A 72089-nucleotide genomic window follows, 5' to 3' on the forward strand; every position below is an offset into this window, starting at 1 on the left:
GAGAGAAGGTTAAAAGGCTAAATAAATGAAGCTGCAAACCTCAAGGCCTTGCAACCAGATAGGCTAGTGCGTATTTAAGGCAGAGTTTGGAAGCGGCCTAGGTAGGCCAAGGAAGTCAGCCTAACTTACCCACGTGACCATTCAGAGTAGAAGCTGCCTGAGGTCTCCTCCGAGATCCATCAGCACCAAGTTCAAGGCGGGAACACCCTCCACAGGAAGTAACCAACATACTTAAAGAGATAGTGTCTTCCTCACTTCCTATAGGTCCACCTCTAATTCAAATGGACAAATGGCAGTCTCTACACTGATTTTGGACTGCCCAAAGGGCAGTCCCTTGTTCTTGATTTGTTATTTATTGTCATGTGTGGGTAAGTCATCTCCCCTCCCCACTAAGGGAAGTGGGAGTGACTTCATCTCAGGTAGGTAGAGTTTTGACTATAGAATGGACTAGAGCTAATTTTATTTACACAACTAAATGGAAAGTTTGATATCCAACCACAAAAATCAAGAGAAACATGAAAAGGTAAATAAGAAACAGAGGGAAAAGAAAGAAAACTCATAAATTTTAAATTTGCCTTTTTAAGGGCCTCAGTAAGATCTAATTATCAGTATTCCTATGTGGAGAAATGCTATGTATAATTCTCTGTAGTGAACTCTATTCACAATTATAGTATTCACTATTATAGTAATCAGAAGATTAATTCATAGGGAGAGGGTGGAACACTAAATAAGGCAGTACTCAGGGGGAAATTTATATCCTTGAGTGCATATATTAACAAATTAAGGAGGGCAAAGATTAATGATTAATGCCCAATTATATAGCAAAGAGTAATGCCCAATTATATGGCAATAAATATAACAATTTAGGAGATATGGACGAATATTTACAAAAATATAAACTGCCTAGATTAACAGCAGAAGAAATAGAATACCTAAATAATCCCATATCAGAAAAAGAAATTGAACAAGCCATCAAAGAACTCCCTAAGAAAAAATTGCCAGGGCCTGATGGATTCACAAGTGAATTCTATCAGACATTCAAAGAGCAAAAATAATCCCAATACGATACAAATTATTTGATATGATAAGTAAAGAAGGAGTCCTACCAAATTCCTTTTATGACACAAATATGGTACTGATTCCAAAGCCAGTGAGATCAAAAACAGAGAAAGAAAACTACAGACCAATCTCCCTAATGAACATAGATGCAAAAATCTTAAATAGAATATTAGCAAAGAGACTCCAGCAAGTAATTAAGAAGATCATCCACCATGATCAGGTGGGACTTATACCAGGAATGCAAGGATGGTTCAGCATTAGGAAAACCATCCACATAATTGACCATACCAACAGTCTAACAAACAAAAACCACATGATTATCTCAATAGAAGCTGAAAAAGCCTTTGACAAAATACAGCACCCATTATTATTGAAAACACTGAAAAGTATAGGAATAGAAGGACCCTTCCTAAAAATAATAAACAGTATATACCTAAAACCATCAACAAGCATTATATGCAATGGGGATAAATTAGAAGCCTTCCCAATAAGATCATGAGTAAAACAAGGATGCCCATTATCACCTCTATTATTCAACATAGTACTAGAAACACTAGCAATAGCAATTAGAGAAGAAAAAGAAATTGAAGGTATCAAAATGGGCAAGGAAGAGACTAAGCTATCACTCTTTGCAGATGATATGATGGTATACTTAAAAAATCCTAGAGAATCGACTAAGAAGCTTGTAGAAATAATCAACAACTTTAGAAAAGTTGCAGGATACAAAATAAATGCACATAAATCATCAGCATTTCTATACATTTCCAACACATTAGAGCAGCAAGAGGTAGAAAGAGAAACACCATTTAAAATCACCCTAGACAATATAAAATACTTGGGAATGTCTAATAAAACAAACAAAGCAATTACATGAAAACAACTACAAAACACTTTCCAAACAAATAAAACTGGATCTAAACAATTGGAAAGCCATTGATTGCTCATGGGTAGGATGAGCTAACATAATAAAATGACCATTCTACCCAAATTAATTTACCTATTTAGTGCCATACCTATCAAACTACCAAAAAACTTCTTTACTGAATTAGAAAAAAACTATAACAAATTTCATTTGGAATAACAAAAGATCAAGAATATCAAGGGAAATAATGAAAAAAAAATGTGAAGGAAGGGGGCCTAGCAGTACCAGATATTAAACTATACTATAAAGCAGCAGTCATCAAAACAATATGGTACTGGCTAAGAGACAGAAGGGAGGATCAGTGGAATAGACTTGGGGTAAATGACATCAGCAAGTCAGTGTATGATAAACCCAAAGAGCCCAACTTTTGGGACATGAATCCACTATTTGACAAAAACTGCTGGGAAATTTGGAAAACAATATGGGAGAGATTAGGTTTAGATCAACACCTCACACCCTACACCAAGATAAATTCAGAATGGGTGAATGACTTGAATATAAAGAGGGAAACTATAAATAAGTTGTGAACACAGAATAGTATACTTGTCAGATCTCTGGGAAAGGAAAGATTTTAAAACCAAGCAAGAGTTAGAGAAAATTACAAAATGTAAATTAAATGGTTTTGATTATATTAAACTAAAAAGCTTCTGTACAAACAAAAACCAATGTAGTCAAAATCAAAAGGGAAACAACAAATTGGGAAAAGATCTTTATAACAAAAAACTCTGACAGGGGTCTAATCACTCAAATATACAAGGAGTTAAATCAATTGTATAAAAAATCAAGCCATTCCCCAATTGATAAATGGGCAAGAGACATGAATAGGCAATTTTCAGGTAAAGAAATCAAAAGTATCAATAAGCACATGAGAAAGTGTTCCAAATCTCTAATAATTAGAGAAATGCAAATCAAAACAACTCTGAGGTATCACCTCACACCTAGCAGATTGGCTAAAATGAGTGTAGGGGAGAGTAATGAATGCTGGAGGGGATGTGGCAAAATTGGGACATTAATGCATTGCTGGTGGAGTTGTGAACTGATCCAACCATTCTGGATGGCAATTTGGAACTATGCTCAAAGGGCTATAAAAAAAATGACTACCCTTTGATCCAGCCATACCATTGTTGGGTTTGTACCCCAAAGAGATCATAGATAAACAGACTTGTACGAAAATATTTATAGCTGCGCTTTTTGTGGTGGCAAAGAACTGGAAAAGGAGGGTATGTCCTTCAATTGGGGAATGACTGAACAAATTGTGGTATATGCTGGTGATGGAATACTATTGGGCTCAAAGGAATAATAAACTGGAGGAATTCCATGTGAACTGGAAAGACCTCCAGGAATTGATGCAGAGTGAAAGGAGCAGAGCCAGAAGAACATTGTACACAGAGACTGATACACTGTGGTAAAATCGAATGTAATGGACTTATGTACCAGCAGAAATGCACTGACACAGGACAGCTCTGAGGGATGTATGGAAGGGAATGCTACCCACATTCAGAGGAAGGACTGCAGGAGAGGAAACATATAAGAAAAACAACTGCTTGAACGCATGGGTTGGGGTGGGCATAATTGGGGATGTAGACTCGAAACTACCACACCAATGCAACTAACAACAATTTGGAAATAGGTTTTCATCAATGACACATGATAAAACCAGTGGAAATGTGCGTCGGCTATGGGGGGGCGGTTGTGGGGGGTGAAGGGGAAAGTAGGAGCATGAATCATGTAACCATGTTAAAAATGAATATTAATAAATGTTAAAAAAAAAGAATCATACTGAGTCAACTACAAATTTAAGTCACTAGCCTCAAAGAGGCTTTCACCAAATGCAATTTAATCATCCCTAAAAAATTTTAAATGATTATTACACTCCCCACAAAAACTATTCCATTCTCTTCTGAGGTATCTCAAACTACCTCTGCCAACTACCTCTCCAAGAAGTGATCCTGTTTCACCAAGAATAATAATAGTTGGCACTTATATGGCACTTAAAGGTTTGCAAAGTGCTTTGAAAATATCTCATTTTACTATTGGGTAGGAGCTTCCTTTTTTCTTCTGTCTACACCTCAAAAATCCCTTGATACCATTCTTCCTTTGCTCTACTGGAAAGGTGGTCCTTCTCATCATCATCAACCAACCTCTCTCTTTACTTATGCCCTTGATCTCATCTTCTCATAGTTCCTTTGAAAGCTTTTTATTTATCCTCTCATTTTCAATTTTTCCCTATCTACTGGCTCCTTTCCTTGCTGTCTAAAAATATATCCAAAGTATCCTCCATCCTTAAAAAACTTTCACTTGATCCTACCATCCCCTCAAACTATCTCTTTCATTTCACTGACTAACTCATAGGAAGTAAGGAATATGAGGGGATACCTACACTCCACTTCCTCTGTCTCAGTTCTAAATCCCTTGCAATCTGACTTCCAGAGTCATCCATTTAACTGAAATTACCTCCTTAAAGTTCTCATCAGTTAAATCAAATGGCCTCTTCTTGCTCCTCATCCTTCTTAATCTTTCTGCATCATTTGGTATCATAATACTTCCTCTAACAATTAAAACTACTGAAAAGTAGAACAGGCTGCCTGGAGAGATAATGATTTTTTTAGCAACTATTAAATAAAATGTATTGACATTTACAAACATGACACACAAATTAATTGTTTGTTTAGATCTGTGGTAACATTAACATATGGAGTTCTCTTTGAGTCAACTCCCTTGAACCAGGCAGATCAGCAACTACTCTGAAATTTAGTCTTAAAAAGTTGCTGGCCAATATGAATTGCTAAAAATGAGTTATAATTTCAGTTAACCAATATCAGAAAGAGAAATAGAAGAAAATATCCATCTGTTTCCACATAAAAAGGCATTAGGCCTAAATGAATTTATAAGTGAATTCTACCAGATAAAGAATGAATAGCCCTTATAATACACAGTATTTAAGAATGGAGAAAGAAAACAATCTAAACTCATTTATTAATATAAAATATTTGAAGCTTTTTATGCTATTTCTAATTATTAGAATGTAATCTCTTTGAAGACAGGATTGTCTCATTTTTACATATTCTCAAAGTACAGCACACTATCTGGAACATAGCACAGGTTTTCATTATTTTATTAATTAATCAATCACAAGTCCTTGATAAATTAAATATTAAGTGTTAACATGTTAGTTATAAGAAGAAATTCACAAAATCATTTTTCTATATTTGTAAAGAAAAGTCATGATTTCTGACCTCTTCCTCGGAGGTCTTCAAGCACAACCACTTGTCAGGTGCATAATAGTAGGAATTCCTTTCATGTATTGTTGGATTAGGTGGCCACTGAGATCCCTTCTACCTCTTAACTTCTGTGATCCATTCAGATAAATAGAATGAGACATGGAAAGTCTAAATAACTGCCTAAGATCTCACAAGTATTAAGCTGGAACAGAGCCAAGATTCAAAATCAGGTATTCAAACTAAAGAATGTTTGTCATTATAACAACTGCTTCTCATTTGAGAAAATGTATTTTCTTTTATTCTCTATTTCAAAATCTCTCTCTTCTCAGAAGAGTATGCTACCCGAAAGAAAGGAAAAATAAGTGTTTTTAATGGAAGATTTTATATTTCAAATCCAGTTTTATTCAATAAAAAAAGAATTTCCAATTATTTTCATAGAGCCACAAAATAATGAAGAATATCTGGCTGCCTGAATGGATGATATCTGTTTTAGCTCCTTTGACAGTGGTGTCCTAAATCACAGAGTACATCTATTTTGCCAGTTGCCTCAATTAAACACTTACTATGTGCCAAGTGCTATGCTAACCACAGTGAAGACAAAGAAAAAATACTATTTGCTCTTTAAGAGGTAAAATTCTTATTGGGGAGCCAACACAGATAAAAAAAAAAGTTCAAATGTAAGGAAAGGCCCAGAAGGCCTCAGGGATCAGCAGGAAAGATGACAGTGTCTGAGGCCTCTACCCTGCATCCACACACTATAAGGCATTGTCAAGTAGGATTATCTTCAAAGAAAATAGATCTCAATATATAATGCCATATCCTTTTTGGTATAACTTTTGAATGTGCCCCAGAGTACCTTGGGTCAGAGGGAAGGCACAATCAATCTAAATGCATGATAATTATGACTATCACTTTGAGGGAGGGAGTTGGAGCAGCCAAGATGAGATTATCATATCATTATTATCTAAAGTATACCATTCTTTTTAGTGAATGTTCCCAACCAGGGAAGATAGGTGTTAATTAACTTGCTTAAAATACTCATATCTATTAAAACACGTATGCACTCTATTTCCCCTTCAAAAATAACATAAAAAAAAAAGTAAACTAATATCATGGGCCACTCAAACACCCTCAAAGACTAAGCTTAAGCCTAAGCATCATGATTCTCAAAATTCATATTGTATTCTTAATAAGGCTCCAACCAGCAGTATCAGTGTTTACATTTTAAAAGCTACAAATAAAAATGACAGTGTTAGTGTAAGATCTAAATCTCATCTCTCAAGCCCACTTCCGCCACTTCTCTTCATGGACTGGAAGAGAAAGCAAAAGGTGGAAGTGCCCAGGGGAAGGAGTAATGGGTTAGGAAGTAGAGAAAGTTACAGGAGAGCCAAATGGCTCTTCTCTCACAATACAGGGTGGTATGTGTAGTGCAAAGGCCTCAGATCTAATTCTTATTAACTGTATGATATAGGAGAGTTGTGTTCAGTTCCTTGTCTTATAATTCTTAAGAGTTCAATTTCAGTGTCTAATGAACATAAATAATTGAGGCATTCATCCCATATGAATGGGCCTGGATTAGTACCTCTGCAAAGATTTTTTTCTGTTTTTACCTTCCTTCTTAGAGTTGCATTGGTTTCAAGGAAGGAGAGGTAAAGGCTAGGCAATCAGGGCTAAGTGACTTGCCCCATGTCACACAGCTAAGAACCATCTGAAACCATATTTGAACCCAGGACCTTTTTGTCTGTAGGCCTGGTTCTAATCCACTAAGCCACCTAGCTGCCCCTATCTCTGTCAATATTTTAAGAGTAAGAGAAAGGTTTAAGGTAAACATGGAAGGGCAAGAGAAGTATGAGAAAACCTTTCAATATTACTTCAGTATTGGTGGCTACCAAGCTCTGGCCTTTTTTAGTTGCCCCAAAATCTGCCATACTCAGGAGATGATCCTCTAAAACCCTTCTTACACTGTCATCTCTTGCCTCATGACTAAACTCCTCTCAACTATACCTCATTTTTTGCTGTCTCTTGTTAAACAGGTCTCCTGAGACTCATAGTACATGAAATGTGCTATTGCCAGGAGGATGAACTTCAAGAAGATCTTGAATCTAATCACATTCCCCCTTCATTAGACCTCCTGCAACCAATGATACTCTGAATTGTATTCATTCTTAATGGTTAGCATATCCACACCCATTCATGCTCTCCTAATCCTAGAAATTCTGAATTCCTGGCTGTCATTGAATGAATATTGATCCCCATGTCCAACAACCTGCTCTCTTCTATACCCCACAATCTTACTCTTCAATCAAAATTTCCCACTCCACATCTATCTTCCCCTTCCATTATGTCCTTTGGAATGCCTGCTCTATAATTAACATACTTCCTTCGATTATAAGCCTTTTTCTTCTTTCTCATTCCTTCTATCTTCTGCATTCACTGAGACCTGGATCCTTCCTATTCACAGTGCTTCCTTTTAATGGAGTTGTGCAGTGGGAAAGAATGAGAAATGGTGCATTAAATAGTGCTTTGAAATCCTCACTTTTTACTAGTTAGCAGATATTACCAATTAGAATGTAGATTCAAAAGCTGTTTTGCTTGTGCCCTCCTGCCAGCTGATAAGAAGGGAGGACAGGAGAGCAATCTTGAAGGTCTACAGATAAGGTTAAGAAGGACACAGGAGAGAACATCATACAAGCACACTGGGGATATTTGCAATTAAGGGAAGGTCTTTATGATTAGAACAAAATCCCCCCAGCTGTGTGACCCTGGGCAAGTCACTTGACCCCCATTGCCTACCCTTACCACTCTTCTGCCTTCTAACCAATATACTGTATTGACTCCAAGATGGAAGGTAAGGGTTTTAAAAAAAATTTTTTTAAAAGAAAAAAAAAGAAAAAATCTCCGAGCCCTGCACATGTCCTTTTCTTCTTTTTCTGCCCTAAAATCCACCCCATGATGTATAAGCTCTTAAAACACACCTCTGGGTTCCGGATTAAGATGGCGGCAGAGTAAGAAGCAGCTCTTAACCTCTCCTGACCGAAACACACAAAACTCCTCAAGGGGACATAAAAACAAGACAAGACGAACGAATGAACCCCACAACAGGGCGCAGCGTGGAAGGTACATGGAATCGGAACATTTCCATGCTATAAAGGGGTGAAACAGCTCTCACTAAATCGCGGGCTGAGCAACCACCCCCCACCCACATTCAGAGGAAGGACTGCAGGAGAGGAAACATATAAGAAAAACAACTGCTTGAACGCATGGGTCGGGGTGGACATGATTGGGGATGTGGACTCGAAACTACCACACCAATGCAACTACCAACAATTTGGAAATAGGTCTTGATCAAGGACACAGGACAAAACCAGTGGAAATGTGCATCGGCCATGGGTGGGGAGTGAAGGGGAAAGTAGGAGCATGAGTCATGTAACCATGTTAAAAATGAATATTAATAAATGTTTAAATTTAAAAAAAAAAACACCTCTGCCTAAAAACCTTACAAGCCCCTTCTCTGCTTTTCAGCCTGAAATATCCAGGGGAAGAACAATCTGAGGAAAGCCAGAGAATTCCCAAGGATGGGAGAAGGCAATCCCACGGACCCTCTTATAAATCTAGCAACCTGAATGCCTCTGACAGATGTAATTCCATCCCTGCTGTGGCCCATTCCATCTTCCATCGCTGCAAGGGCCATTCCACCACCCTGGCCACACTACTTGTACTAACTTCCTTGAATAAACAACACTTTCATGGACTCTGAGCTGCAGTTCTTTGGGCAAGAAACAGCATCTGCTCTCCCACAATGAACTCACTCTTCCACAACACTTTGAAAACCTTTCTAATATCAGTTGCACTTTTACTCATAATACCTCTTACATTCCAATCATTGATCACTGTAGGAAATTTAAAGTGCTCCTTATCCCTTCCAGGTTCTCCTTCTACAGACCATTACTCAACATCTCTACCTTTGAGGTTCATGACATTTAAATTTAATCACACAATACAGATTCTGGTGGCCACTATTTATCAACCTCAAGATTTTCTCCTTCCTCCCTCAATGAATTCGGTTCCTTGCTCATAATCTTTATCTTTATTTACCCCAACTCTTGCCTTCATATTAAGGTACTTCAAAATACATATTGATGCTCCCTCAAATAACATAACTTCCCCATTCCTCATTCTATTCAGTTCATAAGACCCCTTTCTCCATTCCACCTCAACTACATAGAGAGCTGGTCATGACCTAAATTCTGCATCACCTACATGTTTTCTACTTCAATATTTATGAACTCTAAAATTCCTCCATCTTTTATAATCTTTTATCATTATATACTCCTTTATGCCTTATGACCCCTAAACTTCCATCGTTTCTCTGACCTACATTTTGTCCATCACCTCAGTTCTTTCCTAGGGCATTCTCTGTACTATCTATATGGTCTACATTATTATCTTGAACCCTTAATGAACCAGGTCAATTCTATATTTTCTTCTACACTTGAATTCCTTGCCTCCTTGTCCTTTTTAAAGACTATGCCTTGCCAGATTCCAACCTTGAATTATCCCCATCACCTACCTTAACTTCTAGTCATGTACTGCTAAATGGAGTTGAAGAAGAAAATCATGAAACTATACTGACTTAGGTTTATTACAAATTTATATTAAAAAATATCAACCGGACCCCCACTTCAACAAGGCTATCCTTTTCCACTTCCCTAACTAATTCACTAATCCTACTTGCCTCACTCCAAACCTTTTATCCCTTGTCATACTTGCCATGGCACTCCCTCCCCCATCTTCTCAGCAATGGATCTCACCTCATACTTCAGTTTAAAAAACAGTAAACCAATTACCAAGAGCTCCCTCTTCTCCCTTCTCATCTCATATCAGACATCTTTCCCTATCTATTTATCCTATCTTACATGAAGTGGCTTTTCTCCTGGTTAAAGCAAACCCTTACCATGTACCCTAAATCCCATTCCTTCCTGGTTTTTTTTTCCAGCAGACTTTTACCCTCATCCTTTCCTGTGTCCTCCAGCAGACTGCCCCCTCTATCATTCCCATACCTTCTTGTATTCTCCAGCAAACTATACCCTCTATTCTATCATCCCTATTTTCACTCTAACCTCTCCCTATTTCCATGCTCTTTCCCTGCTACATATAAACATGTCCATATCTTCCCTGATCCTTGAAGAACTCTACCTTGATCCAACTATCTCCAATAACTACTGTCCTATAGCTCTTCTCTCCTTCCCTCTTAAAATGCTTTAAAATGCCATCAATACTAGGTGCCTTCATTTCTTCTCCTACCCCTCTTTTACAATATTGCTTCAAACTTCATCATGTAACTGAAACTATTCTCTTCAAAGTTACCAATGATACTTTAAATGCCAAATCTAATGGACTTTTCTTAGTCCTCATCCTTCTTAATCTCCCTGCTGCCTTTGGCATATAGATGATATAACCACCTGAAAATAAAGGGGTAAAAGGGGGATAAAAAGCAACATGGCTTTTGGGAATACCATTGTAAGTAACTAAAGATATCTACAGTCTTGTAGCAAATCTTTCAATTACTTTGTATAGAGGACATGTAATATACTGGATAGAACATTTGCCAAGTAAAGAGTACAATAAGCTTTCTTTGGGCATGAATCTTTCAGGGTCAGAACATAAATGGCTAATGGATTAAAAAATCAATGCAGCATTACCTTGTGATGCTTAACAGATGGATGAATAAATATCGGAGGGAAAGGAATCATAAGCTTTGCCGTTATAATGCTTTAACAATTTTTTAAAAGAAAAGCATTGAAAAAGGAAAAAGGAAAACTGCACAATTCTTCAGTCATATAATATGTAAAATATTCTAGAGGGACCATGATAGTAAAAGTATTAACTTTTTGGTAACTGACAATACAAGCAAGTAGTAGCATGGATGGTCATAAGGGATATAGTATAACATAATCACAACTTACTTTTTAATGACATTATGAAATATGAGTATATGAAGTCTCTGTTTCTTCAGCTTAAGGAATTCCCAGTGTGAAAATTCCCAACACTAATACAGATTTCAAAAGATGCATGGGTTGGTCCCTAAGTTCTAACAGTTACTTAAAGTACATTGAAGTTAAATGGCTTACCCAAGGTCAAAGTGAGATTGGAACTGATTTTTCCCTATGAACCTACCCTATGAATTCTACCCAGTATATATTACATATCCTCTACATAAAGTTAAATACTTTCTTTTTTTAAAAGCTACAGAGGAGGAAAAGTTATGAAGCAGTTAAAACTATTCATCATAAAGTAGTTAATGTCTCGAAGAAGCATACTCATCAAGTTGCCAAGACGCCTTCCAGTGCTACGGTCAGGATGTGTTTTTCCTTCTTTCAGTTCCCTTCATTCTTCCATAGGTTCTTGGAAAACAAACCCAAGCACTACATAAGGGTCAAGAATAGAAATCAAGTAGGATAGCTTTTTTTTTTACTTTAAAGTTACGGAAATAGGACAAAATATGTAAAGTCTGCAGTTACTCTATTTACAAGTACACAGTAAACATAATGGAAAAGAAATGTCTTTGTCTAGTTAAGAGTAGTATAACAATTAGATAGTAGACCAGAGGCGGCAATCCAACTGAATATTACCAAATTTTGGAGTGCATTGCCAACAAAAGGTGGAATGTGACTTTTTTACCTACCCAAGACAACTTGGGAGTTTGAAAAGAGAGAGCTGTAACAACAGGTTGGGAGCCAGCCTGCAGTGCCCTGTGGGTCTATGGAGTGGCATCACCAGTCACAGGCCCTGGAAATGTCTGAGGCAATAGCAGAAACAACTTCAGAAACTCTTAGCCCAGAGTTATTCCAGTACCTAGAAGAGAAGCAGCAGTTAAGGCTGCAGAGAAGCAGGGGCCTTCCTGGGCAAAAGACCTATATGTACAAAAATATAGCAGCTCTTTTTGAAATGTCAAAGAATTGGAAATTGAAGGGATGCCCAAAAATTGAGGAGTGATTGGATACGTTATGGGATGTGATTAAAATGGAATACTATTGTGCTATATAAAATGAAGAGCAGGATGGTTTCAGAAAAATCTGGGAAGATTTATATGAACTGATACAGAATGAAGTGAGCAGAACCTGGAGATCATTGTACATAAGAGCAATATTGTATGATGATCAACTGTGAATAACAACAACAATATAATGATCCAAGACAATCCCAAAGAACTCATGATGCAAAATGCTATACACCTCCAGAGAGAAAACTGATAAAACTCTTGAGTACAATTTGGAGTATAATTTTTTCACTTTATTTTTTCTTGTTTTTGTTTTATTTTGGTTTTTTTAGCAACATGGTTACTATGCGAGTGTTATACATGATTTTTACATATATAATTGATATACTATTGCTTATCTTAATAAATAAGGGAGGGGATGGATATGGGAGAGTAGAACACTAAAAACCTCTTAAATTAATATTAAAAATAAATAACAAGGGAGAAGCTGGGTAGCTCAGTGGACTGAGAGCCAGGCCTAGAGATGGAAGGTCCTAGGTTCAAATCTGGCCTCAGATACTTCCCAGCTATGTGACTCTGGGCAAGTCACTTGACCCCCATTGCCTACCCTTACCACTCTTCTGCCTTGGAGCCAATTAAGACAGAAGGTAAGGGTTTTAAAAATAATAATTTAAAAAAAAAAAAAAACTAAAAATAAATAAATAAATAAATGACAAACGTTTGAAAAGAAAAAAGAGTAATGTAATAATATGTATCATTTTGATGACTAATATTTTAACCAACAAACTACACTGAAAAATTAATGCTGGTAAAATTCTTGGTCATACTACTTAGAGATACAATAAATAAAATGGATATATAATTACTTAAAGTTTTAAAATGGAAGTGAAGCCATTTGGACAGAAGGCAGAGTTGAACATAATCTAAAGGGAAGGGGTAGGAGGAAGCTTTGACCTTAATGATCTCTTCATATTAAAAGATAAAAAGATAGTTTATCTTATAAATATAATACATATATAATAGTTTATCTTAGAGAATAATGGGCAATTTGTTTTCCAGTGGCTCAGGTTTTACAGTAGAATTATATTACTAAGAATGAAGGTTTTCCTACTGAAGATATCCCATCCATTTTTTTTCTGCATCAAAATTATCCTCCTGATTTTCTTTGGCAGAAGATTTCTAAAAAGCTGCATTTTATTAAAGCTATTTCTTCAGAAATAACCACATAGTTCATATGTCTTTTTTCCCCAACCAATATAATGAGTATTTGGCTTTTCCCCACCATGGATAAACTGAATCATTTATTTTAGTGAGTAAATCATAATGTTTAAGGAGTATTCATCTTGCTCAGCTGTGACTACTAGCTGAAAATTATATTCCTGTCAATTACTGTGACCAATTTTACAAATGTGTTTTTTATAGTTGGATCATAAGAGTCAACAAATAGGATTTTAATAAATTTTCCCAATTGCTGCATTGCTTGGTTTCTACTCAAGTATCCTAAGGCCTCACCTCCCACCCTTTCCTTCTTACCCTCTGAAAAGTTCACCACCAAGAATCTCATCACAAAGATTGTTTCAGTTTTGGTACTCATACCGTATTAGTACCCTCAGTTGCTTCTGCCTCTGTGATTAAGGAGCTGGAAGGCAAAGCAAAAAAACAAAACAAAACAACAACGACAACAAAAAAACCTCCCAACACCTCCCTTTAAAGAAGTCCAGCCAAATCTTCATTTACCACCATCATAACATCCCAGCTCTAGGTATCTTCTACTCCCCTCTTTATAGCCTCCTTTTTTGTATAATCTCCCCCCCATGAGATTGTAAATTCTCTGAGGGCAGTGACTACCTTTTTCTCATTTGTATCCCCAGCTTCTAGCATAGTGCCTCTACTATGTAGGTGCTTAATAAATGTTTATGAATTGCATAAATGACCACCTGTAAGCACTAGTTAAAAGGATTATCACATTTTTTCTAACACTATGATACTATGATTCTCAGATGCCATATTAGCGAGCTTTTCACTTCCCAAATCCATATTTTCCTTAAAGGAAAACAGTAACAAAAATTAACACCAGATTCTTACTAATGGCTTCAAAACCTCTAATATTGCTTTCTAAATTTCTTCTTCCTTTAATATTTGTCCCTATGTAAATCACCAAGTGTCAGAATTGAACATCCTTTAGAGCCTCTTCCTCAAATATAGGATATATTCCATGGAAAGAACTATGCTTTATGTCAGCTATACATATGTTTGGGTTAGGGATGCCACCAATTACTATGAGTTTTCTCTTTTACATCTGACCAGTAATGTATAGCATCTCTTTTGGTGGTCTCTGTGAATCTTCATTGTCTATAAGACATCATCCATAACACTGACAAATATCAGGGCAATTATTTTATGCCTCAATTAATATAGACAAGTCAGAGGTTTGGTGAGTATAATTAACTGATTCCATCTACCAACAAATTTTATATTATTTTAGAATACACATGTACTATGCCTTGCTAAGAGAGCAAAATGTATCCTGAGTCAAAAGGTTTTTTTTAAAATCAACTAACAACAAGAACAATAAAATCTTGTAATTCCAAAGAATTACAAAATTTCTGAGAGGGAAAAGATCTCAAAGACATGTACTCCAACACATAAATAAGCAAGAATCTCCTTTCTAACATCCCTGAAAAGAGGTCAAACTGGCTCTGTAAGAAAATATTCTGTGACTAAGAACTCTCCAGCAAAGACACAATGCACTAAAAATGAGAAATGGATTTAAGTCAGAAGATTTGGGTTCAAATCCAGACTCGGCTACTTCCTAGTTATATCATTTTATACTAGTCACTTTAACTCCCCAGGTCTCTTCTTTAACGACTTTAAAATGAGGGAGTTGTGAACCCATAGATACCACTATTATGGATATGCTTCAAAGAAATTAATAAATGAGAGAAAGGACCTATTTGTACAAAAAATAGTTACATTAGCACTTTTTTCTGTAGCAAAGAACTAGAAATCAAGTGAGTGTTTCTCACCTAAGGAACAGCAGGACAAATTATAATTTCTGAAATATAATGGAAGATTGTAAGAAATGATGTAATGGAGAGATTTGGAGAAACCTGAGAAGACTATCAAGAGCTAAAACAGAATTGGGAGAACAATTTAAATGACTGCAACACTATAAAGGAAAACAGCTTTGGGATTTAAAATGTTATCAATACGTTGACTGATGAGGAATTGTGACACCCATCCACCTCTTGGCAGAGAGGTACTGGAGGTACAGAATGATACATTTATTTTTAGATGTGACCAATATATGGATTTGTTTTGCTTATATATATTCATTTGCTCCAAGGAAGAGTAGTGATAATAGTACCCAAAAAAGAAAAGAAAGGAAATATGATTGGAGCATTTTTTAAAATACAAAGAAGAGGACAAAAAGAAGTTCAGAAGATAAGTAGAGCAGTATTGGTCAATATTGTGCTAAAATTTACTGTATACTTTTTTTAAAAACTAAGCTCAATATAACATATAAAAGATTTCACTGAATATGCATTTTTCTGTTCTTGTATGTGGAAATGTTTGTTTCTTGATGTTTACAAAGTTTATAATTTTTTTTAAATAAGAAGGGTGAACTAGCTGACTTTCATCCTCCACATTTATGATCCTAAATGGTTGCCATAGCACATCATCACTGCCTATGCCCTGAGTATATATGCTTTACCTTACATTTGCCAAAGAAGCTTATAAACACTGCACATTACACAACTCTACAAAAATGCACAATATATATTACAAAAATATTTATAGTAGCACCTTTTTGTTGTAAGAAAGAATTGCTTATGGCCAAACAAGAGAAGATACAAAATGAGTAATTCTGATTATATTAAATTGAAAGACTTTTACAAAGAAATTAATCTAACCAAGATCAGAAGGGAAACACACTAGGAAAAATTTTTTAAACAAATGTCTTTGATAAAGATCTAGTTTCTCAAATTTATAAAAACTAGGTCAAATTTATAAAAATACAAGCCATTCCCCAATTGACAAATGGTCAAAGGATATGAACAAGCAATTTTCAGATAAAGAAATCAAAGCCATCAATAATCATATGAGAAAAATGTTCTAAATTAGAGAAATACAAATTAAAACAATGCTGAGGTACTACCTCACACCTATCAAATTGGCCAATATGGTGGTAAAGGAAATTGGTAAATGTCTGAGGGGATGAGGCAAAATTGGGACAGTGATGCATTGTTGGTGGAGTTGTGAAATGATCCAACCTGGATCCAATTCTGGAGGGCAATCTGGAATTATACTGAAAAGGCTATAAAATTGTGTGTAACTCTTTGATCTGGTAATGCCACTATTGGGTCTGTATCCCAAAGTGATAATAAAAAAAGGGGAAAGAACCTACTTGTACAAAAATATTTATAGCTGCACTGGCAAAGAATTTGAAATTGAGGGGTGTCCATTAATTGGGGAGTGGCCAAAAAAATTGTGGCACATGTTGGCAATGGAATATTATTATGCTATAAGAAATGATAAGATGATTTCAGAAAAAGTTGGAAAGATCTGCAGGAACTAATGCAGAGTGAAATAATTGGGAGAACTGAGAGAACACTGTACATGATAACAACAATACTGGATTATAATTATCTGTGAAAACTTGGCTATTCTCAGGTATGCAATGATCTGGGACAATCCTGAAATACTCATGATGGGGAATGCTATCTACCTCCAGAGAAACTGTTGGAGTTATATATCACATCAATGTATTTATGGTTTTATTTTGGGGTTTTGGTTATGTATGAAAGTGCTCTTACAACAATGACCAATATGAAAATGTGCTTTGCATGACAAAAAAATGAAAAAAGAAATGGAAACAAAGTAGCTACCCTTCAACTACGGAATGAGAAAAAACTATGGTCTATAAATATAATGGAATATTAATATACCCTAAGAAATGATAGATATGACAGATCCAAAGAAAGGGGATATCAGTGATTGATGATATAGACAAAAGAAAAGAGTACAGAATATTTAAAAATACACACAAAAAAAGTTAAATTTCAGAAAAGCAAACAAATGGTAATTTTGTTACGATAAGCTAAACACAGTATTCCCTTTTTTTAGACAAACTACACAGATAGTAATAAATTCAAGGTTTTGCAAACAATCCTTTTTTGTTCTTTATATACTGAAATGTTGGTATTTATTGATGATTAAGATAATTTTTAAATTTATAAATTAAAAACAAACAATAACCTAGAGAAAAACTACTCATAGAGAAAGCCATCCCAGGTACACAATTTCCCAGTGCCTCACTATTCCCATTGTCTATCTTATTCTACCTTCTTTATCACCACCTCTCCCCCTTTATAAAAGGCCCTCCTTTGTAACAAATATAGTCCAGTAAAAGAAATCAACATATTGGCTATATCTAAAAATATAGGGGGGCAATTTAGTGACACAGTGGATTGACTATGAATGCCACCACTATTTAATGTATTTATATTTAATATAAAGAAAACTATGCTACAATTTTTATTAGGTTCTTCTCTTTTTATATGTCATTGATGACATTTTGTGTCCTTAACCCCATTTTTCTCATAAGTCCTATGGTTTTTGTGTGATTTTGCGTAATGCGAGGATTTTTAGGAAAGAATATAGCATGTTATAGCAAATCTGACTGTATTTGACTCTTGGATCACCTTGTTGCTCATTCTCCCAGAATCCTAACAGTATACAGATGCCCTACAATATTCCTGATAATCATTCGAATATCATTTGAAGATCTCCATTGCCTTTACGTTCTGAGAGAATCTATTTTACTTTTGTTATGAAGTTTTTCCTCATATATAGCTTAAATCAGCCTCTCTGCAACAACCACATTTTGTTCTTCATTCTGCCACCCTTAACATGGAAGAACCAAGTTTCTCTATCTATAAACTGGACATAATACATACTCTATCTATCACCAAAGAATCTTGGTAAGAATCCATTGAAAAAATTTTGGAAACTGCTTTGTAAATCTTAATCTGGCATATAAATGTCAAGTATAATTATTATTTCATAATTTGCCAAACCCTTTCCAATTTATTTTATATTATTCAATATTTTACTGCATAATATTATGATATATACCACATTACCCCAATTCCAAAAGTTGGTCATAAATAATATAAAAAAATCTTATTAAAATAAAGAATATGGGTCTACAAGGCTTATCACCACCATAGAAGTCAACTGAATTAATCTGACAGGATTTGTTCTTTGCAAAGTTCTGTTCATTCTTCACTGGAGTCATACTACCCTTTCTTTAATGACATACTCCAAACACCTATTCAGTTGCTTTGTCTTTAGTCTATTTGTGTTTTCAAAGAACTCTTGGGAGGTATAAATATACTATATTTTCTTAAAATATGCACATCTGGCAATTCAAAATTCATCATCTGGTCCACATATTCTTAGTAAGAAATTCCTTAATAATCTCTAGGCCACATATTGTTTTTCCTTCTTTTAATAAAATCTATTGTTGCTGTCATTCAATTTGAAACAGGCTAACAAAGCTGAAAACTGGTCATGGTACATTCTCAGAAAAGAAAAGATTTATATTCCTTCAGAACATATCTTCAAAATAAAAAAGAATATTAATCATAGACATTCTGGAAAGAAATGGGAAATTGGTGTACTGGTCAAGTATCAATCTTTGAGACACGGGAAAAGCTGAAAACCAGAAAGAAAGCAAATTACTAATCTTCTGAAAAAAGGAAAAAAGAGGAGGAAACTTTTTTAAAAGAAGAGGAAGATGAATGAAGAAGAAAGAATCCAGATAGTTTAGGAAGTAATGTTTCCCTAGTGAGGGTCTGGTATGCAATGAAAAGGCAATAACTAAACTATGACAAAAAAAAAAAAAACTCCTGATTTCCCTCATTTTTTCACCAATTAAATTTACTGTAGTTATTTTTTACAATTCTAAAATACTAGAAGAAATTAACATTAGGATAGAAGGCAAAATATAAATGTTTTATATACCTATATACATTCTAGCTATGTGACAAGTAATTTTGCTTTCAACTATCTAGTGGGCATATTGCCCCCAAAGACACTTAGATGAATTAGAATTTTAAAGTAATGTGTGAATCTTTGATAAATTCACTACTGTATATTTGTTCACAACATTACTATTCAGTCAATTACTTCAGAAATTAACTTTCCCGTTCTTCCGGGTTAAGATGGCGGCAGAGTAAAAAGCAGCTGCTTAACCTCTCCTAACCCATGCATATAGGACTCCTCAAGAAGACATAAAAACAAATCCAGACAAACGAAGGGACCCCACAACAGGGCGCAGCATTGAAGGTATGTGGAATCAGGGCATTTCCATGATATAAAGGGGTGAAACAGCTCTCACTAAAACACAAGCTGAGCAACCCTCTCCCCCACCACACCACCTACAATGCCAAAGCCAGTGCAAAAGACTTAGAACAAGTTTGAGGCACCCATTAAGTCATTGGCAGCTACGTGGGGTCACCAAGCCCTGCTCCTGAGAGCAGCAAGACTTAAGACTCTCAGAGGCTAAAGTACACGAGGACTTTGAACACAGACCATGAGCGCAGGTGTGGTCTCAGCTGCAGATACGGATCCTGAGCACAGTCGCAGACCTTGGGTGGGGACTCAGTGCAGAGGGGTGTATGACCGTGGAAGCAGCACCCTGAGGCTGTTAAAGGAGCTTCGGGCAGAGGAACAAGCAAGGGCACCACCAGGAGGCTTGACCCTGAGAACTACTAGACCTGAGACCTCAGGAGCCCAAAGAGTGCAGACAGACCCTGGGCTTGAGGATAAAGCTGAGAGGGCGCAGGGCTAACAATGGCAAGCCAGAGATAAGAACCCCAGAAGAGAAAGATGAAGAAGAAATCCTTAACACTCAACAACTTTTACACAGAAAAAATTCAGACAACAGAGCAAACAGCAGAGGAAAACAAGTAATCATATCCAAACCTTCCCAGAAAAATGAAAACTGGTCACAAGCTATTGAAGAGTTGAAATCTAAGATTATGAGAAAGATGGTAGAGAACTGGCAAGAAAATAACAGTTTAAAAGGCAGAATTTCGCAATTAGAAAGTGAGGCTCATGGGGGCAGCTGGGTAGCTCAGTGGAGTGAGAGTCAGGCCTAGAGACAGGAGGTCCTAGGTTCAAACCCGGCCTCAGCCACTTCCTAACTGTGTGACCCTGGGCAAGTCACTTGACCCCCATTGCCCACCCTTACCAATCTTCCACCTATGAGACAATACACCGAGGTACAAGGGTTAAAAAAAAAAGTGAGGCTCAGAAAGCAAATGAATTGATAAGTAAATTGAAGACCAGAAATGACCACCTGGAAGCCTTGAAGAACCAAACAGACCAGATTCAAAAGGAAAACCAAAAGATTATAGCCGAAGACCATTCTCTAAAGGTCAGAATTGGGCAATTAGAAAAAAATGCCCCCAAATCAAAAGAAGTAATAAGCAAATTGGAGACCAAAATCAAACAGCTGGAAAACAGAATAGATCAAATCGCAAAGGAAAATCAAAAGAATATAGCAGAAAACCAGTCTCTAAAGACAAGAATTGGACAAGTAGAAGCCAATGATCTCTCAAGACAACAAGAACAAATAAAGCAAAGTCAAAAGACTGATAAAATAGAAGGAAACATGAAATATCTCACTGAGAAATTGACAGATCAAGAAAACAAGTCTAGAAGAGATAATCTGAGAATCATTGGTCTTCCTGAAAAAGCAGAAAGTAATAGAAATTTGGAATCCATACTAAAGGAAATTATTCAGCAAAACTGCCCTGAAGTTCTACAGGAAGAGGGCAATATAGACATTGAAAGGATCTATAGATCACCCTCTACACTTAACCCTGAAAAGACAACCCCCAGGATTATAATAGCCAAATTCAAGAGCTTCCAAGTAAAAGAAAAAATTTTACAAGAAGCCAGAAAGAGACAATTCAGATATCAAGGAGCACCAATCAGGATCACACAGAATTTGGCAGCCTCCACACTACAAGACCGCAAGGCTTGGAACATGATATTCAGAGAGGCAAGAGAACTGGGTCTACAACCAAGGATCACGTGCCCATCCAAACTGACTATATACTTCCAGGGGAAAGTTTGGGCATTCAACAAGATAGAAGATTTCCAAGTATTCGCACAGAAAAGACCAGGACTAAATGGAAAGTTCGATATCCAACCACAAAAACCAAGAGAAACATGAAAAGGTAAATAAGAAACAGAGGGGAAAGAAAGAAAACTCTTATTTTTAAAGTTGCCTCTTTAAGGGCTCCAATATGATCTAATTATTTGTATTCCTATATGGAGAAATGTTATATGTAATTCTCTGTAGTGAACTCTATTCAGTATTACAGTATCCACTATTATAGTAATTAGAAGAATTATTCACAAGGAGAGGTTGGAGTACTAAATGGTCTAAGATGATAAGGGGGTGGGTGGGAAAGAGGGGGGTGAATAGTAGAGGACACCAAGAGAAACTTGAATGAATAAGAAAAATAGGATATTCTATTACACACAAAGAGGGCATGGGAAGGGGAGGGGATGAATACTATTATAAGAAGGAGAAGAAGAGAGTATTAAGAGGTAATATTTAAACCTTACTCTCAATGGAATTAACCCTGAGAGGGAAGAGTAGCTATATCCATTGAGATATAGAACTCTATCTAACCCTACTGAGAAAGTCAGAAGGGATAAACCAAGGGGAGCAGAGGATTGGGGAGGTCAAAAAAGGGAGGGAAGGAGAAGGGAGAGGTAATTCATTAGGCCTTAAAAATAAAAAGAGGGGAATAACAAGGGAGGGAGTAGAAAGGGTAGTAAATCAAGGGAAGGGACAAGGGTTACTGGTTTAAAACAAATCACTGGTTTAAAAGGAAATAGTGTAAGAAGAAGGGGTAGAACTAAGAGAGTATATCAAAATGTTGGGGAATACACAACTGATAATTATAACTCTGAATGTGAATGGGATGATTGATTATACTAAATTAAAAAGCTTTTGTACAAACAAAAACAATGCGACCAAAATCAGAAGGGAAACAAATTTGGAAAAAATCTTTATAACAAAAAACTCTGACAGGGGTCTAATTACTCAAATATACAAGGAGTTAAAGCAATTGTATAAAAAATCAAGCCATTCCCCAATTGATAAATGGGCAAGGGACATGAATAGGCAATTTTCAGATAAAGAAATCAAAAGTATCAATAAGCACATGAGAAAGTGTTCTAAATCTCTAATAATTAGAGAAATGCAAATCAAAACAACGCTGAGGTATCACCTCACACCTAGCAGATTGGCTAAAATGAGTGTAGGGGAGAGTAATGAATGTTGGAGGGGATGTGGCCAAATTGGGACATTAATGCATTGCTGGTGGAGTTGTGAACTGATCCAACCATTCTCGATGGCAATTTGGAACTATGCTCAAAGGACTATAAAAGACTGCCTGCCCTTTGATCCAGCCATACCATTGCTGGGATTGTACCCCAAAGAGATCATAGATAAACAGACTTGTACGAAAATATTTATAGCTGCGCTTTTTGTGGTGGCAAAAAACTGGAAAACGAGGGTATGCCCTTCTATTGGGGAATGACTGAACAAACTGTGGTATATGCTGGTGATGGAATATTATTGCGCTAAAAGGAATAATAAACTGGAGGAATTCCATGTGAACTGGAAAGATGTCCAGGAATTGATGCAGAGTGAAAGGAGCAGAGCCAAAAGAACATTGTACACAGAGACCAATACACTGTGGTAAAATAGAATGTAATGGACTTCTGTACTAGCAGCAATGCAATGATCCATAACAATTCTGAGGGATTTATGGAAAAGAACACTACCCACATTCAGAGGAAGAACTACAGGAGAGGAAACACAGAAGAAAAGCAACTGCTTGAACACATAGGTTGAGACAGACATGATTGGGGATGTAGACCCGAAACTACCACACCAATGCAACTATCAACAGTTTGGAAATAAGTCTTGATCAATGACACATGTTAAAACCAGGGGAAATGTGCATTGGCTATGGGTAGGTGGGAGGGGGGAGGAAGTCAGGGGGTGAAGGGGAAAGTAAGAACATGAATCATGTAACCATGTTAAAAATGAATATTAATAAATGTTTAAAAAATAAATTGCACTTCTATTTTTCTCTTGTTTTTTCTTTTAATTTTTTCAATCAATGGAAATACTTTTCTCTCATCCCTTCACTCCATTCCTCCTCTTCCAATGGGGGGTGAGGGGGAAAGCCCTTTTAAAAACATGTGTTATCAAGCAAAATGATTTCCCCTATTGGCCATACTCACAAAAAAGCTCTTCATCTTCACTCTGAGACCAAACCCTTAACTCAAAGGGTTGCTGTAAAGTAATGTAAGGATCAATTAAGATGTTATTTGTAAAGCATTTAGCACTTGCCTGGCACATATTTGGTACTTAAAAACTGCTTATTCCCTTCCCTCCTCCTTCTTTCATCACAAGATAGATAGTATGTATAGTCCTCTGGAAACATCAGTCATAATGTTGATTAGAGTTCTGAAGTTTTTCAAAGTTGTTTGTTTTTACAATAATGTTAATGTATAAATTTCTCCTGCTTCTGAACATTTCACTATACATCCAAGTTTCCCAAGTTTGCTTTCCAGAATGACTTTAAAGTTCATAGTTCTACCAACAGCACATTAATATATTTGTTTTCACATAGCAAAAAAAAAAAAAATTATTTGCCGTTTTCCTTTTTTTGGACAATTTTGCCAATTTAGATGTAAGATGGAATCTAAATGGTTTTCATTTGCATTCAGGTAATAACTACTGGTTTAGAGCATTTTATTTTCATATTACTTAATGACAGCTCATATTTTTCTTGTGAAAATTAATGTTCGGATCTTTTAACCATTTAAATAGTTGAATGGCTCTTACAGATTTTAATGAACTCCCTCTCTACCTTAGGAATTAGACCTTTATAACAGAAACTTATCACAAAGGTTTTCCCCCTAGTTTGCTTCCTTTCTAATTTTAGCTGCATTTGTTGTCAATGTTATGGTTGTTGCTCCTGTTTTAATGAACACAAGATTTTTATTTTATTTTATTACTTCGTTGGTTGGTTGCATTAAAATTCCCAAGTACCTCTCCGCCCCTCCCTCCCCTCCTCACATAACAGAATGCATCACTTGACAAAAAAATGTATATATAAATTATGTCTTTCATGTTTCTATTTATCAGTTCTTTTTCTGGAGGTGGACAGTCACAAGTGATTCTTCAAACATTAATTCTGGCTGGATATGATGTTCTCTTGCCTTTACTTGTTTTGCTTTTCATTTCATGTACGTCTCTCCAAGATTTTTTTAAATTAACCTACTCATCATTTCTTGCAGAGCAGTAGTATTCCATCAAAATCATATGCCACAACTTGTTCAACCATTCCCCAATTGATGTACATACCTCAGTTTCTAGTTTTTTGACACCACAAAAGAAGCTGCTATAAATATTTTGGAACATATAAGTTTCTTTTTCTTTTCCCCTCAAGTCCTTGGGAGACAGATCCAACACTGGTATTACTAGGTCTAAGGGTATTCAGTTTTTTAACTCTCCGGGCATAATTCTAGATTGTTCTCCAAAAAAAGGATGGGATCAATTCTGTAATATAGAGAGTGGGGGTCATATAGTTTTTTCTAGCTTTGGCTGAGTTCTAAATCAGTTAGGATTTGGAATCTTGAGGAAAAGTCAGTTGATGAGGGTCTCCCGTGGAGGGAGGTTGTCTGATTCAGCCAAGCTGTTTCCTTACCTAGCTATAGTATTGAAATTTAGTCTAGCTTTGATATATTTACTTAAGAAATTATTATTTTGGATAAACCCTTTATATCATCCTTCCCTAATATTATTTCCTACCTTCCCTCCCTTACCTTATATCTCAGTGGAGTTAATAAGGAGAGTAATTAGAGAGGAGTTCAAAATCTGTGAAGGGTTAATTGTTATTTGACAGTATTCAGATATAAAGAAACTAGTCAGTCATCTTTTATTCCCTTTAGTTATCAATAGCATTTGTAAGCTGAGTTAAAGGCTGGTCCTTACTCAGACTCCATCTTTGCCTCCCTTCCCCCACCTGAGGTTCCTGAGACAACTGTTAGGGCTTTCCTTTGATCCACTTTCCTGACAAATCATCCTTTAAAGATAATAAACCCTTTTGTGTTTCAACAGACCTATTAGTATAATTTGTCTGTTAGTTATCAAGAGAGAGAAAAAGAGGGAAAGAACCAACATACTCTGGGCTTGAAGGGAAGCCGGGGTATCCATCTTGGAGGAAGGTGTAACTTCAAAACAAGTCCCTTCCTGTGAAATTAACTAATCCTGTTGTTAATTTCAAGTATAGTCTATTTCCCTCTGCCTGTGTTTGAGTCTAAGTCCCAGTCTGTAAAGCCTGCTGTTTTGTCTGTTTAGTTTAATTTCTCCTCTCCCTGAAGATCTCTGTTTCCCTTCTGTGTTATACTCCTTACTTCAGCCCTATTATATTCTGAATCTCCTTAATCCCAGCCTACCTGTAACCTAGATTACTCACTTAGCAAGTCTCTGACAACTTTCTTTCTAATTCCCTTAACCCACACACCTTTCCTCAAATTATCCCCATAACAGTCTGGCGAGCCAAGTCATCCGAAACCTACTATCTTCTAAAGAAAAAGAAAATGAATTTCACAAGAATGATCTTTGTATTAAGCAGTCTGTCACTGCTTATTTGGTCTTTTATGCAGGGACTTTATACGTTTTGGCTGGTAAAAGTACCAAACTTGATACAACAATTAATTGAAATCTATGACTATTACAAATGGTTTGCATTCACTTTAGCTGAATGCATATGCTTCATACCAACAGCAGTGGCAATTGTTCTGTCTCTATGGCATTTTTTGGCAATTTCAAAAGAGGTCTTGACTCATCTGTTTAATTATTATAAGGCATCTCATCCAAAACAAGATAATGATAACAAAGGAACTAGTAGAGAACATCAAACTACTGTTCCAAGTGTTGAGGCAAATACATGAAGGAAAAGAACTCAATAAGCATACCATCTTGAAACTTGAAATTGTAGAATCAAAGTTTTTGGGGCAAAAGGAAACAGAGAAAGAACAACCAATTCAGAATGCAGTGGTCTCTGTACTACCAATTGTGGACAGGACTATTGTGCAACCTGGAGAGGGGGTGGTGCATGTCAAAACGTACAAGGCATTCACTCCTAGTGATATGGAGGTTTTAAAACGCCGTTTTCCCAGATTCTACGAAAAGCCTTACAAAAGTTTAAAAGAATTAAAGCGGGTATTCACACTTTTTAACCCTAGTTTCAATGATGTCGAATTTCTTTTGGGGGAATTTTACACTCCCTCGGAAAAGGAAAAATTCCTGACTAAAACTAGGACGAACCCCAATTTAGAATCATGGCCATTAGTACATCAAGATCTAGATTTCACTCAACACGCAAACATGAGGTACTTGTTAAGATGCAGGGCTGATCTTATCGAAGCAATGAGATCATTTGCAAAAAGGCCAAATGCTTGGCAGAAATTCGAGAAACTGAGGCAAGGGGAAGAAGAACACCGGAGCAGTTTTCTAGACAGAGTTACTGAAGCAGCAGAAACGATATTAGGACTGAGAGACACTCATGCCCAGGATACAATTGATCATATAAGAAGGCAATTTGTAAAGGGAACCTCAATCCCGATACAAAATTATTTCAGGCAAAGTTGTCCACAGTGGGAATCATTACCACTGGAGGATATTAGGAATCATGCAGCATATATACATGATTCCAAACAGAAAGAAGTAAGAATGGTTAGGCAATCTGACAATGAGAAAGATGAGATCATAGCAAAGGATGACAAATCATCCTTTAAAGATAATAAACCCTTTTGTGTTTCAACAGACCTATGAGTATAATTTGTCTGTTAGTTATTAAGAGAGAGAAAAAGAGGGAAAGAACCAACATACTCTGGGCTTGAAGGGAAGCCGGGGTATCCATCTTGGAGGAAGGTGTAACTTCAAAACAAGTCCCTTCCTGTGAAATTAACTAAGCCTGTTATTAATTTCAAGTATAGTCTATTTCCCTCTGCCTGTGTTTGAGTCTAAGTCCCAGTCTGTAAAGCCTGCTGTTTTGTCTGTTTAGTTTAATTTCTCCTCTCCCTGAAGATCTCTGTTTCCCTTCTGTGTTATGCTCCTGACTTCAGCCCTATTATATTCTGAATCTCCTAAATCCCAGCCTACCTGTAACCTAGATTACTCACTTAGCAAGTCTCTGACAACTTTCTTTCTAATTCCCTTAACCCACACACCTTTCCTCAAATTATCCCCATAACAATTCACAGCTACACCAATAGGATATTAATGATCTCATTTTTCCACATCCCCTCCAGTGTTTGTCATTTTAGCTAATCTAATGAGTAAAATGCCATCTAGTTGCATTTATCTTGTCTTTTCCTTTTGAAACTTAAAAAAAAAAAAAAAGAAGAGTGAGCTAGTTCAGCCCACACTATTTCTTGTTCTGTTCATCTGGACATTTATTCTTTTCTAAATATTCATCCATTTCATTTTAGAGTATCAGGTTTTTTTTGGCACAGAATTGAGAACTCATAATTTCTTTTATTTCTTCTTTACTAGTTGTGAATTCACCTTTTTCATTTTTGATACCAGTAATCTGGTTTTCTTTCACTTTTCTAAAACCAAATTAACTAATTGTCTTCTTAAATATTTTGTAGTTTTATCCATTAATTCAATGTGGGTTTTTTGCTTTTTACTTTGTTAATCTCTTTTTTGATTTTCAGGATTTCTATTTTGGTATTTTTGGGGGGATTTATAATTTATCTGATTTCTAGTTTTTTAGCTGCACACTCAATTTATTGATCTGTTTGTCCTTTCTTTTATTGATGAAAGTGTTTAGAAATACAAATTTCCTCTGAAGAACTGTTTTGTCTAGATTTCAAAAACTTTAGTTATCTCGTTGTTGTTATATTTAATGAAATTATCAATTGTTCCTGTGGACTTTTTTAACCAACTCATTCTTTAGAATTAAATTAGTGTCATATTAATTTTTTCAATAGCCTTTTTGTTGAATATCCCTGTCTCCACAATCACTCTTTATGGTAAGATTCTTCTTTTTTTTTTTTTCTTTTTTTTGGTACATTCTTCTAGCCTACTTCCTAATTTTGTACTGTTAAAATCCACCTTTAAACACTTCTGGAGGGGATGTCTGAATCATGATTATGTCCTTTTGGGTCGTCCTTCTACTGCTTTACTCAGGAAATAATTTTTAGCCTATTTCAGGACTTCAAGAACAGCTTAGATTGGAAACATACAAGTACTCCCAAAGTTGGCTGATCCAGGGCAAAATCTTATCACTTAAGCTCTATTAAGTTTACAACGTAAGTTTGGCTTTGAGTATCACATCTATTCACTTGCCCTTATTTGGAGTTCAGTAGACTGTTGCTTGACTCAGCCACCATTAGTCAGCTGGAAAGCTCTGCAGCTTCAGAGTGACAGATTGCAGGAGCTCCTTTGACTCTGATTCCTGTCCTGGTTGTTCCTCTTCAGGCTGGAGGCTAGACCTGAGACCCTATTCTGTTCTTGGGGTCAGAGCCAATTTGCTTCTGAACCTGTTCCTCACTCTGGACACAGCCTGAGGTCTACAACTTTTCCTAATACTAGAATACTACCTAAGCTCAGTCCCTTCTTCACTCCACCCTGGATCTGTGAACTTAGAACTAGGTAATGGCAGAGTTGCCAGTTGACCTCTATTCCTGAACTTTGCTATAAGGTTGGCCTCTCTATGTGGGTCTGGGACCTCTTCTTGCCATGGTACAGCTACAGTCTTCTTCTGTTTACACTGTGCTCCACTACTTTGTGCTCTTTGGATGGCCAATATCTCCAATATCTGGAGAACTCTCTAAGCTGACCCAGGCTGGAAAATGTGATTATTTCTTTTTCTTAAAATTTCTGATCAATGGCTCTGTATGGCCTCAAGGATCAAATATAAAACCCCATTTTTAACTTCTAAGTAACACTATTCTTATACTTTGACTCCTCATAAATTCTACAAACCAGTGGCACTGGCCTCCTTAATGTTCCTAACACTATACAAATCTCCTGATTATTTTCATTGTCTGCCCTTATGTCTGGAATTCTCTCTCTCCTCATCTCCACCTCCTGGCTTCCATAGCTTCCTTCAAGCCCTAGCTAACATCCCATCTTCTACAAGAAGTCTTTCCTGATCCCCTTTAATAGTAATGTTTTGCCTTTGAGATTACCCTCAATTTATCCTGTCTATATCTTCTTTGTATATTTTAGTTTGCATATTTTCTCCCCATGAGAATATAAATTTCATGAAAACAGAAACTGTTTTTTGCCTTTCTTTGTACTCAGGACTCAACGCAATGCCTGGCACATTTGACTTGAACAGTCCTACTGTTCTGGAAAAAAATTATCCATCAAAAATAGTGTTGCAATTGCTAGTGGATGGTTTTCTTTTACTGTTTTAAGATACTTTATGGGAAGTTTGGGTGTATATTGGCAAGTGTCTTGTTACTTAAAATTAAAATGTACCAATAATTTTTATACTATCTCCTTCATCTCCAGAGTTTTTACATGACTTAGTAAAATGAGCTCTGATGTCCCTAGTGGTAAGCCTTGAAGAAAGCGGTTTGTTTCTACACTAGAGACATCTAAAATTTAGCTAATTAACAATCTGAAAAGCCTTTAAAGGTATCACAATGGGGAAAACATTTCTTTTACTCCTTAAAGCCCTAGTTAACATATAGTTTTAATCTACCTTCAGAAAGTAGATTGTGCAACCCTATCATGTTATGTAATTTTCTTTCTTCTATTATTACTTCACTGAGAGGAAATATAATATAGTGGCTAGAGAGCTGACTTCAGAGTCAGAAAGACCTGGATTCAAATCCTACCTTTAATACCTACTGTAGAAGCAACTAGATGCCACAGTGGATGGAGTGCTAGTCCTGGAACCTGGAGGCCCTGGGTTCAAATATGGCTTCACACTAATCCCAACTGCCTAGTCCTTGCCATTCTTCTGTCTTAGAATTCATGCAAAGACAAAAGGTAAGGATTTTTTTTAAAAAAAGAAATTTTAAAAACAGCACTGTTTGACCCTGAGCAAAGTCACTTACCATCTTCATAGCTCAGGCAGCTCTCTCGGAAAGTAACAGTGGCTGATCTGCACTGGTAGAAGGAATTTCCTCTCCAGTGTTTTCCTATTCCAATGACATCATTGGAAAAGTTATTGGGGAAAAAAATTAGGGGGAAAGAGATAAGATATCTTCAAATTAAGAGCACCTATTTCCCTGGGTTATTGTGAGGATAAAATGAGATATTTCTAAAGTAATTTCAAAACATCAAAGTACTATATAAATACTAGCTGTTACTAACATTATTATTGTTATTGAAAACATTTTCCCCATTGTGCCAGTCATTTGACTTTTGTAGTAATTATAGTTGTTATTTAGCTATATTCTAGTTGACTAAATAGTTTAGGAAATTTAGGCTGCTCTCTTCAATGCCTGGAATTAGGGGACATTAAAGCTCAGGATGGGAATATGCTTCTTTGTTCATTCACATTCAAAGAAACTACAATAATTAAATACCCTCTACTTTGAAAATAAGATATATTCCACATTTCCAATGAAAGTATCGGTTCAAATCTTGAGGGAGCTAATGTCTATGTTGGGAACCTGCTCTATGAAACAGCAGTCAAAGCAATCTTCCATCCTGAAAGCCACATCCAAGCAATAATTTGTGTAGTTAGAAAATCTTGAACCCTTGGACTTCATCTCCCAGAATCCTTTCTCCTTCAACCACATAGTATCCTTGTGTATTGTATAAGTTTGCTATAAGCCCGCCTCCTCGCTCTCTTTTTCCCCTGCCTGGCTGGGAAAGCTGGTTTTACTCAGGCTTTTACTTTTGTCTTTTATTCCTTTTACTTCAAGTTAATATTAATAAATTTCATTAATATAATACTTGGGGAATTCCATATCTTTGAAAATAATAGTTTTAGAACTAATCTATCCTATAACAAGTTATCTTCAACTCAACTTATCTAAAACAGAACTCACATCATTAACTTCCCTTCTTCCAAAACACTTTATTTCTATTATGGGCACCACTATACTTCCAGTTCACAACCTCAGTGTCATTCTTGATTCTTTAATCTTAACCCACACATTCATTCAATTGCCCAGTATTACCATTCTGATGCCACATTTCTCAATATCCCGTTCCTTCTTCTGGTTATTCATTTGGCTAGTGCCCTAGTCAGAACTTCATTACCTCTTTTACCTAGAACATCAGCCACACAACTAATCTCCCTGTATCCAGTCAGTTCCACTTGGATGAGCAGGAGGTAAACTACAAGCTTACCTGTGAGATAAGGAACAACGAACTCTTATTATTTAACTTGCTACTGCATCCTAAAATCTTCTGAGTTTTACCTTGTATCCCGCCATTGGGTTCTACAAATCCCTGGTCTTACCATTTGCCATTCCTCCTACACATACACACCCCACTGGAGCTTTAAGCACCTTTCTTATTGTGCTGAAGCTGAACTTTTAACTCCTATGCATATTCTCCTACTTAGAGGGCGCACTTTTTTCCTATCAACTCTAGGATCAAATACAAATTCCTCTATTTGGTATTCAAAGCTCTTTACAACCTGACCCAACTTACTTTCCCAGTCTTATTACTTATTACTACCTTTCATCTATCTATTCAATAGTCCAGCCATTTGTTCCTAAGAAATCAGCCGTGCTCTATGCCTGGAATGTACTCTTTCCTCACATGTGTCTTTGATTCCTAATTTCCTACAAGATTCAGTTGTCAGGGCACCTAGATGGCTCAGTGGATAGAGAGTTAGGCCTACAAATAGGAAGCCCTGAGTGGTCTCAGACACTTCCTAGCTATGTGACCCTGAGCAAGTTACCTAATTCCCATGGCCTAGCCCTTACCACTCTTCTGCCTTGGAACCAATAGGTAGTATGGGTTCTAAAACAGAAGGTAAGGGTTTTTTGTTTTTAAACTCAGTTGAGGGCATCTGGGTAGCTCAGTGGATTGAGAGCCAGGATCAGAGAGAGGAGGTCCTGGGTTCAAATCTGGCCTTAGACACTTCCTAGCTGTGTGACCCTAGGCAAGTCACTTAACCCCCATTGTCTAGCCCTTACCATTCTTCTGCCTTGGAACCAATACATAGTATTGATTCTTCAGCTGAAGGTAAGGATTTAAAAAAAAAAAAAAAAAAAAAAAAAAACCTCAGGTGTCATACCACTTTCTACATAAGGGCTTTCCTAATCTTTACCCCAGGCTCCTGGATCTTTCTACCTTAAAATGACCTTGAATCTACATATCTGGTTTTAAATCATATACACACCTGCTGATTCATATGATATTAGCTCATTTAGAGCAGGGACTCTTGACTTTTCATCTTTATATCCCTAACACCTAGTGTCTGTCACATAGCAGTACTTAATAAATTTTAATGATTAATATCTTCAGTTGAACAAGTTGTTCTTCAAAATTACATCCATAATGGCCATCCAAGACTTCATGAATTTCTACTAAAGTTGTACTGTCATTCCTCATCATGAAATGGAAGAGATGTTGAGTTCTTGAAGGTAATGCCAGCAGGCACAAGCTCTAGCAGGAAACACTTAAAAATATAAGTCCAGTGTGAGGTTATATCTGAAATTCAGAATATATAATGCCTCCTTAAGTTCAAATGAAGCCTTTAAGAAAATAAGGAAAGAACTTTAACCTAATAGTGAAAGGAGATATTATTAGAGGTATTGATTTTTTTTCTTTTAAACCCTTAACTTTTGTGTATTGACTTATAGGTGGAAGAGTGGTAAGGGTAGGCAATGGGGGTCAAGTGACTTGCCCAGGATCACACAGGTGGGAAGTGTCTGAAGCCAAATTTGAACCTAGGACCTCCCGTTTCTAGGCCTGGCTCTCAATCCAGTGAGCTACCCAGCTGCCCCCTAGAGGTATTGATTTTAATGATTTTAATAATTTCTTCCTTGATACTCTATATGAAAAGGTAATCAATTACTTATGTTCTCTTCACCTTCTGGTTATAGTATCTATGACAATATAAATGTGTGTGTGTGTGTGTGTGTGTGTGTGTGTATAAACTATAACAGTTCTTTAAAGTTAGACTATTAGAATATAGTAACTTAGTGAGAAAAGGAATAAGGAAAGGGAAAAAGGTATAATACTCCATTAATGTCCTTTCCTAGAGGAATGGACTCCTCCACTCACAAAGCAGGGTGCTGTAGCTAACTCAAACTGTTTATATTTTACATGTTACATCTACAATGGATTTAAGGAACTATACTCCAATTCTACATTGGTAATGATTCAGCAGTTAGTTAGATCTTTTGAAAGCAAAGTAAATGACACAAATAATATGATACATTATTGTATAAGACATTATACAATTATACACATCAAACAAGAAATTATTACCCTTCCTACAATGTGCCAGACATTGACCCTCAAGGAATTTTCATTTTACAAAGGACCTACACAGAGACCCCAAATTTCACTATTTCTGCCTCTTTAGGAGACAGGTTTGTGATGTCAGGTTTTACTGTTTCATGATGCCCTATATAGAAAAGAATGGCTAGGTCTACCTCAGGATGCAAGAGGTCTTGCATTGCTAAGCTCAGAAGGAGTAGGTACTGTCCTCTCAGACCAAAATTCTACCACTCAGATGAAACTGTAAGTAGCTAGCCTGTCCCAGGACCAGAGCTAATATCAAGAACTACTCTGTACCCATACCATCTCAGTAGTCCTTGGCCAATCAGCTGGGACTTTGCCTCTCTGGGGGCCCATAAAGAAGAGGATATACTAAATCTTTCCCCCTTTAGAGGCCTTTTCTGAAGGACTGTCCTCTTTCTTATACAGGAGCAATATTTCTTTCTTTTGGGGGGGGGGGTTTAAACCCTTACCTTCCATCTTAGAATCAATACTATGTATTGGTTCTAAGGCAGAAGAGCAGTAAAGACTAGGCAACAGAGGTTAAGTCACTTGCCCAAGGTCACCCAGTTAGGAAGTGTCTAATGCTAAATTTGAACCCAGGATCTCCTGTCTCTGGGCCTGGCTCTCAATCCACTGAGCCACCCAGTTGCCCCACAGGAGCAGGATTTCTTGCAAGGAAGAGGATGCTTTGGTTTGGAGGGAAAGGGTAAGCAATTTCATCACCCCTACTTCTCATCACCAGAAAGCAAGCCAGATTTACCCACACTGCCCATTTTTCCTCTAAACTTTCTCTGAGGAGTACCTGTCTAATGACCAACCACTCAGCACCTCACTGGTGGCAGTGTAGAAGGTCAATCAATTTCAGAGTACAGTAAACAAAGGGTTACACTGAGCCTGCCTTTGACATCACCCGTGTGAGTGAACACTGATATGTTTGACAGTGCTGGGGCTCAGACCATTGACCACTCAGTCAGGGCCAGGCCTAGCCCTGTTCCCCTCCTCTGGAGCTGCTTAACTGTGGCTGCCCTATGTGCCACAGAAAGAGTACTCCAGAAGCTACCACTACTCTGACCTCCTATGTCACGATCAAGTGCTCCCACCACAGTTGCCTTCAGCAAGGACTCATGGAAAAAAGCCTAGACCTAGATTTTGAATACCTTCTGATGTGTAGGCAGGGAATAAACCCATTTATTCACCAAAAAAAAAAGAGGTTAGTAGGCCACGTATCTAGATCCCATGACTTCAAAACTTGGCAGGACAGAACTAGAAGGATGAGGTGTATCCTGGAGGTCAAATGAAGAAACTGAATTGAGGCAAAAAAAAAAAAAGCGAAACATTAATTCTTGCAGGTCCAGAGAAGTAGAAACAATATCCAAAATTGGAGTCAGCAAATGAGAACAAGTGAGCAAGAGATTCAAAGTTAAATTTTGATCCAAGAGCTAAAATCACTTTTTTACCATCTTTTATACGATTATATATGAGCAAGAACTAATGGGTATATATTGGCAGCCAAAAGAGAATTAGTGCTCTAACAATACAATTTAACCTTGATTAAGGCAGAGAGTGAGAGCCAGATCTCCAAGAAAGATCATCAAATGATGTTACCAAATTAAATAATGTGGGAAAAATTAATTCCTAAGATAATGGCCTCTTGCTGATCTAAAAATGCCTTTCTCCCATGGATCCTTTATTTGACAGAGATAAAAAGAGGTTTATTCAAAATTTAGAGTTGGGAAATGAGGGACTTGCTCAATACTGCTGAACTGTCATTTCCTCATATCAAGGCAAGAGTGCTGCCCAAGCATGATGACTTCAGGGCTTTGACTTCCAACTCAGTTCAGGTCCTGACTTCCCCAGCAGCCTTCTCAAACTGGCAGATCACTGACACCTTTGAATTCCTCCTTAAACTGATGAATTCTTCCCCAGAACTTCCATTTGAGAAAATATTTTCCCATCCATACTCCCATGTTCCCTCTAATTCCCCAGATAACTTCTCTGACTTGCCCCCAACCCTTCCAGTGCTATTTTATGTGGGGTTTTTTTGTTGTTGTTGTTAATGAGGTTTTTTTTTCTCTTTTGAAAATATGTTCCTTAGAGCAAAGGCTAACTTTTTTTTTGCTTGTATTTGTATTGTATTCCCAAAGTGTAGCACAGTGCCTTCTACATAAGGGCTTTAAAAAATGCTTTATCTAATCTACTGCTCAATACCTTGACCCAATCTACTTGCTTCAATTTCTCAGATTCACACTAGCTATTTGGCCTTGACAGGTGCAGCTAGGTGGCACACTGAATGATAGAGTACTGGGGCCTCAAGTCAAGAAGACTCAACTTTCTGAGTTAAACTCTAGCCTCGGACATTTAATAGCTGTGTGACCCTGGGCAAGTCATTTTACCCTGTTGGCCTCAGTTTCCTCATCTGTAAAATGAGCTGGAGAAGGAAATGGCAAACCACTCCATTGTCATTGCCAAGAAAACCCCAAATGGGGTCGAAAAGAGTCAGATATGACACAGGACTGAACAACAACTTGGCCTGGATATAGGTTTTTTTGAACTGTCATAGGGTTGACTACCTTCTCCCCTGAAACAAGTTCCTCCCATTCAGAAAAGGCTAAGATACAATATGGTACCTTCTTACTTAAAACCTGCTAAGCCTTGTGGTCTTATATATTTTATCTTTATAAAAGGCCACATCAAATACACTAGCAACTACCTAACTACTTCCAAACTCTGAAATGCAAATACACTAAAAACAACATATATTATTCAAGTTGATTTCATTTCAATGCTCACTAAAACACATACACACACACACACAACAATAAAGGAACCGTGAAACACATTTTCAACAGAAACTAGGGTTGGTCAGAAAGGAATAAAACCCTTCATTGTGCTTCTCTATTGAGGTGGCAAAGCATTTCACAGCCTTTAACACAAGTTCTCTTATGACTTTTGTTTACTCAAAAAAAAAGGAAAGAAAAGAAAAAATATACATACTAAAAAAGATTCAAAGTGGGTTTTTTTAGTTATGGATTGCAAACTTTCTAAAACTCAGTAGTGATAGAATGTGGAAATGACTAAACTTATTCTCACTGAGCATGGAACCTGAGGCTAAATCCTCCTAGTGTGTAACTCTGACTACAGGCACTATCATATATTCCAAATGTTTCTTCTGTTAAAAAGAAAATTATGTAGAGAATCTATCAATAACCACAAACCCAATACTTATTCCTAAGATCTTTCACTCCCTTTATCATTGGAATATAACCAGAGTTAATGAATAAATATATCTGATTCTAGACATACCTATCTGCACAAACTAGGTGGAAAGATAAAGGATTCATCAACTGGTTGGACACACACACACACACACACACACACACACACACACACACACACAGAGTGTCTGTCTGTCTGTCTGTCTGTCTGTCTGTCTGTCTGTCTCTCTCTCTCTCTCTCTCTCTCTCTCTCTCCTTCCCCGCCCCCTCCCCTCAGTGAATGGGATTGGAATTCAAGTTCCTTCTCCCTCATTTATTACCAATATGATCTTGGTCATTAATAATAATATGAAATCATATTTGGATAGTGTTTTAAGCCTGGGGACTACACAGGTACTGGATCCACAAAATATTTTTAAAATAATCATAAAGTTTCCAATATACCAGATACTATTACTGAGGATTTAAAGGATTATATATGATAAAATGCCATAAATGTTTTCTGTACCATACCAGTAGTAATCCCCACCCTAATTAGATACATCACAAATGCACTGGAGAATTTTAAGTTTTGTTGAGAGCTTTCCTGACAAGAAACTTTTTTTCCCTTTTTACATACTGGGAAAGCTTTTTTTTAAATTCAAAGATATTTTATTTTTTTTCCCAATTACATTAATAATATACATTTTCTGAAACTGTAAGATCCAAATTGTATCCCTTCCTCCTTTCCCTCCCCCCTCTCAAAGATGGTAAGCAATTTGATCTTACTAATACATGTATTATCATGTAAAACATATTTTCATATTGGTCAGTGTTGTAAGAAAATACTCATATAAAACCCAAACCCCAAAATAAAGTCATAAATAAGCTAATATGAAAAATGGAATGCTTTAATATACATCCAACTCCAACAGTTCTTTCTCTGGAAGTGGGCTCAAAGGTCACATAGCTAGTGAATGTCTGAGTCAAGACTCAGTCATTTTGACTTCAATTAATCAACAAACATTTATTAATATAGTATGTTGTATTGATATAATACTAATTATATTATTATTTAATATTGATATATATTATATGGTTAATTAATTATAAAATTAAAATATTTTATATTAATATGATATTACTATCTAAAAACTTAAATGTTCAAGACCTTTTTCTTATGTTATATATATATATGCAATCTTGGACTCTCTCTTAGTTATATAACCTCTGGGTCTCAGTTTCCTTATCTACTTACACTACTATATACTACTATATACTACTTACACTACTATAGATTTAACTGGAAATTTTTTCACCTGAGGTAAAAACTGGGGTTGGGAGGTGCCATCAGGAAAGCACAGGTTTCAGCTGGTTCTAGTCACCTGAGGAATCAGAGAAAGGCAGGTCCAAGAAGAGTGTGGCACAGTGACAAGACCCTGAGAGTTGAGCTGTGACAGGTTGGGGGTACAGGCAGAAGTGCCTATAGAAGTACATGCCAGTGTTCTAGAACAAAGCCATGTTTTATCTGTGCTAGTAATTTATGGCTTTGCCACCTACAGGTGGCTATGGTAAGGATGAGATTAGCAAATTAAAAAAATATTTTTAACCATAAAGTGATACATAAATATAAATAATGAGAAAAGGCATGGCATTGTGCAGTAATGGGGAACCTTTTAGACGTGGAATGCCAGACCCCACCCCACCTCCCAGACTGCATTCTGTGCCCCTCCCCCCACGGAGTGCTGGGCATGCCCTGGCCCTCCCTTACTCCACCCAGGGGAGGGAGGAAGCACTCCCACTGGACTCCTGAGCAGGGGAACAGGTTTTGTAGTCAGGCTTGTGGAGAGGAAGAGGTGAGGTGAGGAAAGCAAGCACTCTGCTCCCCTCTAGTTATGTGATTTATGATCCCCTTAAACCTAGGGGGAAAAAAAAAAAAGCAAAAAAGCCCCAGCTTACAGGAAAACCCCTTATTTATAGGAAAATATAATCTTCAGGTTAAATGACATCATCTTGACCCATTCCCCATCACTTCCAGTCTTCCTGTGCAGGTATCCTCCAAATTAACCTTTTTAGCAAATGGTCAAGGGTTGAAATCAGGTTTTAACCTAGATGCAGGGTTGATTGTTACTCTATCAAGTCACTATTGTGTTTCCCAGAGCTAGAACAGGCTAGTTCGAATACCAATCTGTATCAAAGAAAATTGGTTTCTATTCTGGAAATTAACATAGATGAAGTCTCAGATTTGGATCAAAAGAATATTGACTATTATCACCATCATTATATACTTAAATGGTTATGTGATCTAATCAGTGTGGGCATTCTCTGCAGGATGCACCTTATAAACTTGTCATACTTCTTTTTCCTATTTTTTTCTGTCAGGATCTCCCAAGGTGTTTATAGAAAACCTACCACAAACGAGCTAAAAGCCTTCAAATAGGCATTTTAACATTCCAAGGACAACTGTGTATTTGGCAGTCCATCTGTTGTTTGTTAGTTCTTGTTCTTGCCCTATGACCAGTGTGGCTTCCTTTTCTAATAACATTATCCTAGAATTGAAAGAGAATCAAGGCAATCTAATTCAATCCATACCTGAACAAGAATCTTCTTCCTCTACATTATACATGACAAGTGACCATCCTGACTTTACCTGAAAGGACAACACACTACCTGCAAGGCAAGTCATTACACTTTTGTACAGCTCTAATTGTCAGGAAGTTTTCTTTAATTCCAATTACAGATTTCCTGCATGATATGTAGAATGCTATACAAAATCTTGAATAAGATACATGACAAATCTATACAGAATAGCCAAAGAATACACAGTAATAAAAATCAAATGGATGAAAACAGCCTATTGGCCAGGCTATGGCATATACTTGGATGGATGGCCCACTGATTTAGTTCATTAAAACACATTAATCTTGGACAGGTAATATAGAAAGATAATGAGATAGACCCAGAATTAAAGGAGAGAAAAAAGACTGGGGAAAATGTGCCCACTTTTGACAAACACAAACTTCTTATTAAATAAATTCTTGTTGACTTTCTAACACAAAAACCCAACTTTTAGGAACAATGTGCTTATGGTGATAATATATGACTGTGAATCACAGAAGAGTAGTAAAAGAATCAAAATTATAAGTGGCCCATGAAGAAAAGGAGAAAAAAGCACTGTTCAATTAAATAGGCATATAGCCAATGATGTTTTAGATAGAAAAAATTGTGCAAAAAGTCACATTGTTTTTGTTGTTATTATTATATTCCATGTACTAAGTTTTTGTAGTTGTTTGCTTTTCAGCTGTCTCCAATTTTTTGTGACATCATTTGTGGTTTTCTTGGCAAAGATGGTGGAGTGGTCTACCATTTCCTTCTTTGGAACATCAAACTCCCTGGTGACCCTCCCCACTTTTCAACTTCTTTGTGTACTGTCTTCTCCATTAGACTGTATTATTTTTTTATTATTACCCCCAATTCTTAGTATGGTATCTAGCACATAGTACATGCTTAATAAGTGTTAAACAAATTGAATCGAATTTTTGAATCATTTACTAAAATCACACAACTCTGAAACTTTTGTCCAGTTTTACTTATTTGTACCGGAGCACTAAAAACATTTCATTCTGTACAATCCCTTTTTACTAATCAACAAAGGATAAAAAAAACCTGAGACCAAGGTTTATTCATTGAGTTCTACATTTGAAAGTAATGAGAAAACTCACAAAGTTTTAGAAAACTAACTTAATAGGCACAAGAAAAAAAATGTGCCTATTTTAAGGCACTAAAAAAAAGAATAAAATGCATATCTTTTAATTTGGGGAGATGATACTCATGACCCCTTTGAATACTATATCATCATCAAATTCCTAGAGGGAGTCTAATTAGAAGGCCTGGGAGTGGTGGGTCTTTTAGATAAAGATGATCTTAAAAGAAGAATGGAAAGGGAGGGAAAAGCCAAACAAACATTAGGATTATCTCACATCATCCAGGTGTCCAAAAAGGAAGGGGGTGGAGAAAGAGCAAAGGCTGACCCTTTACCTTACACTCAAATGAAATGGTCAAAGAAAGGAAGAATAACACAAAGCTTTGTACTCACATACAGAGCTGGGTACAGAAATACATTTCTCAGAATAAGGAAAAGAGAATGGAGGGGGAGGAGGGGAGAGATATAGTCAAAGAGTAAGAGCAATTAAGGGAGGGATTAGTCCTAAAACAAAACAAATTCTTACCAAAGATACGCAAAAAATGTATTTTTTAAAGGTGACAAAGAAAAAGGAAATCTAAGGAGTCATCCATCCATTAGGGGATGACTGAACAAGTTATGGTTTGTAAAGGTTACAGAAAACTATTGTGCCTTTAAAAAGGAGGGGGACATTTCAGAGAAATCCAAGAAAACTTGTATAACTAATGCAGAGTGAAGTGAGCAGAACTCAGAGAACAATTTATACAATGACAAACAATTTTGAAAGACATTAGTAACTCCAATCAACACAATGGCCAACCACAATTCCACAGGACTCAAGATGAAACATACTATTCCACCTTCTGAAGTAGAAGTGAAAGCCTCAGAGTGCAGGATAAGACATACAAATATATATATGTTTTATCTGTGCTTATACAACTACTCAAACATTTTTTCCCTTTTGAACATAACTAATGCATAAATTTATTTGCTTGACTATACATGTTTGTAACAGAAAAAAATTAAGCAGACTAAACTTTTATCATTTCAAATTATTATTTCACCCTTTTAACATTACTAAATAAACATCTCTTACTTTATTTTTTGTTCCTTTTACTTGCTTATCCACTTCCACTGAGGAAACCACATATGTTGAAAAGACAACCCATAAGAGTGCACAGGTGCCCTGCACTGTCTGTTCAGCTGATGGCAATGCACCTGACAAGCTATTTCCAGGAATGCAAAGCATGGTAAAAACAAGAGCAACCTGTACTGGGACAGCCAGTACCATCTACAAACTGCTAAACGATGCCTACATCAGCTGGTCACCAATCATGCCTCCAAAATATAAAGGAGAATATATTTCAAAGTTATGGATGTACCATTCAAAAATATGTATTTGCTTGGAGTGTAATTTGCTTGGGGGGGGGGGGTTGCCAAATGAACTTGCAGAAGTTACTTAAGCAGTTGTATTCATCACAAACTCCAATGGTGATAATCTCACCTTTAAAAGAAACACCTTCTAATGAAGGCATATGCTCTGAGCAGGTGAAAGATATGACATTATCAACCTTTAAAATCCAGCAGCTTTATGTAGGATGGAATGGAAGGAAGAGAGGTGAAGAAATTAGTTAGGAAACATTTTTGGTAATCCAGATATAAGATCTGGATGAGAATGGTGGCAGAGGTAATGGGAAGAAAAAGAAAGCATTCAAAAGATATTTCTAAGTTTAAGTACACAAATGAATATACTTGTTTTTATTAAAATAGCATCCCTATTTTTACTGAAGAAAGTATTCATTGTAATGGAATTGTGCCATAAGAACAATGTGCCATGGAACAAATTGATGACAAAAAAAAGAAAAAAAAACCTGGAAAGACATATGAACTGATGCAAAGTGAACAGAACCAAGAAAACACTGAATACAGTAATGGCAATAAAGTACAATGATCAACTCTGCATAGCAACTATTATCAACCTTATAAAGATCTAAGATAACTCCAAGGGACTCATGAAGAAAAAGGCTATCCACCACCACTGAAGGAACTGAAGAACTCTGAATACAAATGGAAGAAACCCATCCTTCATATTATTTCCTCCATAAATTTTTCTCTGTTATAAGTAACATGTGTCTTGTTTCACATCATAACAGACATAGAAATATGTATTGTATGATAAAATATGAAAAAATTATGTTATCTGACATCTTGGGGAGGGAGGAAAGATAGAAGGGAAAAGAGGAAACATGGATCACAAAATGTATAAAACAATTATTAAAAAGTGTTCCATCATGTAATTTAGAAAAAAATAGAATATATTTTTTTAAAAAGAACATATTCAAAACTGGTAAGATTAAGACTTAATATATGTCAGGGAGCAGCTAGGTGATTCATTGGATTAAGAGCCAGGCCTAGAGATGGAAGGTCTTGGGTTCAAATTTGACTTCAGATACTTCCTAGCTATGTGACCCTGGGCAAGTCACTTAACCCCCATTGCCTAGTCCTTAAAATTCTTCTGTCTTGGAACTATGTATCTGGTTCCAAGACAGAAGGAAAGAGTTAAAAAAAAAAGACCTAATAGGTCTAAAAACTTAAATCAGAAGTCCCTGACCTTTTTTATGTCATGGATCCCTTTAGCAATCTGGTGAAGATTATGTGCACTTTCTGAAAATAATGTTGTTAAATGCATAAAATAAAATAAAGGATTACAATGAAAATGAATTATATTGAAATCTAATTTCCAAAATACTGAAAATACCAAATTCATTGTTTACACATTAATATCCCCTGACTGAAATGTTCATTGTTTTTGAGAACAGTAATATCCTTCCTGATAACAGAATATTGCCAAATTACCTATAAAAAACCTGGTAAATTCACAAGTATTTTGATTCCATTAGCTTTGGTAAACAAAGTAAACAAATCATTTTTTAGTTTCCATAAGCCATTAAAAAATTAAGAAAATTAGTTAGGAAAACATATAAAATAAATCCCTTCAAAACATATATGCCTTCAAAAAAAAAAAAAAAGAAAGAAAGCTCTCAGTAGTTCAATCCCAGTAGAGAAAATTACAGAGAGGCAAAAATTAGACAGTGAAATAAGTAGCTTTTTCAAGGCAAAAAGACTGTGTACTGAAAGGCAAGGTCCTAGTCCTGGTTTTGCTGTTAACCAGCTGTGATAATGGGCAAGTCACTACTATACATCTCTGAAATCTGTATTTCTTATCTGTAAAATAATCATATTTGCCTAAATGTTCTTAGGACTCTTCTAGATACAAGTTTCTGATTTTAAGTTTATATCAGATTCCAAGAATGTGATTTTTGTAGGGAAAAAATGACTCGATTGTACCTTCCTAATGAGTCTGAATTATTCAAATAATTTTTATTGAGTTACCATTGAACTCAAAGAAATATCATATGGAGTTATATAATAATTAATGAAGCTATTACAGAGTAAGTCCCCTAAAAATTAAAACAACAGTTATGGTTTCCTAAAGATATTTTCTAATATGTATAAAAGAAAATACTTAAATTAAGTTTGCAGAATTTTCTCATTTTTTACAAATCAGCTACATTTCTTTCTCATCCTAGAGGTTCATCATTTACAACACATTCCTAACATATTCTCCTAGAAGCATTCCAAGTTGTATACTTAGCCAGGAATAAAAAAAATTTTGCCCCCTTTTAATTTATTCCCAACTAATTTTCAATTTAATATATTAAAAAGTTGGGAACACTAGAGAAAAGCTCTATAACTGATAACCATTCTTGTTTGGGGGAGTTGCAAGTAGTTCAGACAACTAAGACAAAGTTGCAGAAGACTTCTTTGCAACTGAATTTTATTATCAAAAACCTAATGAATAATATAGTGTCAATAGATAGTCCAAAAGATTGGGGAGGAGGGGTATGAAATATTGACTAGATGAAACAAGTAAGAAGAAATAAACCCCCTGGGAGAGGGTATATGATATGTGACTATTGTAATGACCCTAGATTCTATTCTAAGAATGAGGAGGTTGTCCATACCAAGCATGAAGCAAAACAGACTGAATCACAAATCATCATAGGCCAGTTCCCTCTGGACTTCTAAGTAGCTCATCCATATGAACTAACACAGTCCCCAAGTCATATTCAAAGTAATATAATCAAATTATGCTGTCTTCCTTGGATAAATGACAAACCAGCAGAACACAAATTCACAAGTGGAAAGGGTAAGCAACTACAGGATCCTGAACACTAGAACCAAACTGGTTTATTCCCCAGTGTTCATTTATTCTGCACTGGAAGTCATAAAGACCTGTTTAAAGGAAATAAAAACATGGTAATTTTCTGTTGTTCCTCCCTGGTTAAATTTAGGTAGTAATAGTAATCCCAGTCAGAACCAAAACATCACCTCCTCCCTTTCCAGCTTCTACTTTGTTATTCTAAAAGAGGAAACAAAGAGAGAAATGTCTGAGTCTGGATTTGAACTCAAATCTTCCTCACTACAGGCCCAGTGCTGTATTTGGGACCCCTTGAATAGGGAAACTGTTGCATTATTACCCATTTTTCTAATTAAGGGTAAAGGAGATGATTAAAAATGTTTTAGTTCTCTTTAGCTCTTAGTCATATTCCATTATGTTATAAAGCTGTTCACAATATTTAGAATTATTTTCAGTTCTTTTACATGTCTTCTTTCCCCTAACTAGCCTACAAGATCCTTAAGTACAGGATCCATATATCATACACCATACACATTCTAATAATAAATTCTATTCTTTTTACATTCTTTCCCTAAGAAATTGGTCTACTTCTATTAGCTGTTCCCATCTAGCTAAGTGGTAGAATAGTACATACAGCCTGATCTGAGTTCAAATCTGACCCATATGTGTGTGACCCTGGGAAAGTCACAATCCTTTTTGCCTGTATCCAAAATAAGCCAGAGATGGAAATGACAAACCACTCCAGCATCTTTGCCAGGAAAACCCTATATGGAGTCACCAAGTGTCAGACAATTGAAAACATCTAAACAACAACACTTCTCATTTGGAATTAATTTGTACTATTCTCTTTTAGCCTCTAATCAGTGTTTCCCAAACTTTTTTGGCCTACTTCCCCCTTTCCAGAAAAAAATATTACTTAGCCCCTGGAAATTAGTTGTTTTTTTTTTAATTTTAATAGCAATTAATAGGAAAGATAAATGCACCTGTGGCCATCACCATTCCCCTGGATCGCTGCAGCACCCACCAGAGGGCGATAGCACCCACTTTGGGAATGACTGCATGCTTCCAAATTATTAATAACTTGCTTGCACAGCTCAAATTCTAAAAATTAAAGTTTTTTAATAGACAAAATAGGGGGAACAAGAAATTCTTTTTCCTAGAAATTATAAGTAATTTCTCTTTTCCATCTCTAAGAAGTTTTTAAATCTGCTATTTTCTTGTTTTACTGAAAAATGACCTTTTATTATGTCTTCATCTTATCAAAATGTCTTTAAAATATAGAATGAAAACAAAGAATACAGATCGAAAAACTTGGAAAGTTAAAGTTAAAAGGACTTTTATAAATCAAGTCAAAATCCTTCATTTTATGGACAAGGAAACTGAAGTCCAGAATATTTTAATGATTATTCAAAATCATACAATTACCATTTATTGGGAAAAAACAATACAGGACTAGAATCTTGATCTTCAGAATTCCTTTTCAATGCTCTTCTTTTTTCTAGCACTGTGGTAACTTTGCGTAAAATAAAACAGCATTATGATCCAGATAAGAAAAGTTGCAAAGGTAAATTAAGTGCTATCTGACTGGAAAGCACTTTTTCTTCCACAACTGTTATCTTTTTCTTTACATTAAATTCTTCCGGGTATCCCTTCATATCTGCTGTGCTGGAGTACTTTTTTGACCTGACAAAGGGGTATCTGTTTAGCGTTTCAACTATATACTTCGATTTCTGCTGTTGTGTGTTCCTATTTCTTTTCAAGTTAGGCATTCTAGATTCACACTGATATTTCAATATAATTTATTTTATCCAGTTCTGTTACCTGAAGTGTCTCATTACTACCCTTCTAATTTCTAGTATTTCAACATTTTCCTCTTGGTTAGGCAGCCAAAAACCAACAACTACTAAACTAGAAGTTACACAATGCTTTGTTGTGGTTCCCCTTTGACTTCTTCACTTTCATCTCTCCTGTGCTGCCTGTAATGTGTTAGAAGCACATCAGTTCTCTGATTATTCAACGACCAGTATGATAAAAACAAATGGGAATTTTTCTAGATACTTGAGAGCAGAATAGTAGCATAATGTTGTACACTCCTACACACAGTGAAAAGTGTGCTGGAACAGCATAACCCTCAGCATGATTCAAAGTATGGTACAAGTTCTCAAAAAAGTAAATGGGGTGGCAGAAAGATGTAGTGTTTTAATATCCTGATTTGAAGTAAATAAATACTCCTTTATAAGACATATTGTCTCATTCAGAAATGCAAAACTGGATAAGGGGAGGGAACAGTAACAGGGGGAAAAAAAGCAGATACATCCAGAGCCCCAGGCTCACCCATGTAACTAGATTCAGTATTTCCTGGGGGGGTTGGGGGAACCATCAAATTTTACTCCTAACCATTATAATCACTGGATGCACTTCAAAGGGAGAGTGTGGAAGGGAGGGAAAGTAGAAGGGATGGAGAGGGGAGAGGAAGAACTTATGAGAAGGGTAGAATGGGAGAGGTAGGAAGAGGTGGAAAAGGGGGAGAGGAAAAGAGAGGAAAGGAGAGGGGGAGGGAGGGGAAGAAGACAGGGGAAAAGTAGGGGAGAGAGAAAGGGACAGGGGGTGTAGAGGAGGGAAAAGGAGAAGGGCGGGGAAGAGAAGGAGGAAAAGAAAGGCTGAGAGGGGAGACAGAAGACTAAACCACCACCAGCACCTGACCAGATGTCCACTCCTCTCCACCTCTCCAGAGACAAAAGCACCAGAGTTCATCCTCTCCAAATTTCAGCACTCACCATCACTAGGGTTTTTTCAATTCCTAAAACTGCAGACTAAACCATATATCTCTCCACATCCAACGTGTCACCCCGACACCCCAACCACCTAAGCCTAGGGGCGAGGTCACGTGGAGTGGATGGGGAGGAGGGGGTTGCTGGTTCTTGAATGGTGGTTAAGAGTAGGAAAGGGGGGGGTAGTTCGAGAAGGGAGGGATAGTTTGGGACAGTGGCACTAAGGGATGAGGAAGCAGAACCAAGAGGACCCCCCCAAACACATAGACTCTGAGATGGGGGGTGGCTAATGCGATTCAAGGAAGGGGTAGAAGACCCAAACAGGAGGGAATTCAATGAAATTACTGGCCCGGGAGGGTCTATTCCGGAGGGTATGAATCGTAGCCCCTCTGGGTCCAGGCCTCCTTCACCCAACCCAGCTGCAGGACCCCTCTTCCCCCACTTCCCAGCAGCTCCCCCATCCTACCTGACTAGCCTTGTGAAACTGCTTTTTGAATCCGGTCACAGACATTGTGGATCGCGCGTGGGGTCAGGAGGCGTCCCGACCCTCCAGAAGAAGGGGAGGGAGGTGGCCGCCGGGGTTCGGGGGGCCGGGGAGAGGGACGATGCGGTCCCGGAAGCGGAGCGGACGCCGAGGCCAGTCGCCCCGCTGTTCTCGGCCCGACCCCCCGCCTGTCACTGTCACCACCACGGCCACACACTCTCACTCCCTCTCAGGCACGCAAATGGAAACACCTAGTTCCAAAGCTCCCCAGGAGCCCATTGGCCAAGCCGCGGCTTTATGCAAATGAGGCGTCCGAAGAACGCCCACGCTTCATTGTTGCGTGGATACGGGGAAGAGGCGCGCTGCCCGAGGGCCAGCGGAGGGGCTCGAGAGAGGTCCCGCGGGATTAAAGAGAGGCTAAGGGCGGGGCGGTTCTAGGGGCTTCCTCAGGTGGTTGGGCGCCCCAAGCCTGATGCATTCACATGAGATACATATACCACGCACTCCGAGTTTGGCTGATTGTGCAGTGTATTCCTCTTTCCTCCTCCTTTCTTCTCAGACGAGGGACCGCCAGCAGGTGATCCACAGGCAAATTCCAGGCTTTGCTAGGAAAGGCTAGGGAGAGTATGAGCTGGAAGCTCTGGAGGGAGAAGAGTGTAGGGATCCCCTAATCCTCGTCTGTAACACAAAGAAATACGCCAAAATCCTCCTGGTGTACTAGTTGTGAATTACTCTCTTGGGGGAGATGCTCCGCCTCCTTCAGACCAATGGGAACACTCTAGAGTGCTGTTAATTTACAAATACATAAATAGCTATATTTGCCATCCTGCCATAATTTATTCCCAGATTATTCTATTGCGTTTTATCCTGTACAGAGCACCTGTTTCCAGGCAAGCCTAAATAATCCAGTTTGAGTGTTTCCTAAATTAATTTGTCCGGAAATACTTTCATGTGGGGAGGAGAGGGGAAGAGAACGAAGGACATGGAGATGAAAGTATCTGAGTATATGGAATTTCCCAGGAACAAAAAAAGAATGGAGAAATTTGAACTCAAAATTGGTTAAGCCTATTTGTATGCCCACCAAAAAATGTCCGCTGTAATATTTTTATATTTATAGCATTTCATTCTTACACTACAATCCTAGGACAGGTGCCTCATTGTGAAGTATAGCTGAGCCGTGGCTTCTTCTAGTCTCTAAGAGCTGAGCTCAAGCTCTCAGAAGCTGAACTAAGCTGGAAAAGATCCTAAGGCTGGACCCTAGAATGGGTGATGGACAGTTTGTCTGTTAGAGTAAACGGAGCTATTTTTCAAAAGGCTCAACATCCAGGGCTGAGGAGAGAATGGAATTTTCCTCCAAATTAGCTCTCCCAAACCATCAATAGAGGGAGTACCCATACCAACAAAATTTCAAATACTTGAAACTTTCATGTTCATAATTTCATATTTTTGAAGGAAATATCACCAGCAGAGTTATGTGTTTTTTTTCAAATAACTCATTCATATTGTAGGGAATATTTGGGAAGTGTTGGTTTCTTAATCAACAGATGTAGAATAAGAGGCAGCAAAATATGATGGGGGAAAAAAACAGCACTTGCAAAATGAAAGTACCTGATTTTAATTGAGTTTTTACTTTTTACTTGCTTTGTGACCTGACCTATTTTGGACCACAATGGTTAAATGAGGGGGTTGGACTAAATTATCTCCAAGGCCCCTTCCAATTTTAAGGTTCTATGATACCACTATTGAAAGTATCAGGTGATAATAGTTTTACAGGCTTTCTTTGTTAATTAGAGATGAGCCTTGAATCACTGTGGATTCAGGGGTTATGGTCTCCGGCTGATATAACAGAGTACTTTGCAAAATTTTGCATTGTTATATCAGCCTTCATGAAATTCCTTAAAATTTACAAAGTTAAGGGGTAATTTACAAATTCATTTTCTCTTGCTCTTTTCTCTAGTACCCTGAAATATATATGAACTGTGAAGACTGTTCATAATTCTCACCTTTATACATATATAACCTAGATTAAATTGCTTGCTAGGTCAGGGAGAGAGGAGGGAAGAAGGGAAGGAGACAATGTGAATCATATAACTCCAGAAAACTTGTTATTAAAATAAGTAAAATCATAAAATCATAGTTTTCACCTTTCAAGATAGTCTTATAAACTTCTAAGATATACATATTTATTCAATAGATTTTGTAAAGCCCTCCCCTCCCCCCAAAATGAAAACATAAAAGAATATTGGAAAATATCAAAAATTGAAGCCTACTGTTCTAAGTAAAGAGGGATCTGGAATTTAGAGTCTAAGCTTTCTAAAAGTTCAGCAATTTTCTTAGAAATCCCTGCTGGGAAATAGCCCATTCCCACCCAAACAATACGGAAAAGATGAAAAAACTTTTCAATGGTTTCCTACTGGATAAAATACAAAATCCTTAGTCTAGAATGTAAGAACAGCTCCCTGCTACCTTCTCAGCTTTATTTCATATTAGTCCCCTTCGCAAACTTATTTTCCAAATGAAATTGATGATTAATGGTTTCACCAACCTGACATGCCATCTTCCACCGCACAAGCTATATTTTGTTTGTGAACTCAGTTTGTAGATAGATAGACAAATATATAACATTCATATATAGTTATAATTATTTTATGAGATGTATCTCATCATAAAAGTATTTACACTATTGGTCTTTTAAAGCAATCAATCCAAAAGCAGTAAGTACCTTACTCTGTTACCAGGCTGCATATTTACCCAGAGCTGTTCAATCAGGAGGCCCCACCAGCTGTGCCCAAGAGAGGGTTGATATGTAACCCTGACTCTTTGAGAAATGCATCTCCCTTATTTCTAAAAACACTGAGACAACAAAAACAACCAAAAAAAGCATTAAGTAATAATCCCCCATATTCATGTAGTCCTTTAAAATTAACAAGTTAATGTTATTTCATTTGATCTTCAAAACTAGGAAAGGTGAATTTAAAGAGCTAAAAAATGGCCCATCCAAAAAATTTAAGCATCTTTTCTAATTAGACAAGATAGGATACTGTCTAATAACAAGCAAAGCAAGGAAAAATACCTTAGGGTCCAACTCTCTCATTTTACAGAAGAGGAAAATAAGGTGAAGATCAAGTAACTTACCCAAAGGATCATAGTAGCAAGCAAATTAGGAAACGAGAACTGGAACTAGGGTCTCTGATTCTTAGTTCAGTGTTCTTTAGATAGCCACTCTGAGATTATGCTGGAAACTTCAGCCCCAGAGAGGATTGGAAGAGTAACTAAAGAAGCAAGCTCCTGAAAATGAGAATTCAAAACATCTATTTATTGAATACATATGTATGTATTAAACATTTATGGAATACTGTAGATGTCCTGGAAACATATGGGCCTTGCTCTTAAGGCATTCTGAATTGGGAAGGTAGACCTTCTTCCCTCCCAACCCAATGCCCCCAACACAAATTCACCAGTGAACAGATTATGTTTACCAATTTTTTAATGGTTAAAAACCAGGGGGAAATTATTTTAATGATAAAAGCCAGTGTTGGGCAAATGGGCAAATCAGCAAACATAAACATTAAGTGCCTACAATGGGCCACTAAGTGCTGGGAATAAATACAGCAAAAAGATGAACTCATTTCTAGTCTCAAGAAGATTATGTTGCATTGGAGAAAATAACATATACATATACAAGTATATACAAGTCCCCAGGCATTCATTAAGTATCCAAAGTGTTCCAAACACTGTACTAAGTACTGGAGATTTAAAGAAACCCAAAGGACAGTCCCTGCCCTCAAAGAATTTACAACCTAATGGAGGAGACAACTTGCAAACTATTAGGTATAAATAAGATATACAGGGTAAACCAAAACCTCCATTTAAGGTGGGAGTTCAGCTCAAAATATCTCATTTTTCACCTGGCTCCACTTCTATGGAACTTTTCTGACTTTCTGCCATGCCCCAAAAAGTTTATTATTGGGAAAATCTCATCATCCTTAGGATCCCATCAGTCTTGGTACTCCACACCTCATCCCTACCTGCAGTCACTCTGATTAAAGGGCAGAGCCATGAACTCTAAAACTTCTATTCAAGGAAGGAGCTTTGTTGTTGTTTTTTCCTGCCCAACTCCTACCCTATTGGGGGTTTTTAGCAAAGATACTGGAGCAGTTTGCTACTTTCTTCTCCAACTCATTTTACAGATAAGGAAACTGAGGCAAACAGTATTAAGTGATTTTCCAAGAGTCACATAACTAGTAAGTTTCTGAAACCAGATCTGAAACTCAGGAAAATGAATCTTCCTAACTCCAGACCTGGTACTCTATTTTTCATACCACCCAGAAGCCCCAGAAGAGAGCTTGATTCAGCTCAAAGATTTCATTTTTTGTTGGCTTGAACTACTTTGGGACTTCTAGCACTTTTCCAAAATGTCCCCAGAAAACTCATTATTGGGAAAAAAAACCTCATCATACTGGAAAGATACCATTAGCCTTGGTACTCTACCATATCATCCTCACAGTCCTTCCATCTGACAGGTAGACTCATAAATTATAAAACTTCAGAACATCTTCTATCTCACTTTACTTTCATTACTTTAAAACTTCTCTTCCTACACCCCCTACCCTTTTTTCCATCTTCCTTTTGTATACCAGCTTTTCTTTTTGTGTATTGTCTTCCTCCATCAGATAATAAACTCTTCAAGAACAAGGATTGCCTTTCTTTTCTGTATTTGTATTCCTAGTGCTTACTTACTACAGTGCCTGGCACTTAATAGGTCCTTAATAAATGCTTATTGGCTTGTCTAAGCTCCTGTTAATCTCAGAAGCACAGCACTAACATTAAGGAGGACTGAAAAAGACATGCTTCTTACAGAAAGTGCTATTTTTTGTTGAAACTTGAAGGAAGACTAAGAAGTCAGGGAGTGAGAAAGCAGAGAATTTCAAGCATTAGGAAAGTGCAGGGAGTAGGGAAATGTTGACACTTATTAGCTGTGTGACCGTGGGCAACTCACTTTAACCTCTTGTCTCCTTTTCTTTGCTGGCAAAATGAGGATAATAATAGCACCTACCTTCCAGGGTAGCTGTGAGGATCAAATGAGATCAGATTTGTAAAGCACTTAGTACTGTGCCTGGCACAAAGTAAGCATTATATAAATTTTATCCAGTAGTAGTAACCACTACTACTAGTAGTAACAGCTAGTATAAGAACGGCAGAGGCTAGTGTTACTGGCTTGTAGAGAATATAGACAGAATTAAGATGGAAAATGACAGGAAAGGTAGCAGAAGGTAAGGTTATGAAAGACTTAAAATATTATATAAATAAATACAAGGTAGTAAATTACAAGAGATTAAGGAGGGAAGGTCCTAGCTTTGGAGGAAGGAAAGGCTTCATTTGAGTAAGTGGACCTTGAACTGAGTCTTGGCACTTTACACTAGTTGCCTTTTGAAGAGCAGTATGACAATACTCTGGTCAGCTAGGTGGTCCAGTGGATAGAACGCCAGATCTGAAGTCAGAAAGACTAAATTTTCTGAGTTCAAATCTAACCTCAAACACTGTGATCCTGTGCAAGTCACTTACCCCTGTTTGCCTCAATTTCCTCATCTGTAAAATGAGATAGAGAAGAAAGTGGCAAACAGTTGTATCTTTGCCAAGAAAACCTCAAATGGGGTTATGAAAAGTCAAGAGAGGACTAAAAGGTCTTAAAATAATTCAGTTCACCCAGCAGAAAAAAGGTCTCATGAGACAAAAGAGAACAAGTCCCTAGAGAGAGAGAAAAGTCAGCCCTCAAAGTTGGTAGTTGAACTGCAGATAGGAAAATTAAATAATTTTCCCAAAAGAAAACCTATGATCATGGGAACTGTGAGAACAACACAGGAGGGCCTCTGAGGACAGAAGCCTGTGGGACTGGAGATGGGACTTACTTGGGCCACTGGCATGCCCTTATGTATGTGTCCCCCTACAAATATATTCTATGTGTGTGCTTATTTTTTCTGCTGAGATTGTATGTATTTGTAAGATAGTATTGCCTAGATTTATGGAGGGAATGTGCTATCATTACTATTTATTCTGCATTGTTTCAATAATAATAATAGCTAATGTTTATATAGTGCTTATTATGTACCAGATACTGCTAAGCATCTTAAAATTATCTCATTTGATCCTCACAACAACCCTTCAAGGTAAATGCAGTAGATAATCCCCATTTACAAGTGAAGAAACTGAGGCAAACAGTGGTTAAATGATTTGTTCATATTCATATAGCTTCAGCTTTTTGGAGCCACAGGTGAGAGCTCTGTGGCAAACGGACACCAAAGAAGGAAAGCCACCCTGAAAAGGGCTCAGCAAAGCCTTTATCAGGGAGACTAGTCTTCCCTGAACACAGGACACCCACTTTCCTCCTTTAGTATTTACCTGCCACCCAGATCTCACCTGTGGTGCCAAGAAGATGTAGGATGAGCAGCATCCACTCCCCAGTGAAGAGCCTCAGTGGGCTGGCTAAACCAGGTGGAGGGTAACAGACCTCTAATTCATTGGTGAATTGGGGGAGAGTCTACTCCAGGCATGTGAAGATTCCCTCCCAGCCCACCCCAAGGAAGGGGCAGATGGGAACAGTTTGTTCCAGTGGCCATGGAAGTGACTAAAACAGGTATTACAGAGCCCTGAGAGCTGGGTTAAACATCAGAGTTGGAGGTCATCCACTGTATCCTGAGCTGTTCCTGGTCTTCCTAACTTTTGTCTTACTGCTAGATTTTGATGACTGTGGAAGAGAGAGTGTCTGATGACTTTGTACAACCTTGACTTATTTAAATCCAGTTTATGCAAGAGTCAAAAGACATCACTCACTCTTAGTACAAAGAACAAAATCCAACCATGGTCATAGTGAGTATCTGTTTGGTGGATGTTCTATCTACCATACCACCTAGCTAACTAAATGTATTTGCTTTGACTTAATTGTGTTTTCTGGCTATTAAGAACTAACACATCAGTGAGGAGAGCTCCTGAGTTTTATAGTTTTAGTAGTAAGGATATATTTTTTTAACCCTGACCTATATTACATATTGATTACATAATATTACATATTGATTCATAGACAGAAGAGTGGTAAGGGCTAGGAAATGGGATTAAGTGACTTGCCTGAGGACACAAAGCTAGGAAGTATCTGAGGTCAAATTTGAACCAAGAACTTTCCATCTCTGGTCCTGGCTCTCAATCCACTGAGCCACCCAGCTGCTCCTAGTAAGGACTCGAGTAAACCTTCAGTGAGTGCCTACTGGTGCAAAGTTCTGTGTTAGACAACTATTTCAGGATACAAAGGTGAATAAGGCCTGGTCCTTACTCTCAAAATCCTTACACTTTAGTCAGAAGAAATATGTACACTAAGCCCTTACAATTTCCCATATGATAAATGATAATTACAGGTCAAACCTGTATGAAGGAAAAAGCATGGTGTGAAATAAGAATGACATTTTGATGGATCTTTGATCCCATAAATGTGGGTGCTCCTTCCAGCAGTGCAAACCAAAACCATCTATCCCTTCTCAGGAATAAAGAAGCTCAGAATCCAAATTGGCAATAGAAATTGGCTCATCCACTTGAATTTTCCAACATCTTTGTCACTGAAGAGCTCAACAATACTATATGAGTTACAGATGGCATTTCTTCTCAGTTCTAAAAGATTGGCTTTGATTAGTGATATGCCCAAGATACTGGTTTAACCCCCACACTATCAAAGATAGTCAATTTTCTTTTGTTATTCTTATTGTTTTAGCAAAACATCCCTACTTGGGAAGGTTAAATAACTTTAGAAAGTAATTTAAGTAGTATCATGCCAGGTTTTTAGAGTTAAATATTTAATATTTATATAATATGTCCAGTATTTTGGTAAACAAGACATTTAAAAAATTCTTGATCATTGTTGATAGGCATTCACACATACCTGGCTCTGGTAGGAATTTTAAAGTATGGATATTGTTTTGCTTTTATTGTAACTTAATAGGTCTTTCAAGAACCCCATGTTTGAACATCTGGAAAACATGTTGTCTGCTGATCAATGAGGTAACAGAAAAGACATGATGAGTTACAGATGTTAAACATGGCAATTTTCCTTGGACCTAGTATATCGCAAATGGTAGCATATAGACTTTTAAAAAATATTATTCATTGGTTTATATGAAGCTAATAAGAATCATTTGGTCAATTCAAGAAGTAGGCAGGGGTTCTTTTCCGTTTCAAATGCTGAAGAAAATCTTAGAGTCTCTAAATTCCTAAGAAAAGAAGGCTGGAGGAGGGATGATTGAAGAAAGTTCAACACTGCATATTGATAAAGTACAGCAATTATACTGTATACTCCACGATATGTCTGCCAATACAAGATTTTGCTCTTCAGTAGGGTAACCCAACAGACCTCAAACCCACCAGTGAATTAGGGGGATGTCTACTTCAGGCACATGAAGATTTCCCCAGAAAACAGTTCATTCCAAAGGCCAGGAAAGCAGCTGAAGTAGGCACTATGGAGTCCTTAGAACTTGGTCAGACATGGAAGAGGCCAAGGTCATCCACTGCATCCCAGGTCATCACCAGTCATCTTTTGTCTTGCCACTGGACTTTCTGGAAGAGAGAGCAAGGCCAAGGACTTGGTGCAACTCTGCCTTGATTAAATCCAACTCACGGGGAAGTTAAGACATCACCCTATGATGTCATTGGTCCTCTTCATAAATGAAGGACAAATGACTCTATAAATACTAATGCCACCTTCCGAGACAATAACCTCGAATGAACCTGTAGTGTTCTGTTACAGATGTCCTTGTTTCCTCTCAAATGTTTTCACACTTCAAAGAAGTGCATACACAAAGAGGGGAAACTAGGCAGTGAATAAACTACTAATGCCATCTTCTGGTGTGATGAGGAGAATCCCCAAAATTTTAAGAAACACATCAACCACGGTTCTGTTATTTCTTTCTGTTTTGCCAACAACCTCTGGCTAGGAAATTGCCAATATGGACTTCTTCCTGTTGTTTTAAGGAAATTATCACCAAATCTTTGGATAGGAGAAGATGGTTTGCTTGAATAGCATGTGTGTGCCAGCTTCAAGAATCTAGGAGTATATAGTTTATATCATATTGCTAGCCTTCTTGGGGAGGAGAGAAGGGAAGGATGGAGCGAGGGAGAGAATTTGGAGCTTAAATTTTTTTTAATGAATGTTAAAATTTATTTTTACATGTAACTAGAAAAATAAAAAATTTTAAATGTAAAAAAAAAACAACAACAAATCCATGTCATTCCATCTGTGTGGGAAGTTGAGGTTGTTTGTCATTCTAAGGAATATTTGGAGGGCTATTATACAACCATACAACTTCAAATTGAACTGATTTTGGAAATGAATCTCCATGATAATACTTCCAATAAGTGGTCATTTTCTTGTTTGAAGACCTCTAGCAAGGGGGATTTGCTGATTCCTGTGGTAGCAAATTCTATTTTAGCATAGCTCTTGTCATAAGGAAGTTTGCTTGCCTATCCCTGATATCAAAGCTAAATTTGCCTTTTGCAATTTTGACCCACTGCATCTAATTCTGAGTTCTGTGTGGCCAAACAGAGAAAGTCTGAGAGATTACTGTGATAATGTTTGCTTATTTTGACAGTATATAGTATTCAAAGCTGAAATTCAGTTAAAGGCTATATTATAAAATGAATAGGTTAAATTAAATAACCTCAGGGTGCCTTCTAGTTCTACTGCTACAATTCTATTATTGAAAAACATTGTATGTGCTTGACCTTAATTAGATTAATAAGGCTATTACTTTTCTGTTAATGACCCAATAAAATAAGTAAATTAAGGTTTAGCTTAGCCACATTATTAAAGTCTGTGCATTAATGGGATTGGAAGCTACTTTGCCCCTCTCTATGACCTGCCTCCCAGACTGTCTGAGCTTTAATCACAAACAAAATAGGGAGTTCCATCAGTTACTCCCTCTCCCAAATGTTGCTGAATTATACTTTTTTGGACATTTCAACCAGTGAACAATTTGACCACATATGTTATAACACCCAAAGCAAGGAAAGGTCAGTACAATTATCATTCAAAAACTAAACGCAAATTTTATTCTATTGTCCCTGAATGAATAATCATATAAAATGACTGATGCTGCAATTATGGTTTCTAAGATTCATTATATCTTTAACATTCTATGATCATTATAAGCTGAAAGCAAATTTTATTCTATTCTCCCTGAATGAATAATCATATAAAATGACTGATGATACAATTATGGTTTCTAAGTCTCATTATAACTTTAACATTCTATGATCATTATAAACTGATCAATCATTGTACTGTGCTAGGACCCAAAGGTACACAGACAGAAATGAAGTAGTTAGTTCCTATCCTCAAGCAGCTTAAATTCAATTAGTCTCCTTATAATCATAAACTCCTGTTTTTTTTTTCACTTCTCCCTGATTGCCTCCTCCTAAATCTATTCTTGTTGCTAGGGGGTGCAGTGGATAGAGGGCCAGGCCTGGAGTCAGGAAGACCTGAATTCAAATCAGACTTCAGATACTTACTAGCTATGTCATCCTGGTCAAATCACTTAACCCTGTTTACCTCAGTTTCCTCATCTTTAAAATGAGCTGGAGAAGGAAACAGCAAACCACTCCAGTATCTTTGCCAAGAGTCAGACCTAACTGAACCACAACATAAACTCTAACCCCTCCTGTACCCTTCCCTGCTTTCCCAGTCCGTCACACATGCTCTCTAGCCTTACTACCTCTTCTTCCTAGACTTGATTATATGGTTGACCAGTTCAACTGGCCCATTCTCTTCCACCCTTGAATCTCTCTTGCCTTGTCCTACTCCCTATCACTCCTGCCTTGGCAACATGGATTTCCCCACTATCCACCTTCTCCACTCCTACTTTCATGCTGTAGAACACTGCTGGTGAAAGGATCATAGATGAGAGCTAGATGGGATCTTAGAGGCCTTTGGGTCCAACTCCTTCATTTTGAAGGTGAGGAAAATGAAGCTCAAAGAGGACGTGCCTAGGATTGTACAACAATGTCTGATATAGGATTCAAACCCAAGCCAGTGCAACCTTGGGTGCTCTCTGTTGACTTAGCCATCTAGCTGCCTCCAGGCCATACAAATCATACCATCTGAGTCTACTAAAAATTTATTTTAATCTCAACTAGGCCCTCAGTGTTATATGATGAGGCATTTCTTCCTCCTTTGCTGACAGTCTTAAGGGAATTATCCTATTTCTCATGGTTTGCCCCTATAAAGACTATATGGGGGAGAATGGGGGGCAGCTAGTGGATTGAGAGCCAAGCCTAGAGATGGGAGGTCCTAGGTTAAAATCTGGCCTCAGACACTTCCCAGCTGTGTGACCCTGGGCAAGTCACTTGACCCCCGTTGCCCGCCCTTACCACTCTTCCACCTAGGAGCCAATACACAGAAGTTAAGGGTTTAAAAAAAAAGACTATATGGGCATCAGTTGAAGGGGCAAAGATTAAGGACACACATAGCTTCATTCTTCAAGTGAGCCCTGATCTTTTTGAAGGTGGATCGATTCTACTACATATTTGGTCCAGCAACCTCCCATTTAATATTGGTAGGATTATGCCCCTAGATGACAGTAATGGCTTTTCCATTGATCACCAGATTCCTATTCTCAGCCTTAATAGCACCCATGGATCTGCCATGGGTGGAATCATATTGGAATATACAAATCACAGGGTTGTGGATGGCTACAATAGCCACTCTGCCTGAGAGGAATTCAGTCCTGGGAAGGAGGTACCCAAAATGGCAAATCCATTGACCATGACCTTCATGGTTTTATCTCAGAGATGTAACTGAAGCAGTGGATCCTGGCCCTCAGCTTGGGAAAAGAGCTGAAAGCATCAAAATCTCTTTGAGTCATTTGGTCCCTACCCAGTTGCCTCTAGGAAATTTCTGATTATAACTGAAATTTAGATCTTCAAAGATATGAATAGGAAGATTTCACATTTCCCATGCAAATTAAGGAAACAAAGCTTGTATCAGATACAGGTAAATCTTTATTCCACCCACAGAAAATGCATTAAGGACTCACAGTAACTTTTAAGAAGCCAATATACTTTTCTTTTCTCTTTCATCAGTCCCACCTTCTCCCAGACCCCTATATAATCCTTTTTGTTTGGCAACATGCTGGTTTGAATGAAAGGGAAATTAGCAGGGTAGCTAAACCTTCTGCGCCCAGTCTCCAAAATTTGAAAGAGTATTACTTTCACACCAGAAATCTAAATAGACATCCAACTTTATAGTCCTCAGGAAATAGGCTCTCTTGGAAAGGAAATGAACATGCATTTCCTAAGCAGGCAACCCCCTTCCCATCAGACTTGCACTGAGAGAATAACTCACAGCAATAGCGGAAGGCAAAGTCTTCTACTTCCCCATGTTTGTTGCTTAATCCATTGCTTAATCCCACTTGTAGGAGCCAGGTGTACAATCCTCTTGATCTAGCCCAAGAAGCCAGGACTGTCCAGGAACTCCCTCACTCTCTTTAGAAGGCTAGGTTCCAGAACTCTTTAGGAACTTAACATTGTCTGGAAAATTCCCTTTCCTTTATCCAGGATTCTGGAGTTCAGAAACTCTCAGTCTAAGTGAGTAAGAGTAGGTGCAACTTCAAATTGCTTCAGCTCCAGGGCAGCCATTTATGATTCCTGAGACTCGAGTCTGCCTTGAGTTCTGCTGCTCTCCACATCTCTAAAAAAGGAGACAAAGGGAAGAAAATGAGCAAGGCTGACTGCAACATATTCCCTTTTATAGGTCCAGCAGAAGGAGGCAGTTCTAACTTCTAACACTGGGAACCAACCAATTCATAGCCGGTGAGCCTCAAGGAGATGTTCCAATATTCCCAGGAAGGCTGGCAATTGGCAAAAGGCATATTTCAAATCCTTTAAAGGGGACACAATCAAAATCCCAAATAAAGTCCCAGTACCCTTTAAACTCACCAACTCCCATAATCAACCCTACACTTGTGCTCTGAGTCCCATCCCCTCCTGTCTCCTATAGGAGCTTGATCTTCACAATCTTTCCATCTCTCATCTTCAGTTTTTCCTTAGCCACTGGTGCCTTCCCTGATTCCTACAGGTTTAGGGTCTCTTGGCATCCTCAAAAAATGCCTTCACTTACTGCTGCCAACACTTCAGGCTATAAGAAGCGTTATACTGATTGCCTTCGTTTTATCATTCACTGCTTGACCCTATCTCTTCACTGCTAAATCCAGGGAATGCTCCGTAGCTTTTAATATTGTCTAAACTATTTTCTCTTCCTGAATATTCCCTCTTCTTTTGGCTTCTGTAATACTACTGACTCTGTCTTCATTCTCCTCCTTTTCTGACCATTCTCCATCCCTTTTACCTGAACCATTATTTATCCGCCCTTTAAGTACAGTTGTCCCCCCAGCACCCTATTCCTCTTTCTTTTCTTTTTCTATATTCTCAGTGCTTTCAACAGCTCCCACTGATTTGCTTCTTATTTATATGTAGATAAACCCCTATATATTCAGCCCCAAAATGAAGAGTGGCAAGGGCTAGGCAATGGGAGTTAGGTGACTTGCCCAGGGTCATACAGCTGGGAAAAGTGTCTGAGACCAGATTTGAACCTAGGATCTCCCATCTCTAGGCCAGGTTCTCAATCAACTGAGCTACCCAGCTGCCCCCTGCTTTCATTCTTTCCTCTCTTTAATCCATTATTACACAGCTGCCAAATGAATATTTCTGAAACCTGGTTCTGGGACCCTGGGACTCCTACACTCAAAAATGTTCAGTATTTCCCTGTTGTCTCAGGGATTAAAAGAAAAAAAACCCTCTTCATCCAGGTCTTTAAAGCCTTCCACAATCTGGTTCCCACCTGTCCTTTCAGTCTTATTTCAAATTACTCCCCTTCATATATGATATTCTCCAGTCAAAGCAGCTTACTACCTAGCTATTCCCCTAACCTATGCATTTTATCTCTACTCTTCCCCTCTTTGCATAGACTGTTCCCTAAAATATGGACCATTCTCTCACCTCATCTCAGTCTCCTGGAAGCCTTAGTTTCCTTCAAGTCCCAGTTCAAGCTCTTCTTTCTATATAAAGCCTTCCTAATTGTCCCTATTGTTAATTCTCAAACTACCTGGTATTTACTTATCTGGGAATGTGATATATTGACCTGTAGACACTCTTTGAATGTAGGTCCCATTTCACCTTTGTCATTGCACTTATAGTGCCTCGTAATGAATATTTGCTAAATTAATAGAATCAAATATTAAACCAGTGTTTTCCAACCTATGACACTTGGGTGGCCTGAGATCAGATGGTACCATCGTGAACAGCAAGTTAAAGTGATAGGGAGTATTTAAACACCTGGGCCTCCAAATAAGCATAACAACACAATAACAAATTGCCAGTGACTAAGATCTTGACCTTCAAAACTTCTTCAAAGCCCCTTTTTCTCAATTGCAGAATAAGTACATCTCCTGAACATATGCATTTCGGGGACTTCTTAGAACTTATTTACATCAATGGGAAGAGAAAATGTGTTGGTGGACAAGAGAAGGGAATACTTTCCTTTCTGTTATGCCATTGATCTCTTTAACCAGATGAATCCTTTAAGTTCAGGCTTAAAAACAAGATTTGTGTTCTTAGTTCCTAGGCACCTAAGAAGTCACTATCATGAATAGGCTCCAATGGGATCACCTTCCAGACAACCCTGGCTTTGAAATAACTGTAATTCCCAAAGGCCATCTCTCATGAGAAAAATTATATACAAAGAAAATACAAGCGCAGATAGGTGGCTCAGTGGATTGAGATAGGAGGTCCTAGGTTCATATATGGCCTGAGACACTTTCTGACTGTATGATCCTGGGCAAGTCACTTAACCCTTTTTGCCTAGCCCTTGCCACACTCTTCTGCCTTGGAACCAATGCACTGAATTGATTCTAAGACAGATGGTAAGGGTTAAAAAAAAAGAATTAAATCTGTAGCTGCATATGATGCTCTCTTGGCTCTACTTATTTTACTGTTCATTATCACATGTAGTTCATTCCGAGCATTATTAAAATTAGCCTGCTTGTCATTTCTTATGGCATAGTAGTATTCCATCACAATCATAAACCACCATTTGTTTAGCTATTCCCCAACTGATGGGCCTCCTCTATCAATTTCCAGTTTTTTGCTACCACAAAAAGAGCTGCTATAAAGATTTTGGAACACCTGAATTCTTTTCCTTTTTTTCCTGATCTTCTTTGGAAACAGACCCAGCAGTAGTATTGCTAGGTCTAAGGATAGACACAGTTTATATCTTTTATAACTCTGGGTATAAATCAAAATTGCTCTCCAAAATGGGTGGTTCAGTTCACTACTCCACCAACACACTTAGGTTGAGTCTAGAAAAAAAAAAAAAAAAGCTAGTAGCAAGGCCATTCTAGGGATGGAGCACATAGCCTGTGTAAAGGTATGGCAATGGGAGAGAGGATGGCTATGGGGCACAAGGAGGTGGGCCAGTTGCAGTCACTTGCATGTTTGAAGCAGATTGTTAGGGCTTTAAATGCAGTTTTCCTGTTGGGAGACACAGAGAAAGGAATGACTGGTCAGACCTACGCTTGGCAATCTGTGATTTCTTTGTAGTAGGGAAAGCCTTGTAAGGAACTACTAAACTAACCTAGTAATAGTCCTGTCATTTTAGTTTCAGAGAGCTTACTGAGGTTTTGAGAACAAGTGAATTGTCCAAGGTCACACAGCCTATATATGTAAGAGTCATCTGTTTGTTCCTCCATGCTTGTAGACATGCACTTTAATTATAATCAATTTGTCATCTGTGCAAGAAGGGACTGCAAAAGGAAGATATTGAAGGCAGGAACTCCAATTATTGCAATAATTTAAACCACATGTACCAATCTTTAACCTTTTCCATTTTCGTCTTTTAAAAAAATTTTATATGTCTATAAGATGGATCCATCAGCTTGGGGAACCCAGTTCACCTGAAGCAGCATCCCTTCTATAATTTAGCAGATTAACTTTAGCTAATTACCTAAGGCACCAAATATTAAAATGATTTGGCTCAGGATTATTCAATAAGTGTCAGAGGCAGGATATTAACCCAGGTCTTTATGAATCTAAACTTAGAATTCCATCTACTACTTTTTATTCTTTTTTTTCTTTCTGCTTCAATATTATCTCTCTTTTTATTAATCTAATTAAGTAGAGACCTTTCAAAGACTTATTTTCCCTGTACTAGCAGGTATTCATTATAAGTAAATTGGTACAGAGAAGGAGTAAGGGCTGGGAGCAAGCATTTATTAAGCACTTACTATGTGCCAGATACTATGCTAAGTGCTTTACATATATTGATTTATTTGATCCTCTAAACCAGTGATTCCCAAAGTGGGCACCACTGCCCCCTGGTAGGTGCTGCAGTGATCCAGGGAGGTGGTGATGGCCACAGGTGCATTTATCTTTCCTATTAATTTCTATTAAAATAAAAAAAATTAACTTCCAGGGGTGCTAAGTAATATTTTTTTCTGGAAAGGGGGTGGTAGGCCAAAAAAGTTTGGGAACCCCTGCTCTAAACAACCCTTTGAGGTAGGTACTATCATGATGCCCATCTTTGACTTGAAGAAAGTGAGGCAGACAATAGTTAGGTGACTTGCCCAGGGTTATATAGCTAGTAAGTGTCTGAGACAGAATTTGAATTCAAAGCTTCCTGACTCAAGCCCTAGCCCTTTACCCACAGTACCATCTAGCTACCTTATCAGACTTGAGTTTAAATCAGACCTTGATATTTGCCAGTTTTACAGCACTGAATAAATCACTTAACTCTACGTCTCAGTTCCTCACCTATAAAATGAGAGTTGGCCTAAATAATTTCTAAGGTCTCTTCCAACTCTTAATGTATGTGCTTACCACCTTGAACAAACATTTTATTCCAGAGGCATAATCTCTCTCTCTGCCCTCTCAGCAACCAATGATATATCATGGAAATTTAGACATTTAGAAGTATGCCTCAGAATGAAAAAAACTAGAAAGCAAAATACATGACCCAAGATGTGGAAAAGTGAATGGTCATGTCTATTCGTTTGACTTCTGAACTGTTAAATGACTGAAAATGCCTTGATTAATTTTGCTAAGGACAACATTTTAATTTGAGGGCGAATTGTTTTCAGTGTACAAAACACAAAAAAGCAACAATTGTTTTATGATCGTCTTGCAGTATTAGGATACCATCCACTCTGAGGAAACCCAAAACTCAATCTGAGGATTTCCTACACCCCACCTGTAGGTACTTAAACAGTGGTAACAACAACAACAATAACAACAAAATCGAACATGCTTTGGGATTTGGTCATGTCTCTTGATGTCCTGAGCAGTGACACAGGTTTTCATCTTCATACTTGTCCAGAACTTTTTTAAAATCAAAACAGAGAAGGAGGAGGGGAAGGAAGAACAAGAAGAAGAAGAGTCAGAATGATAAAATCATAGATTGAGGAACCTCACAGATAACCAGTACAACACCCTCACTTTTATAGATCAGGAAACTGAAGGCTAGAGGACCTTGTCCTACATTGTCCAAGATCACATAGTAAGTAATAATAAGTAAATGAACTTGGAAAACACCCAGATCCCATGATCCCAACACTAATTTTGTTGTTGTCGTGGGTTCCGTTTTGTTTTGCCCACTGTTCCATGTGTTAGACATAGCTGCTCTTCTCCTGCATCTCCTATTGCTGGCTGATTGAGTTGTCCTGGACTCAGAATTTAGAGTTATAAGGTGCCTTAGAGGCCCTCTAGCCATATCCTTTCATTTTACAGATGCTGAAACTAAGGTCAAAAGAGCTTAAGAGGCTTACCAAGGACCCACTGGTAGTGAGGAGAGGAGAGTTAGAATTGAAGTCTGGGTCCTCTGGATCTTCGTGTTGTTTTCTCTAGAAAATGTCAACCAGCCAGAAATAGGATCACAAATTTGTCAACTAGTCTGATGGTGATTGATACCTGTCCTCCCTCCTCCAGCCAACTAATGAACAATAGAGAAAAGAAGTATTCTAATCTTTACATGTTTACATCTCTGTGTATGTGTGTGTATACTCTTCTGGGAAGATCTGTAGGTCTCTATATCTTTATCTATCCATATCTATCTGTCTATCTATACATATTTGTTGTTTTTCGGTCATGTCTGACTCTGCAACCCTATTTGGGGTTTTCTTTTTAAAGATACCGCAGCAGTTTGCCATTTCCTTCTCTAACTCATTTTACAGATGAGGAACTGAGGCAAACGGGGTTAAGTGACATGTTCGGGGTCACACAGCTAGTAAGTGTCTGAGGCCACATTTGCACTTGTCTTCCTGAAACCAGGCCCAGAGCTCTATCCACTGTGCCACCTGGTTTCTTATGTATATATGTTCTGGGATAGAGATGAAGATATGCATCTAGGTAGATAGAAAGACAGACACACAGAGAAGTGGGTAGACAGAGAGAGAGAGAGAGAGAGGTGGATAGGTAGGTAGATAGATAGATAGACAGAGAAGTGGGTAGACAGAGAGAGAGAGAGAGAGAGAGAGAGAGAGAGAGAGAGAGAGAGAGAGAGAGNGAGAGGTGGGGAGAGAGAGAGAGAGAGAGAGAGAGAGAGAGAGAGAGAGAGAGAGAGGTAGATGGGTAGGTAGATAGATAGATAGATAGATAGATAGATAGATAGATAGATACATAGATACATAGATACATAGATACATAGATACATAGATACATAGATAGATAAGTGGGTAGACAGACAGAGAGAGAGGTGGATGGGTAGATAGATAGATAGATAGATAGATAGATAGATAGATAGATAGATAGATAGATAGATNTAGATAGATAGATAGATAGATAGATAGATAGATAGATAGATAGATAGATAGATAGAGAAGTGGGTAGACAGACAGAGAGAGAGAGAGAAAGGTGGATGGGTAGGTAGGTAGATAGATAGATAGATAGATAGATAGATAGATAGATAGATAGATAGATAGATAGATAGACCGACAGACAGACAGAGAGGTTGGTGGGGAGAGAAAGAGAAAGAGAGAGAGAAAGAGGTGGGTAGGTAGACCAACAGACAAGACAGATAGATAGATAGACAGACAGACAGAGAGATGTGGATAGATATAACTCAGAACAAAATTATTACATGAAATCATGGACTTGGTGGCTGGAGATAGTGTCCAGAGGTCATGTAGACAATCCTTCATTTTATAGGAGAGGAAGCTACAATGCAGAAAGGCTAAAGCCACATAGCAAATAAGTACTGTGCCAGCACCAAATTCTCTGACTCAAATATGGCGCTCTTACAATTCAAAATGCTGCCTCTAAACAATCAATGTTTAAATGAGGACTAAACAAATCTAATTTGTATCTAAGAATCAGCCCACAAAATTTAGGCATGAGTCATTTTTTAGCTTTGAAGGACTGAGAAAAAAAATTGTGTTCTTAGGACTTTAGTTCCCAACATCATGAGGAGACCTACTTTAAGGTCCCAATGGGTCACAGCATGTTCTTGGAGAATTCTCTAAGAAAGGATTGATGATGGAGACATGACTATCTGGTTAGGTTTCTTCAGGGGCCATATAGAGGGGTTGGTGGAAGCCCTACTTGTAATAAGCCTTCTCTCCTTCCTCTCCATTCCCTTTTATTTGGCTCTTCTCTTCTTCATTCTGAGCATAAAGCTGAATCCTAGCCTGAAATGGAGGATGTGACATGGCAATTGAGGATAATAGTATTAATTATGAAAGTAAAAGGCCCTTTATGAATGATGAACACATGAATTCACACCACAAGGTGCCAAAAAAGAGGTATCAAGCAAATGGCTGAGTCAAGAGGGTTTCTTCATAAAAACAGGAGGTTTTGATGGTGGCACAGTTTCAGGTTATTGCTTCCAAAAAAACAAAAGAAATCTCATTCTTAAAGAGCCAGGACTTTTGATTAATGGAGACTCTGTAGAAATTGTGCAATACTGTACATCACTGCATTGTTGCAAAAATTTTATACCTCTAAATATACAGGAAGACATGATCCAGTAGTTAAAATTACACAAGAGAAATTCATTGTTCTTCAAAATTTTAACATAATGAAATCTTGTACTACAAATTCAAGGTTCACAATATCTTTGAGAATTCAACAATTTCCAAGCACTGAGAATGCAAATAGGGACCATTTCTGCTCTCAGAGATCTCATACTCTAGGGGAGATAGATATAAGGAGGACTGATGGAAATGGCAGATAGCAAATATCTTCAGGGCATATGGAAAGACCAGATGGGCCATAGGGTCTGAAGGGCACAGCAGAGCAGATGGTAGACCCAGTGACCTCTAAGAAGAAGTGTGGGTGGTCCTTGACCAGTGACTGTTGGGTATGGAATAGTTGGTCCAATGATCATAGTGAATTGAGGCTCTAGGATACTCAAGAATGGGGAAGGGGAAGAGGAAGGGTCAGTATCTAATCAAGAGAAAACATCCAAAATGTAGTAGGAAATTGAGGGATAGGTGCTAAATTCAAGGAAAATTCAAGGGTTCCTTGAAACCTGCTTCTGCTGGGCCCTCAGGTCACCACTGGAATGTGGGTAGCTCTCAGGATAAGGAAGGTAAGGGTTCTTTCCTCCCCCCAACCCTTTTCCTTCAAGTCTGTTGAACTACCCGAACTACCCAACAGCATGTGGAACATGTACCATTTGATAACAATGACTCTCATGCTTGAATTTCAGAGTGAATGTTCTTAAACTAATTATTAACTAACTCATATTCCCCTTGAAGTTGTGTTCACATAATCATGCTGAAAATAGGCATTCCAAGTCAGCTTTATTGATCTCTTTCACCAAGGGAAGTTCAAGGGCTTTTCAGGTAGAATTTTTTCATAGACGGACATAGGGCTTATGTTTGTCCCTTATGTTGGGCAGCCAGATGATAAATATGGCCTTAAGAGACTCAAAGAGATGGGAGGAAAATGTTACTTAAGGTGTATTTTCTAGAACATCATAAAACAGTCTGGTTCCAGAATTAAATCCAGAAACATCTCTACTCTACACACAGAGGCTGACAATAAAATTATACAGAGGGAAAATATAGAAGTAGTAAACATTTGGGTCTCATCCTCACTTAAAACCAGGAAAGCAAGACTATATCCCCATTTAAAGCTGGGAAATCATTTTTTAGGCTCATGGATTCTTTATGGACCCCCATTTCTGATTTATAATGCTCTCCCACATCCACCACCCTATGTGTCTGCCTGAGGTAAAGGCACAAGATCCTAATACTGAAAAAAAAACAAAAAAATCTCCCCAGGATGTTCAGTGTATTCTGCAAGCCATCTTCATGTTTCACAGTCTTCAGGTTCTCAGACCTAAGTGAGAGAGGCATTGGCTACTTCAGGGTTCAAAGTGATATCCACTTTGTAACTTTTCAGCATTTCCTCCAACCTAATGATGATTTATATTCATTCATTTTAGGAATGACAAACTTTTTTTTAAACCTCTTTCTTGTGTTTTAGAATTGTTGACACCAAGTATCTGTTCCAAGTTAGAAGAGCTGTTAGGGCTGGGCAATTGGGTTTCAGTGACTTGCCAGGGGGTCACTTAGCTAGGAAGTATCTGAGTCCAGATTTGAATACAGGACCTCCCTTCTCTAGGTCTGATTCTCTCTCCACTGAGCCACTGAGCTGCTCTGATGACATTTTAAAAATCGATGTTGGCATATAAGTATGCTGGAATTGTCCTGAGTTGACACTGACCCACTTGTCATTCCTTGAACAAGACACTCCATCGCTTCACTCCCTGAATTTTCACTTCATGCCTGAAATTCTCTCCCCTTTCACTTCTGGCTTCCTTCAGGTCTCAGCTAAAACCCTGCCTTCTGCTAAAAAGCCTTTCCTAGGGGAGGGAAAGAACATGAATCATGCAACCATGGAAAAATATTCTAAATCAATTAAATAAAATTTTTCAATTAAAAATAATACAAATAAAAAGCCTTTCCTTATCCCTTCTAAGAGTGCCTTCACTGACATCACCTCCAATTTATCATTTCCCATTTGAACATAGTTGTTTGAATGTTGTCTCCCACATTAGATTATGAGCTCCCTAAAAGCGACACTTTTTTTTTTACCTTTCTTTGAATCCCCAGGACTTACCACAGTGCCTGGCACATTGTATGTATGTAATAAAGGCTTCCTGGAATGACTTAAACACTAAAGATAAAACAATATTTGTAAGATAGCACAATGTTTCAGGTCCATTCCTACCTGAGCTCCATCAAAATGAAGATGAGAAAAAACATTATCATCATCATCATCACAAACATTTAACTTTTCAAGTTGATGAAACACTTTGGACCTGTCTGAATCTCACGATAATTCTTCTATGAATTAAGTATTACAGGTATTAGTGTTCCTATTTTACAGATGATGAAATTGAGGTGCTCAAAGATATTAAAGTGATTTCCTCATGATCCTACCACTAAAATGTTTCAGAAGCAGGATCTGAACAGACGTCTTCCTAATTGAAGACCAGAACACCAGAGGGATGTCTGGTACTTTAGGCTTCCTTTTCAAATTATTGTAAAATGTCAACCCCTGGGAGTAGGGGAAATGAAGTATACTTGTGAATTTCAGGATAAGATTAAATCAAAAATCCTTTTTTCTTTTTTTGGCAGTGGCACCCAATTCTGTTTTAATATCTGGCTGTACTTGAGTGAGCATACAAAGGGAAACATGGTGGGAATTCATTGACCCTGACTGAGGAAAAGACACCTGAAATGTCAATTTGGAACAGGGCAATCAATGCACACAGGAAGAGTTTAATAAATGTTTATTGAATTAATGAATTATGCACATAATAAATTGATATGGGTCATTTGCAGAACAATTATTTGTCATCTTAAACAACAATAAAATGAATCCCAACATAAGTTAAAAAAACATTAACCTTTTCTAGGCCATTTGCAGTTCTTTCCAGGTATGTCTGACTGTGATTCCATTTGGAATTTTCTTGGCAGATACTAAAGTGGTTGCCATTTTCTTCTCCAGTTCATTTTATAAATGAGGAAACTGCGGCAAAAAGGGTTAAGTAATTTGCTCAAGATCACACAGCTAATAGGTATCCGAGATTGGGTTTGAAACTCAGAAAGACAAGCCTTCCTGACGCCAGGTCCAACACTCTAATCTACTTGGCTACTTAGCTGCCTCTCCAGACCACCAATATCATTAGAGTTAATTATACCAAAGGACAACACTATCATATTACTTAAAATTATTAGACCTCTTTTGCTGAAGATAAAACAGAAGTGCAGTTAAGGATCATAGATTAGAGCTAGAAAACCTGGCTATCTAGTTCAACACTTATAAATTTACAGATGGGGAAACTGAGGTCCAGAGACACTGAATACCTTAATCAATATCACAAAATAAGTAAAAGAGCTGGGATTCATCTTAACAACACAGTCAGCAAACAAGTAAAACATAACAATTTTTTATTTTATCATTTTTCACTACTAAGAAGCAGAATGGCAAAGTGGGAAATTCACTGAGCTTCATGTCAGAAAACCACATTTGATGCCCAGTTCTGATCCTTAGTAACTGTGAGACTATGACCATGTAACAGACTCTCTGACCTTTAGCTTCCTTGTTTGCAATAAGGAAATAACACTTATACTAACTACTTTAGAAGACTGTTGTAAACCTAAAAACACAAGTCACTGTCATTATTATCTATTTCATTCACTATTCTGCTTAATACTTGCTGAGGTTTTACGCCTAGTTCATCAAAGCTATTTAATTATTTTTATCCTCTCTCTTAAAAAAAATTCTAACAGTTTGATCCTTTAATTTAATCTGTCAGTGAAAGATTAAAAAGAGAGTAATAATAAAAATATGAAGGGGGAAATGAGGACAATAATTTACACATCAAAGGCAGTCCTAAAGCGAATGTATTTTTAAAAGAAACATTCATTTGATATTCAAAAGAACTTGTCCAAACAAGAGAAAGGACCTAGCAG

The sequence above is a fragment of the Gracilinanus agilis genome, chromosome 2, assembly GCF_016433145.1.
Source record: "Gracilinanus agilis isolate LMUSP501 chromosome 2, AgileGrace, whole genome shotgun sequence".
In the NCBI taxonomy this organism is placed as follows: domain Eukaryota; kingdom Metazoa; phylum Chordata; class Mammalia; order Didelphimorphia; family Didelphidae; genus Gracilinanus; species Gracilinanus agilis.